Raw genomic sequence first — 72,089 nt, forward strand, 5'->3', positions numbered from 1 at the left:
TAAGCTTCGGTTGAGGCGGAATCGAAATCTATAAGAAAACGGTGTCATTTTCGTAGTTTAAGTTAACTTTTTTGACCCGGTTTAAGGGGAACCGAGGCATATAGACAATATGACCTCGGTTCAAACCGCACCCGATGCCTAACACCCTGAAAATGCCTCAATCCACTGGGACCCGAGGTAATATACCCTATCTTTCCAGTACTTTCGGTCTGAAAGGGGTAAGGGGTAATCATATTTCATTTTCAAAACCCTGGTCATTCTTCCTCCTCTCGCGACCAGGCGACCAGGCGACCAGGCAATGGTGTGGAGATGGCGCAACCAGGCGACGTTCGTGGTGGCTCGCGGTGGCACATCGGTCGTTCTTCTTTTTCTTCTTCTTTTCCGTTTTGGGTTCGTCTTTGGGTTCTCTTCTTCCCTTCTTTCTTTTCAGGTTCAGACGCGGCATGATGTTCCCTATTCGTGAAGGTGGCAGTAGGGCGTTGGCGATTCGATTTAGGGTTTCGATTTGGGGCTTGGCGACACTGTGGGAGGCACGACTCAGGCATGATCTCGCCTTCATAGGCGGCGGCTGGCGATTGGCGGTGGATCTCGCCTTCGTAGGGGATCGTCCTTAGCACAACAAAGGTGTGGTGATGGACCAACAAGGGCGAGGCGATGGTGCGGCAGTGGCGCAACGAGGGCTTCTGCATTTGGCAACGAGGGTTTCGTTTGGCGATTTTTAGGTTCTTTGTGTTCACTTGAGGTTAGTGATTTTCTGTGATTTGGGGAAGTGGGTGAGCCCATTTAGCAACAGGGTTGAGCTCGCTCTAAAGCTGAAGGGTTTAGCAACAGGACAGAGCCTTGACACGTTTCTAGGCTAAGACCTTAGACGACAAGGTATGCTTTACCTTATATTTCTAACACTATCTTCAATTTCAAAACTCATCATTCAATTTTATTTTTGTAGATTTTGCCTGCAATATGGAATACGTGCTGGAGTGATGAGAAGGGGCCAAAGAAGGCAACGGAGGAAGCCATGGAAGCTTTGGAGATCCTGTAGGAAGCATTGAAGGAGAAGAGGTTCTTTGGAGGAGAGAGCATAGGATTGGTAGATATTGCTGCTAATTTCATTGGATATTGGGTTGAAATATTGCAAGAAATTGCAGGGTTGAAATTGCTAACCCTTGAGAAATTTTCCAAGTTATATAAATGGAGCCAAGAGTTTGTGAATCACCCTGTCATCAAAGAGGGTCTGCCTCCATAGATTAATTGTTTGTTGTCTTCAAAGCTTCATAATAAATTCCCAATGTTTGTGAATCACTCTGTAACCACTCTCTGGACACACTTCTACTTCCCCATGCTCCACAAGGTGTGGCCAGAAAAAAAAAGTAAGAACCACTTTACTGCCTCGGTTCAGGTCCCAACGGAGGCAGTAGAGGACTAGAGACTAACTCGGTTCAATACCGAGGCATAAAAGGAAGACTTTTTACCTCATCAGTATATGCCTCGGTTAAGGAACCGTTGTCTATGGTCAAAAATAACCGATGTCATTTCCTTTGATTGTACTAGTGAATCCCAAAAATCCCCAATCGAAACAGAGACCTTCGCACTGTGATACGCCGGGAGGACAAAAAACCTCGTCGCCGTAGAGACATTGCCACTGAGACGCTCATTGGCCAAAAAATTAGAATTTCCCAAAACCAAACCCTCAAAACGAGAATTTCCCAAAATTGAACTCGAAGTCCCTGTCTTCGACTTTGTCAAACAGTTCTTCTCATTGTTCTTTGTTTCTCTTTCTCACTCTAGGGTTTCTACTCCCTTGCCCCTTACATTCTTATTACTTCTCTCTTCATTTTTTTTCTCTCCAGAATATTTTAAGGAACCCAAAAAGAAACCTCGTTCTTATTTCCCAGTTACCTCCTTCCAGTTCTGCGATACCTATAAAAAAAAGGTGCTTCCCTATATTAGGGATTTACTACAACAAGTTTGTTGATGAAGTTATGGTAGAGAAGATCGGAGGGGAAGAGATGCAAAAGGCGTCACCATGGAAGTATATTACTTATGGGAGCTTGGCGTTTTTGGGGTGTGAAATTGGGACGGTAGAGCTTGGCTGTGACGGAGGGGATGACGAGAATGTCTTTAATCGAAACTCTGAAAATAAATAAATCCCTAATATGAAAATAAGTAAAAGCCTTTGCCATGTCATAATCTCTTAAATTAAATAAAAATTCCACATAATAAAATATTTTGACATTAGCGTACTAATTATGTAACACGTAAGCATCTATTAACACCATCTGTGAAGATTTAACGGACAGGGCTTAATTGGCTCAATTTTTCAAATATTTGGACCCAATTGACTCAATTTTTCAAATATATGGACCCAATTGAGATAGTTGAAAATACGATAACTCACTTGAGATTCCCCAACAAATACGAGGACAATCCGAGGGTTTAAACCTAATTTTTCAATCACTATAATTTCTCGGGGTTTTGGGAAAATTATTGCTATTTGCAGAGATTTTAAGGAAAATGCCGCTATTTGTAAAGGTTTTGTTTTGCATATGTTTCATAGAAACTGCATCTATTTGTATATGTTTCTTGTAAATTGTCACTATTTGCATTTAAAATTGTCACTATTTGCAGAGGTTTAATGAAACTTCCGCAAATTGCAGAGAATTTTCAAAACGGCCAAAACTAACTGAGGTTTGAAAACCGTTGCAACTTACGGGGTTTGGAAAACTGCCGATACTAATTGGGGTTCCAAAACCGTCGGGAATGCAAATAAGATTTTTTTGTATTATTTAATCTATTTGATTATTTAAAAATGCTTTAATAAACAAAATACACATTAATTTAAAACTAAATTGAATATTATATATAAAATAAACTATAAACAAGTTTTGATACAACTAATTGTTGAACATCAAATAATAACATTATTCAATAGTAAACATTACAAAGAAACATGTTCAATAACAATGATTAGTTTTGTTCTTCTCCATTACATTCATCGTTTGGTATATTTTCTTGATCAAATACCGACAATATAAAATAATAGTTAGACAGTAAGATATTTTAAAAAATAAAACAAATTTAGCAATTATTACTAGTGAAGGTTGAAATATGGAAAACCGTGAAGACAATTGATCTTTGATAATTTTGAAACATAAATGTCATCATTGTCTTCATTTTATTGACTTGTGATGTCAATAAAGATACCTATAATAGAAAAAACTAATTTAAAGGTAAGAAAAATGGTAACCAACAAGTTGACATAAAAGTAAAATATTCATTAACTTGAGTTTGTAATTCAACATAAGAAGAAGAAGCTAAAAATGATCCACCATAACAACGAACATTGACTCCAAAGACTTTAGATAGGCAAGGATCCAAACCTAAACTGCGAATGCATCTACAACACTCTTGGGTTCCTAAAGCAGAGCCAATGAATCTGAACTGGACATTTCTTTTGAGTGAGATGATGATATTGTGGATTTATATTCTTCAATTTTTTTCCTACATACAACATTTAATAAAAGGCTAGTGAAATTCTACATAGCTATATATTTTTCTTCGTTTATTGGTCCTAGTTTACAATGTTACTCACTGAATACTCAATACATAATAAATAGGATAAATAACAAGAAAAAATGGATAATGGGATAATCTACCTATTATTGAAAGAAAGGATTCACATCGTTCTTTCTCTCATTCTCTCTTCAATTGGTTCAAGTCTATAACAACCTAACAATGGGAGGAAGTTCAAGTTTCAGGGATGTGTATACCTTCGGTGCTTTCAATTCTCTCTTCATTCTCTCAAAACCCCTCTTATCTCTATTACGAGACAATCAAATATGTTATTGTCTTAAAATGCCAATATCAATTGTTATTTGTTATTTCAAAAAGCAGTTAACAATATTGAACGAAAAAGATATATCATATATTAGTATGAATATTTAACAAGATTAAAAGTTTGTGATAAGAACGAAAATTAAAATCGCACTATATTTTGCTTTTAGAAAAAAAAATACATAATTAACCTTAAAACCAATTATAAACTTCGTTACTTTAAATTTATCTTTATTTTGACATGAAATTTACGATTTTGAAAAGCAAAATATAAATAATTTTCAATGTCATGTCACTGGACTCTTTTTTATGTTTTATGCTTTTGTTTTGTATAATTTTGTTTTGGTGCCAAAGCAAGGCAATGAAGGAGTAGCAACAAAGCCTATGAAAAATAGATTATAATTATAACAGATAATGCTCGTGTTTCCTCAGCAACGGACAAGATATGAAAGGTGTTAAAGCAAACCCATTTAATGGATGTGCTATTCATTGCCACATGTTCCATACTATTGCATAACTAAACAAAATTAATTATTAAAATTGAAAATAGCCCAAAATATTCGTAATTGTTTTAGTACATATATCGGATCTGGTTTATAAGTACTAAAATCAAAATAATGTTTGTTTTTTAAATATTCTTGATTTAGTCTCTTTTTTCTTTAAATAGTCAAGGTAATGTTCTTTTATGAAATTCATGGTGACGTCAATATTCTAGTAACATGTGACATTATCGTTCGGTTCACCCGTTACTTCTTCCCATAGATAAATTTTGAATAATGATATGTTATTTATTATTTATATAACAGATTATTATTGTAACTCGATCATTATTAATTTGATGGAAGAAATTATATTAATTTATTTTCTGTAAAAAAATAATTAAAACTGAAAATGTTAAAGATAGAAAGATGAAATTGGTATAATTATATTAATAATAATGAATAATAACTATTAATTTTTTAAAATCAATCATTCTAGCCGATTTGTCTAAAATTAAAAAGCCAAATTGACATATTAATGTTAATTATGATATGATACAATTATAATTAGTATTATTTGAAGTTAAGTAATATATGAACTTTGCTGAAAATTAGTTCATAACATTAAAATGAAAATAAAATTATAGACCTATAAATTAATATCACTCACCAATATTTTTAACCACTATCACTAAATTCACATTATTATTCCATAACTTCATATTGTTAGCTGTTGTAATTCAAACCTCTTTCTGTTGTTGTTAGTTTCTGTTTAGTCTGCATGCCTATTTATTTCATGCAGACGTCTCTGTAAAACTATCTCTCGTTTTGCTTTATTTTTTTTCTCTTTGCAAACCCTTTGTGTTGTGTCCTTCTACGTATGTTCCAATAGTGGTATCAGAGCCAGGTTCCCTTACCTTGGGCGTGTGGGCTTTTCGTTGTTTCTCTCCAGGCTTCTGTTGTGTCTGGTGGTGTCCTTGTTGTTGTTCAAGATTGTTGTTCTTGGCTCGTGAGAATGGCTGCTGATCTTTCATCATCACAACTTTCAATTTTAACAGATAAAAATTGGAACCGCTGGAGCACCCAGATGAGGGTGGTGTTCCGTGTGCAAGGTGTAAGTGGAGTCATTGAGAAGACAGAGGATGATTCTTCCGGCAGAGAAGGACAAGAAAAGGAGTTCAAGCAGAAAGATGATAAAGCGTTGATGCTCATTCATCAATGTGTTGATGACGTCCATTTTGAAAAGATTCAAAACGCGTCTACAGCTAAAGAAGCATGGGGCATCTTGATGCGATGTTATTCGGGAGGAGAAAAAGTTAAGAAGGTGCGACTCCAAGCACTCAGAAGACAGTACGAGCATCTGGAATTGGAGGAAGGTGAACGAATAAATGAGTTTTTTAGTCAAGTCATAACGATCAAGAATCAAATGAAAGCCTGTGGTGAAGAGATTACAGACACGATGGTTATCGAGAAAATCATGAGGTCGTTACCGGAAATGTTTGACCACATAGTTGTTGCCATTGAGGAATCAAGGGATGTTTCTAAACTCAAGATTGAGGAACTTCAAAGTTCTTTAGAAGCCTATGAAATGAGGAAGCTTGAAAGGAAGTCTAAACGTGATGATCAAGCTCTGAAAGTCAGATACGTAAAAGGAGAAGAGAAAAGGAAGATCAAGAAATGGGAAGGAAAACCAAGAAAAGGGAAGTGGAAGAAAGAAGGAAATAACGCTGATAATGAAGAACCAGATGAGAAATCCGATACCAGTACATCTGATTCCAGAGACAAGAAAGGCTGGAAAAAGAAGAAAGATAAAAGGAATATAGAATGCTTCAATTGTCATAAGTATGGTCACTTTGCGTCTGAGTGCTTTCCAGAGAAATCCAAAGAGAAGAAGAGCAAGGAGAAAGAAGCGCATGTTGCTGAAGAAGACTCGGACACAGAGACAACGCTAACTCTGATGGTGTTGACAGCAACAGAATGTACAAAACCATTAAACAAGACCTGGTATCTCGACTCTGGATGTTCAAATCACATGACATGCAACAAGGAGTGGCTCGTAAATCTTAATCAGACCAAGAAGAGCAAAGTTAAATTCGCTGATGATAGCACATTAAAGGTTGAAGGTGCAGGAGATGTGGTGATTAATAGAAGGAATGGTTCTCAGGTAGTTATCTCAAATGTGTTGTATGTTCCTGATATGAAATGCAACCTCCTTAGCATTGGGCAATTGATTGAGAAAGGTTTTACTGTGTTTATGGGCAATCAAAATAGGGTTGAGCTATACGACAGCAAGAATAGATTAGTCTTGATTAGCAAGATCTCTCAGAATAGAACATTTCAAGTATGTTTCGATGGAACCGAGAATATACAATGTCTATCAGCAGTGAAGAACGTGGAAAGTTGGAAGTGGCACTTACGATATGGACATTTGAATTTCAGAGACTTGAAAAGGCTCGAAGAAAAGGATATGGTAACGGGTATGCAACATATTTCCATACCAGATGATGCTTGTAAGTCTTGTTTGGCAGGCAAGCAACCCAGAAAAGTTTTTCGATCTGAAATAGAGATGAGGTCAAAAGGATGCCTTGATATCATACATGCGGACATTTGTGGTCCTTTAGATACACCATCTCTTGGTGGAAATAGGTATTTTATCGTGTTCGTGGATGAATTCAGCAGAATGTGTTGGGTTTATATGATCAAATTGAAAGGAGAAGCTCTTGATGTGTTCAAGAAGTATATTGCTGCTGTGGAAAGAGAAAGTGGAAAGACGTTGAAGGTTCTTAGAACTGATGGTGGAGGTGAGTTTACCTCTCATGCGTTTGAAGATTTTTGCCAAAAGAAAGGTATAAGTCATGAAGTTACTGCTCCATATACCCCACAACATAATGCTCTGGTAGAAAGGAGAAACCGCACTATCCTGAATACTGCAAGGTGTTTGATGAAAGAAAAGAACGTGCCACGTGATTTCTGGGCAGAGGCAGTAGCTACAGCTGTATACCTCTTAGACATGTGTCCTACAAAGCGTATCAAAGGAAAGGTGCCTCTCGAAGTATGGACAGGTAACACACCTTCTGTAAAACATTTAAAAATCTTTGGTTCCCTTGCGTTTGTTCATGTTGCAGATCAGAAACGTACCAAACTTGAAGACAAGAGTGAACCTATGGTGTTCATGGGATATCATCCCACTGGAGCGTATAAGCTCTACAATCCAAGAAAGCAAAAAATGGTCATCAGCAGGGATGTGCTTGTGCTAGAAAAGGAAACCTGGGACTGGAGCTGCATGCATAAGAATCCTAAAAGAATCTTGATACGAGAAACTCTCGAAAATCATGAAGAAGAAGAAGGAACAGAGGTTGTACCTGAAACTGAGGATGACTCTGCTGAGAACATCAGTGTTGAAGTTGGTAATCAACGACCCAGAAGGCAGATTGTGAGATCCTCAAGATTTTCTGATTATGAGACGTACTCAGATTCTGCTATTGATGAGGAAGGGAGTCTAATCCACATAGCTCTAATGGCAGAGGCAGAGCCTGTGAGTGTTGATGATGCGCTGAAACAACCTGTTTGGAAGAATGCAATGATGGAAGAACTGAACTCCATTGAAAGGAACAACACATGGCGCTTAGTTGATCTTCCACCTGGAAAATGTAGCATTGGTGTCAAATGGATATTCAAGAGAAAGCTAAATCCAGATGGCTCGGTGTCAAAGTATAAGGCACGTCTCGTTGCCAGAGGATTTTTGCAGAAGAAGGGCATTGATTTTGACGAAGTTTTCGCACCAGTGGCGAGATTGGAAACCATTCGTATGGTGGTGGCAATTGCTTGTGCTCGAAGATGGCAGATCTACCAACTCGATGTCAAGTCTGCCTTTCTTCATGGAGTGTTGGAAGAAGAGGTTTATGTACAACAACCTCCAGGCTTTAAGATTAAGAATGATGAGAGAAAGGTCTATAGGTTGCAGAAAGCCTTGTATGGTCTGCGCCAAGCACCTAGAGCTTGGAATAAGAGGATTGACTCTTCTCTGATAAATCAAGGATTTGAAAAATGCAAGGTTGAGCACAGTGTCTACGTGAAAGAAACATCAAAAGGTAATATGTTAATTGTTTGTTTATATGTAGATGACTTACTTGTAACAGGATCAAGACTGGAGGATGTAGATGAATTCAAGATGAACATGAAAAGAGACTTCGATATGACAGATCTGGGAGAACTCTATTATTTCCTCGGAATGGAGTTCACACGGTCTGAAAGAGGTATTGTTATGCACCAACAGAAGTATGCAAATGAAATACTTGAGAGATTTCAAATGCACCAGTGCAATGCAACTCAAAGTCCTTTAGAGGCAAATATAAAACTTGGGAATAACGATGCTGAAGAGTATGCAGATGCCACAAAATACAGACAGGTTGTTGGGTCGTTAAGATTTTTGTGTAATAGTAGACCTGATTTAATGTTTAGTGTAGGTTTGATAAGCAGGTTCATGTGCCAACCAAGGAAAAGTCATATGGACTCTACCAAGCGTATTCTCAGATATGTCAAAGGCACCACTGGCTATGGAATATTGTTTCCCTTTGGAAACCAGGAAAGCTGTTTGAAGATCACAGGTTTTTGCGATTCTGACTATGGTGGTGACACTGTTGAGAGGAGAAGTACTTCCGGGTTCATATACTTCATTAATGGAGCACCCATCTCATGGTCATCCAAGAAGCAAACGGTCGTTGCTCTGTCCAGCTGCGAAGCCGAGTATGTCGCAGGTTGCTATGCAGCATGCCAAGGAGTTTGGCTTGAAGAATTATTGTCTGAACTGAGAATTGTTTTGGAGGAACCTGTGGAGCTGAGAATGGACAATACTTCGGCCATAAACCTTGCCAGGAATCCTGTCAGCCACGGGAGGAGCAAACACATTGAAGTGAAATTTCACTTCTTACGTGATGTTGTTAACAAGGAAAGGATCAAGTTGACATACTGCAAGACTTTGGAACAATTGGCAGATCTATGTACCAAGTCTTTAGCCATTGATAAGTTCGTGAATATGCGATCAAAAATTGGAATGGTGTCCTTCGAGAATTTGAATTAAGGAAGAGTGTTAGCTGTTGTAATTCAAACCTCTTTCTGTTGTTGTTAGTTTCTGTTTAGTCTGCATGCCTATTTATTTCATGCAGACGTCTCTGTAAAACTATCTCTCGTTTTGCTTTATTTTTTTTCTCTTTGCAAACCCTTTGTGTTGTGTCCTTCTACGTATGTTCCAATACATATTTAATCACACTTAACTGACCGTTCTATGAGAATTAAACATATATCTTTATTCACAAACTTATTGTTTAGATTGTTGCCTACTGAATTTTAACTCTAACTCAATTCCACAAAACCGACTTGTAAAGTGAGATTTAAACCCACTTATAAAGGGTGGTTCGATAGCGGATAGAACAATATGCCCAACAAACAATAAATATTATTAGGATAGGCTCTAACCATTACTCTGATATTATATTAGAAGTGGACTTTAAACTTAACTCAACCCATAAAACTGGCTTGTAGATGAAGTTTAAACCCATTTATAAAATATGAATTGATTTTATCTCTAATCGATATGAGACTTCCAACAAATGAGTTAATAAGATGTTTAATCTCTAAGTTTTGAAAATAAGTGATAGGTAAATAAAAGTTATTAGGGTTGGTTATTTAAGAGGGTTTTGAACATGAACTTCATTACTTAAAATTTATCCTTTTCATTTTACCTGAAATTTACGGTTTTGAAAAAAACATAAATCATTTTCAGTGTCAAGTCACATGAGTTTTTGAAGTTTTTTGCATTTGTTTTGTATGTTTTTGTTTTGCTGACAGTGCTAGCATTAAGGACTCTCAACAAAGCCTATGAAAGATAGACTATAATAATGATAAATGATGGCCCCTGCTTTCTCAGTAACGGACACGATATGCAAGTGATTGCCACCATCTTCCATACTATTAACAGATAAAAAACAATATTAATAAATAAAATTAAAAAGAGATCAAAATTAATATAAACTAATGTTTGTTATTTTAGAACTACAATTTTGGTCCATTATTTTAAAATAGTGACATTAAAAGAATTAATAACCTTTTTTCTTTTCATAATTACTTTTTCAAATTTATCTTACTCTTTTGAATAGTTCTAATTTAATCTTATCTTTTAGCGAAATTAATCAAATAAAATATATTTGATCAAATTCATAGGGTTGATATTATTAATCTTAAATAATATTTATTACTGATGTGACGTGTCTCTTCTATCAATAATGACATTATTAGACTTAAGTAATATTTATTACTAGCAGTAAAGTCAACTCTAATCAACGTTATGTTATTCATTATTCGTATTTTACTATTCATTTGACATGTAATTTTTTAACAATATTATCCTTAATTTGAAAAAAAGGAAACTATATTGATTATTTTTTAAAAAATAATTCAAATTAAACTTTTTAAAAATAATAGTAATAATGAGATAAAAACTATTAAACTTTTTAAATAAATAATTTGACAAATAAAATTTTTACGTAATGTTAGCTAAGAAATTGTAATTAGTATTTTTTTTATCATTCTATCTAATTAGTTAGAAAGAAAAAAAATAACGTGAAAGTCAAAGTTATAATAACCATAATTACGTTAATATGATGTCGATTATAGTGTAATACCCTAATATTTAAACCATATATTATATTATAAATTCATCAAAAGGCTTCTAGTAAACTTATATAATAAGATAAAATACAATCTTAACATACATAAATAAATATAAATACAAATATTTATACTAAGATAATGAAAATGAAAAAATAACTTTATTCTCTTTGATACATTTTTACCTAAACTTATACTTATATTTGTTCCTATACATAATTCAATCATTATAATTTAAAAAAAAAACATAGGATAAGTTATTGAAGTAAACTTGTAACTTTGAGAAAATATATTAAAAAGGAAACATTATGATTAGAAAACAAAAATAATTCAATTTTATCAAAATTCTAATATGCAAATTCATATATATGCTTCAAATATATTGAACAATGGAATACTAATTTATGTTTTTTAAAATACTCATATTAAGTATGTTTTAACATTTGATATAATACATAAAACTTAACTTTGTAAGCAAACTTAAGAAAATAGATCAAGTTGAGTTTATTATAACTCAAGTCACACATACACATGTCATAGTACACAAGAACTCATGTTTTCATCACCTAATATCTTAGTTTATGTGACTTAAATCATTAATGAAACAAAAAGAAATTTATCTTATAATAGAGATGTCAATACTCAATACAACAATGAAACAATTAATCACATATATGTAACTACAAATTCATACAAGTATTATCATTCTCAATAACTATTTGTGTGCAACATAACTTATTTAAACAAAAATTACAAATCAATTAAATATACAAACTATTACATTTATAATAAATATTCAAATATAATTCATTAAAGCACAATATTAGAAGAAAAGAAGAAAAAAATTACTTGTTTTTTTTACCTTAGCCAAAGTTGGCTAACTTGAGTGAAAATTTCAAGCTTGAGTGAAAATTTAGTCTATTTAATGGTTAAGTTGTAGTGTTATTTTTTCTTAAATGAAAAATATTTCATTTGAGTGAAAATAAAAATAAGAGCTAAGTTTGAATTTCTGTTTCATTTCGCTTGAACACACTGAAGATGACATGCCTTTAAAAACTAATTACGAGTGGATAAATCCAATGGTGTAAGAGTATTATTCGAAGTACAAATTGTCATCAATTTTGTTATGTTGGAATGAAATGTATTAGATTAGGATAGTGGTAATCTGAAGAATACTGTTATCGAGCACTTGTTGGTGTTCAAGATTAAAGTTTGCAATAACCAAGCCGAATATGAGATCTTAGTTGTAGGTCTAACATTGGCTAAAGATGTGGGAACATGACAAGTAGATTGTTGAAAGGACTCCTTGCTAGTGGTCAGTAAAATGAAAGAGACTTTCCAAATCTAAGATGCCCAACTCCTCCAGTATTTTCACAAATCCAAAAAGCTAATCAAAGGCTTCGAGACCATGGACATCAACCACATTCCACGAACGGAGAACACACAAAAAAACATCCTGTCTAAGTTGGCAAGCGGCAAAGAGAAGGGATAATTGTCCACAATAATAAGGGAGTGTTAATAAAGCCAACATAGGATTGCATGACCACATCCGTGGCTGGACAAAAAGATTGGAGGGAGGACGTCAAGGTCTTGATGAGGAAGCAAGATGAGGGTGAGACCATCAACTCAACGAATGCGAGGACGATCACTCGATTTGTATTTGTGGGAGAATATTTGTATAGACAAGGGTTCTTCACCCCTTGTTAAAGTGCCTTTCAAAAGACGAATCCGAGTACGTACTAAACGAGTTGCATAACAACGTGTATAGTTTCTACAATGGATGATAAACATTTAAAGCAAGCTAGTAGGCTACTATTACCGACAACGGAAAGGACTGCAAAGTCTTTGTCTAGAAATGCAAGAGCTGCCAAGAGCATGGTAACAACATCAAAGTGACAGAGCTACAAAACATCTCCTCTCCCTAACCGTTCGCGTAATAGGGAATGGACATCGAAGATTCATTCTCAATTGGTCAAGAACGAAAAAATTGCTATTGGTTGCCATTTGTTGCTTCACTAAGTGGGTGAAGGATGAACAGTTGACAACCATCACATTCCAGCAAGTGCAGAAGTTCGTATGGAAAATCATATGCTTTGGACTTTCTTGCATAGTCATATCGAATAATGACCATAAATTTATCGATAAGAAGCTTGTTGAGTTCTACAAGAACTTAGGCATCAAACACGTCACAAGCTTAATGGAGCACCCTTAGGCGAACGACCATGTAGAAATGATCAACAAAATCGTTATAGCTAAGCTAAAGCAACATTTAGGTGAGTCAAAAGGTGCTTAGGTGGAGAAGTTGGTTAAGGTCTTATGGGCTTACCATTGCTCACTCCATGGTACCACTAGAGCAACAACTTTTAACCCCGCGTATGGTACCCATGTCATGTTGTCTATGGGTGAAGCTTCACTCAGTAGATAAGTCCAAGACATGGACCTTAACAACGAGCAGCTACGAGTGGATTTGGACACTCTGTAGGAATGAAGGGAAGTGATAGTCATGTAATTAGAGGCTTACGAAAGGGTGATTACACACCATTTCTAAATTTTACGACAATTAATAAAAGGAAAATTTTTCAAGAAAATGCGTGCAAGTGTAACTCGAATGAAGCATAAGAGATTGGTGAAAGACAAGTTCATTCGTGAACCCCTACCAACCTCACGCCGAGCTAGTGAAGAACAAGTTCATCCGTGAACCCCTGCTACTCGATCGAAATAACAAACAAAAGAGGTTGGTGAAGGATGAGTTCATCTATGAACCCCTGCTGCTCGGTCGAAATAACAAACAAAAGAGGTTGGTGAAGGACGAGTTGATCTGTGAAACCCTGTCAACCTCGCACTGAGCTCGCGAAGGACGAGTTCATCCGTGAACCCTTGCCACTCGGTCCAAAGAACGAACGAAAAAGGTTAATGAATTGTGAACCCCTTCCAAACCCTTGTCGCTCGGTATAAAGAGTTCCCCTAAGCGAACTTCAATCAATCAAGTCACAAGATGACTAAAACTCATCAACTATAACAAACTGCTCAAGTGGTCGCACGTGTTTAAAATTTATTTTTATGTTAGTGTTAGGACGTAACCAATTGGCTTTATTAAGGATCACGAGGCCTCCAAACAATTAATAACATTAGTCATAATCGGAAAAAAAATGACTAAGGTAATAAATGAAAAAATGACACTTCATTATATGAGTGTCATATCCTTTACAAAAATCATGTGGCTGACGACCAAAAAAATCATGTAAAAGTCCTACAAAAAGATTATTTGTCTGCTGACCACTATAAAATGAACCCCCCATGAGAACCTATTCTTGATCCCCCCCTAACTGTCAAACTGGTCGCTAACAACCTACTCTTCTTCAGCCGCCTGGTATTCTGCAACAACCTCTACATTCGATTCAACCTCGACATATTTATTTGAAGAAATATCTTGGATGTTTACTAGCTTACCATGGTAGACATCCTTCATGACCTCAAATTTTCTCTCATCTAAAGGGGTGTTGAAGAAGAAGGCTGCTTGGGCAAGGGCCTTGTGGAAACTGGCCTGATGCTTATTGAACACCTTGTTGTTGGCCTCTTCAAGCAAATCAGTCAAGGCGTCCCTTTCTTTGGCCAAATCACCCTTTTGTTGGATAAGTTCAATGTTTTAGATGGATAACTCTTTCATGACTGTATTCAATTTTGACAATCTAAGTTTAGATCGTCATTCCGTCGCACGCGTTTCTTGTAGTTGAAGAGCAATTTCCTCTTGCTTTTTCTGGCAACCTGTGTGAGCGATGGTCGCCTCCTTCAGTTGCACCCTAAGATTAGTAATGAGCTTGTGCGCCTTGATTATATCCTCCCGCATGGTAGCCAACTTCTTACCCTGCTCAACGCTTCCTTCCACGACGATTAAAGGGTTAAGAGAGTCACCCGACCGTTAAACTTGAATGTAGTGTCTAACAACTCTTGCTGAGCTAACCTGCTCACTAATTTTTTTCTCCTCTAGAGCCAAGCAGAAAGATACTTTAGTATTAAGTTGGAACTCAATACTAAAGTTGCCTTCAGTTCAGGGCCTTGAGAGGCCGCCATCTTTACGATTTCTTTTATGGAAGTAGGTAGACGTTTCCTTCTCACGTTGGGCCCTTTTCTTTACCTTTTTCTGTTTGTGAGCAAAGGGGGACGATAGTCAAAGGCGTCGGTTGGGAAACAAGGGCAACTCAAGCAGGAGGAGGTCACAGGAACAGTCTTTAGAGGAGTTACGTTTGATGCAGGCTCATTGAGCCCCCTCTATAGCAACAATCACGTGGCCTAGGGTAACAACGCCATCAATTGGGCAACTCGATGTTTCAGACCCTTTGGCACCGCATTGGGTAGCGATCTTCTTAAAGATATTCTTTTTTGGACTGTGGGAGGCCATGGTATCTGAAAGATAACAAAAAGTTTAGCCAACTTAACATCAGTCAACCAATAAGTGAAGGCAAAGAATAAATCTTACCAAAAACCTCATTATAGAGGTTTTTAGACCCACGACAATTGACAAGACTTCGAGAATTGAGGTGACGTGATAACTGATCGATCAGGTTCACTACTTCCACTTTACTCGTCGTTATTGTCGACTTGTTCCATGAAGCTATTTTTATAGGGCTCTCAATCAAATATAAAGGAAACTTAGGGCGACCAACCTCTGTTATTCCAACCTTGAAGTATTTGGTCTTGAATCCCTTAAAAGAGGTTGCATACAAGGTAAATAACCACCTCTCCTTCTTGAATATAAGGTATACCCAACACTTTTTAAAGTTTGGACGTGCGCAAAAATAATGCAGAAAAATAGGGGGAGTGGGAATGAGGCCGAGAAAGCACCTCAAACGCTTGCCGTTTGGGTGCAGCTGAGTTAGTGCTAGGTTAAGCTCATTGTCTCCGTTGATCTCCAATGCGATATCAGCCTCATTGTCAGCAATATCTGCAACCTTATTTGTATCTACATTATCCAATAAATCTATATCTCGCTTGGTTAATCTCAAAATCGAAGAATGAGATCGATAATGACACCAAGGACGAACATGTGTCGTCGCATACCTTTGTCGCCCCTTCCCATGGACTCCTCAAACGAAGACAGATCAACAATGGACATTATTACCTAAAAATGTGAATAATGTTTGGTTGGCAGAGGAAAATTAAAGACGAAAGTGAAAATGAAAAGTGAGGACCACCTATATTTATAGCCATAAAGGATTCCAATTAGTTGCCCTCATCCATTGGATCAAGCTAGATCCAGTGGCTCATAACATTTGACTCTTTGAATTTCGATTAGCGCGAGATTCAAAGTGTCACACACGCTTCCCTCAATACTCATATTTTCAAACAATTCAAAAGATTGTCAACTACTTTACCGAACAGTATAGAGGCTCCTGAAATAGACAATTAAGGATGGTAACCACCCATTAACAGCACGAATGGCGAGCGCCACTCATCCTATTACAAATCCCTTCGTTAGTCATTTTATGCTCGGACTTAGGAGCTTGTGTACCATATGAGACACAGATTAAACCACCCCAATCGAGGAGTCATACTAATAATCAGTGGTTAGGGTAATTAATTCTAATATTGAACAACTTAAAAGTAAAGTATGATTACCAACAATTTGGCCGTAATTAAACCGCTTCTAATCACAAGCCTACTCTAAAATCTATAAATATAGGTTTATGGTAATGAGGCATGGGATCTACATTTATTGCGTCATTAATATCTAAATTGTCAAACATTGAACTAACTTTAAAATCGAAATGTCTTCTACAAGTATTTTTCAAGATGAACAACTACGAGAGAACTTGAAGTTAAAGACATTAGACCCTTGGACGATCTAATATACGTTTGATCATTAACCTCCACCCTATATCCTGAAACACCTTTTAACAATCAATTTTTAAATTATAATTATATATTACTTTAATTATTTTTGTTAATTGTATTAAATCTAAAATAACCATACAAATATTTAGTTTGCTATATTTTTTTAAAACACTTGATTTATATAACTAAAGGATTAAATAATGTTGTACTTAGTATAAAATTTTGTAAATAGTATAATATACATACATATATATACATATACATACATATATATACATATACATACATATATAATCTATTATTTTGGTCAGTAACAAATTTCTATCAGAGAATCTACAAAATCATCTTTAATGAAATTTAATCTCTTAAACATATTTCGAATATAGAAAAAACCCAAATCAAACGTTTTGTAATAGATCAAAGTCCAACACAAATTAAAATAATAATAATAATAATAATAATAATAATAATAATAATAATAATAATAATAATAATAATAATAATGTTTAATATAATTATTCAACAAAAAACCTATTGGTGTTAAATAATAAATGATAATTAATTATATAATTTGATTTCCTCTCTTCATTATTTACTTTTAATAGAAGTTTGAAATTTTATCATATATAAAGACACAATTCATTGGTAAAACATTAGAAAAAAAGTTCAATGTACGTCCATATATGCTTTATTTTGATGAGTCAGCGTTTGGAAACTCAAAGGCAAGTCAAAATTAACTGTGACAGTTCATGTGGTCTTCAATGTTTTCATCTGCCATAGATATGATTTTTTCTTCATTGAATAGATAATAATATAACGTAATTAATGTTAAATAAAATTAGTAAAGATTATTTACTATGTATTAAAAGTTGCCATTAAAATACATTTTTAAGATGATGTACTTAATAAAGCAGTCCTTTTCCAGTTTCATTAAAACATTGATTATCAAAAGCCAAATAACATACACAGCATATACGTTAAAAAGGATTGAACCACACAAATCTATGTTCTTTTAGTAGTTGAAAGTCAGATCGCACTGTCCCAGGTAATTTTTCAAATTGACGGTTCACAAGAGATCTGTCTTTTCTTTCTGGTCAAAACTTGTATATATAACTTTTCTGAATTTTTCTTCATCTTTTTTCATGTTATAGTGCCCTTTTTTGGTCTTTATAATATACACGTAAAAATGCATATTAAGGATTTTTTATTGTTTAAATATGTTTTTATCTTTAAACTATCACACAATTTTAGTTTTGATTCCTATATGAAACTTTGATCTATTTGCATCTTTTTTTTAAGTCTTAGGTTTAATTCTCTATAACTAACGATGTTACTTTTTTTCTTAGGTAGTTAATGATGTCTCATGTTATTTTTTGCTTTTTTGAAACTGTCATTTTTCTTTGTTCATTTTACATGGAAGGTCTCTACATATTAGATATTTTTAAATTTATGATAGAAGATTTTGCTATTAAACCCTTGGCAGAACACTACAGTATTATGAGGGAGATGGAGGTGGAGGCAAATGCTGGGTGGTGGGTTATGCTTATGGTGAGATAGACTCAAGTAGATATGTTTATGTGAGTCACCCATCCATGTTTACAAATGTTGTTGGATCTAAATATTTGAATTCCCAAATTTATTTTATGCATGGATTGAGACACAACAAATCCATATATTTATTATTTTCCTTGATCCACAGTTAAGTTGTTAATGTACCTAACACAATGATTTATAAGTTAAATGCAATCATTGTAATATGGTATATGACACATAATATAATATGACTTATATGACCTATAATTGAATTACAAAATGTTTAAAATTGAAATTCTCCCAACAATCTCTAATTCATTAGGTAAAGAAATGAATAGAGGAACAATAATAGTTTTGATTCCAAAAACTCTAATGTTTTACCGAATATACAAGTTTTTCCTCCTCAACCTATGTAACATACTTAGAAGTATTGTGATTGATCATCCTTTATTTTTCTACCATGTCATCATCATGGATAATAAGTTCTCCCAAAACTTACTTATCACAATGGAAAAAATCATAAACAAAAACAAAAAGTTAGTTTAACATTGATAAAAATTATAATAATAAAAAGTTAAAGAAAAACACAATGTAATACTTGTGACTATATATTGAAAATAGAATGACTAGATGTCTCACCCAAGCAAAAAATGTTCATAAATCTTATCTACCAATTGAACTTCTATATTGGTTAGAGGCTCTAAAGCATTAGCGTTCTGAACTTCATCAACCATTACGTGCGTCTAGCTGTAGAGGGACATCAAGGATAGTTAACCTTCCTTCTATTTGTCATCCAATTATGACTAAACATGGAGATTATCTTCAACGTATAACTGAATGATTTTGTACATTAATTTAAGTGTGATTTGTTGAGGCACTTATAACAACACAACTTCCATTAATGCTCACTCGAACAATCTCATGAACTAGATAAGTTGTTCCTTGAGTCTGTTGTTGTGAACTAACAAAGGACTCTAACTTTTCATTAAACTCTTACTGCAAAGATTATCAAATTTAATTTATTTTTTCTTCAAAATACATCTTCATCTTATTCAAGACATCTTGACTATAGGAGTCTTACTTCTTCATGGTGGTGGATGGAACTAATCTTAAAGTCCCCCAAAACCACCAATACCACACACGTCCTAGCGGTCTTCCTATGGTCGTCGTCAAAATATGATCTCAATCATGAAAAAAAATTGAGCATCGTGTGGTTTGCTTAACTAAGGAATCCTATATAACATATGATCAATATAATTAAGCATAAATCTAAATGCTTCACTTATAAACATTTGAGAAATGACAATGACAATATATATATTTGAAGTCCCTCCACTTAATGGTAGATAAGATCTTCTTCCTAACCACCCCAATATTAGGAACGTCAAATAATGAAACCTTATCAATTCAATATACATGTAAGGAAATAATGAAATTAACTAATATGGTGTTCTCAAATACCTATCCTTTCACATGATGTTCTTTTTGTCTCTTTAACCTCATCCCATGTTGTAATGACAATAGAAACATTACATCAAGCTATGAGTTCCAAATAATCACTAACCTTAGCAATTTTTTTGACTCAATGCCTTACTAGAGTGAAGATCTATGTCAATCTGCATCAATTGATACACCTATATTGTTCTCTATCCATTTATACTTGAATATTGTCAAATAACTAATTTTCATATGTTTTGTATGACTCCAAATAACTTAAAGATGTTCTAACGAGATCTTTGACTTTAGAATTAACAAAGTGCATCATATGGTACTTAATTGTTTTGGATTTTATTTTTGCCATCTTTTATCTTGAAATAGAAACAAAACGTGTTAAAGTCATATCCACTAAATGTAATAACATCATTATCAGGCCATTAACTTGTCTCAATAGTATTTTTGACACATTAAGTTAACCGTAAACATTTTTCTTAAATTTTTTTACCTGCTTTCACACTATAAAATATTGAGAATATTTTTTATTTTAATGATAAACTTTGTATAACAATATAGAAGAATGGAACGGTAAACATGATGGGGAAAAGTGAAAGAACATAAAATCCTTCTTTTTTGTGGAAGTGAGAGAAATGAATGTCTGAGATGATAAAGAGATTCATGTCCATAGACCAAAAGTCAGAGGACAAAAACAATTGCATGAAAAAAAGGTTTCCTTAAAAAAATCCCTAAACTTAGTGTTGATTCCAATACAAAAATGTACATTGAATATAAAAGAAAAGTAAAACATATATGTCATGAACTTAGAGAATGAAGCAAAATTAAAATAACTATATTAAATTTTAATGATTATAAACTGATATTGTGGGATGACGTTTTAAGTGATATGACTGAGGGTTAGAAGTTAAAAAAGTATTGCTTGTGTTACAAAATGAAATTGATTTTTAAACTATAAAGATTAATATCTGAGATAACTAGTTTAAAGAAATGGAAGTTTTGCTTATAAAGTGTGAACTGAAGAAACCATTGAGGTCATATTATAATGTTCTTGCATGATTCGAATAATGATATTGAGACAGAATAGAACTTAAAAAACACCAACTTTAAAGGAACTTAAACTTTAAGACTTACCACAAAACTTTTGTATGATAAGTTTCTACAAAAAATGAACACAAAGCACACGTCATAATTCATATAGAAAAAAAACATGAAGTATCTTCTTTGAAGGAACAAGATGTGTCTTCTTCTAAATCTTCACACAACCATGTGTCAAAATCTAACAAAAATCAAGTAGCATTATTAAATGTTATGAATGGTTGATAACATAATATTTCTAATTGTTCAGACAATAAATGATTAAAGAAGATGGTGATGGGATAAGGTTTTGTGGATGTTACAAAAAATTCCAAGTTGATCATCTATATTAATAGTGAAAAATTAATAAGGGATGTATAAATGAATTGTGATGTTTTCTTCCTCTTCACAGTTCATAAATATCAAGGAAATATTTGGTTAATCTTTTGTTTTACATGTAGTAAGTCATGCTAATACTTTTTCGCAAAAGCTCTTAGGAGGAAGATTCTCAAAAAGTGAGGTCCTAACCCTTGGTTTGTTAAATCATTCCTTTCGCATAATTAATCAAATTACAGTGTTTTTAAATATATTTTACTATCACTTCTAAACGATTTTTTATGATCACTTAGTGTATATTCAATAACTGTACACATACAACTAAAACATAACATATCGTCATCAATACTAATAAATTCATTTTTTTATCTTCAAGATTCAAAGCTTCTTGTATGAAAAAAAATTTGCTTTTTGAGAATGGAGAAACAAAGTGAAAGTGAGAATTAGAAAATATCTTTTATACTCATGGGAATATAATGTTTTTCACCCTTTTACATATATTAATATATAGATTCCTGAAAATGAGTCATGCTTGGGGATATATTTATTTTATAACTTGTACCAAACATTGGAATATTACATTCTCATCCTCACATTCTTAGGTATAATTTTGCAAGACTTTAAATAAACACATTCCGTGGTTTGTAACTCAAGATGTCTAGAAATAGAAACATCATTTTTTGACTTGAAAAAAAACAAGATTAATTTTTTTGTTATCTTTTAATCTTGTATATTATATATTATCAACAGTAGGTGAAAGAGACTTAGAACATTATCTATGTAACAAAGCTTTTGAAGTTTATTCCTAAAGGAAATTGTCCCTTCATCTTGTTTAAGGTCTAAGAGCATAAACTTTTTTTTTCTTATCGTATATCGTTAGCATCCATTTTCTAAGTATCAACTCATCTTTCCTTTTGCCTACCATTTGTTACAACGATAGGTTTTGATATGCATACTTTTTTTTTTGTTCCTTCCATGGTAGACATGAATAAGAGGAATACCTTTCTTATCTTTTCCTTCCTTTGTAACCAAACAGTTTGTGTCAAACATGCATTTTACTTTTTAAAAGTTAACCTAGTGGAGCCTCTAAGAAAACTATATATTTTAGGAATTTTTTGCTTTCAATATCTTGTGACTTCATAAAATTTCACACTCTCATAATATTCTAAGAAAATGATATATAGATTCTTTCTAGATGTACCTAAAATGAAGTTGTATTTTTCACAAAACATGTGTTAACTTTCTTATGTTCATATGAAGTATCATTTTGGTTGTCCACATCTTCCATATATTTATGAGACTTTTTCCTCTCTTGTTTCAACTTCAAACACTATAGACCTCTATGTGTCCATATAGTCAATACAAATTATACTTTTGTTTCTTGTTATCTGAAGATTTCTGTATTTATACTTCTTTTTAAGACAAATGATATTTATATTTATTTTTTAACATCACAAACTCTTTGGACATAAGAGAAATCTTCTTCTTACTTGTATAAAATGTTTGTAATAATGATCAATGATCGATGTAAAAGAAAATTTCGATTTTAATGAAATTATTAACAAATCTTGTTGACTATAAGGTATACATTTTAAGCTACAAGTTGCACTAAATTTAGGGCATACGAATGATGTATCCAAGTTTAAGTTAATATTAATATTTGAAAGTTTAATTTACACAAAAAATTAATTCAAAATAGATTTTAAAATATAAAATTTTAATTTTTTTCATATAATACCCTGCTATTTATAACAAATAAAAATTTATTTTCAATTTACAAAAATAATTGACCAACTCTTAAACTTATTTCTTGTTAAATTGCTTATATACATAGAGTTATTAAAAACAAATGTATTTAGGAGGATTTGAGATATTGTCTATCCTTCGTATTCTGACTTAGCTTTATGCCTTAAATAAAAAAGTATTATTCTTACACATGTCTACATTAATGAATAAATCCTTGAAAACTGGAACGTTCTTTTTAAAAATTTACGTGTTATAAAGTTATGAATTTTCCTTTTAAAATAAAATCATTAATCAGTATAAGGTTAATTTAGAAAATCAAAATTTAAATCTATTTCAACATGTAAAATTAGTTTATTATGTCTGGTTTATACTCACTTGTATAGTGTAATTTCGAATTGTTAATAAATGTGAAATCATAATACTTCCTCTGACGTTGAATCTCTCACATTTATCATATAACGATTGTAAACTTTATACAATCAACTTATAAAGTAAAATTTTTGCATTTCACTTTTATATATTAAGATTTAGTCATTTCACTTTTATATTTTAGGATTTAGTCATATCTATATCAGATATAACATGTTTAATAATAAAATTAATTATTTCTTATTTATAAGATACTATAAACAATGTCCTTTAAAATTTTTAGTTAAATAGGATAAAAAATAATAAATTAATTAATAGCTTGTATTTTTATTTCAAAATTAGCCTTTAGCAGTTGTAGGAAACTTATATGTGTGTTCTTATATTCTCAAACTACATTAAGAGAGAATTTGTATGCAATTTTTAAATATTTATTAATTTTTAATAAAAGAATATAAAAAAATTTAGATTATTCTAGATATTAGTAATTAACAAACCATTCAAATAAAAAAGATCATATAAACACGATAACACTTTATTTAAATAAAATTATAAGTAGAAATAAAGAAGTACAATTTATGTTAATTAAAAGTGATTAATTTAACTATTTTTAATAAAAAAAAATTTCTTAAAATTGGTGTTGAGATAATAAGTATTCCTTTTAGAACTCGATACTGAGTGGAGGAAGAAATAGTTGATATCTAACATGGAAAATTGGAATATGACAAGTCTTGAAGTATGAATCAATTTACATATAAAAGAAATATTGAAAATATCATTAATCCAAAACTTTAACGGGAAGTCTTCATTTGTGTATAAAACTTTTATTTAGGAAGAGTAAATTTTAAACTTAATTCAATTTTATAAAATTAATACACTTATTTATATATATTATAATTATTTTTATTACTGGTCAGTATGAAATTTTAATAATATAAACAATGTCGACAGTTTGATTCTTCAAATAAACATACTTAAAAAATTTCGTACAAAAATTTGAGAATGAGATCCTAACTAATTTAAAATTATGAATAATTTTATATATAAGAAATATATGAAATTACTTTCAAGAAAAAATTTAAAATAATAAATTTATGAATCTTGTTTGAAACGTAGAACTCTCCATTTTGAGATTAAAATTCTACACAATATATATAATATATAATATATTTTACTATCGACCTTTAAACTATAGGAAGCCCTGAGTACTTAGTTGTATATGAATTAGATGATGAAGAAGTCTACTAGTATAACTACATATGATAGATTACCTTATATATGGTTGGAAATGATAAGAAAAGATGTTAGAAGTAAAGAATGAATGACATTGGTGGTATAAAGAAACAGAGCAATTGCAAACATATTTCCATGTTGGCCTCCGCATGTGTGGAAGCTGACCCCACAACCTCGTAAGGTGCTGTCATAATCCGTGACATAAACGACGTGTCTCTCTCCAACAATCCCTCATCGACAACGCATCGTACCCGATTCTCCTCCTCCAATACAAATTCGACACCGCACTGTACCAAACCCAAACCTCGTTCCTCTCTCTTTCACCCCTTTTATTTTTTCCATAATTTTCCATTATCCTTTTACTTTTCTTCACCATTGAAGAAACTATCTTCACTTTCGAATCGTCTTAGCACACCACAAAAATAGAAAGATACCATGCTATTATATACGCGAATTCCTCACTCACACCACCCACTTTCTCTTCTCCTTTAATCCTTTTTTTTTCTTCTTTTATCTTCCCTTAGGTATTACACACTCTCTCTCTCTCTCTGCTCTGAACTCACTCTAGGGTTTCCTTATTTGCGTGCTGTTTTCTTTGTCTATCTATTTTTCTTTCCCTTTTCTTACTTGGTCTTTCTTAATTGGGAAAGTTTGAAGATGGGAAGAGGAAGGGTTCAGCTGAAGCAGATCGAGAACAAAATCAGTCGCCAAGTCACCTTCTCCAAAAGGAGAACCGGGCTGCGCAAGAAAGCTCATGAAATCTCTGTGCTCTGTGATGCTCAAGTCGCACTGATTGTCCTCAATGCCAAAGGGAAACTCTTTGACTATTCGTCTGAATCCAGGTTCGTTATTTAACCGACCACCTTTTCAGTACCACGTTAATTGTTTCTTTCTTCCTTTTCTCTTCTTTCACTCCTCAGTTCTTCCCCATATTGATTCCTTGTTGGGTTCTTCTATATTCACTATCATGATTCTCTCGCTTGATTATGCATTTGCTAAATCATATACTTATAAGTATACATACATGAAATTCTGGACTTTGCAAATCTATCTAAATTAACCAGTTATTTGGTTAATTATCTCTTTTTTGTTTGTTCATCTTTCCACTTTTTTTCGTTGTCCACCTTGCTTAAAAGTCAACCCCACAAAGAGCATTCACCAAGATTTTAAATTATAATCACACTTACAGTTCATCCCAGTATCTTTGTTGCTGTACGAAATTATGCAGAAAAATAATGTACACAACCACAATTGTGGTTGTCAAGTTACCAAAAACCTTAACCTTGCATTCAAAATCAAATTGTAGATTGTTTTTCTAAGCTTTGGTACTCGATTTTTAGCCGGAAAGGGAAATACGAAATATTTAACACGATAGAGCTTTCTAATTTGTTGATCTTGTGTTTTCATTCTCTTCTGGTCTAATTCTGGTTCTAACCATGGAATGTTTTTTTTCTATTATTATTTTTTTGAATGTGCTTATATTTACTTCAATAAATCTTACTGGTGAATTTAATATTGAAGACAGTGTATCATTTTCTGGCACAAACAGAAACAGTACTAATAAACCTCTGACTTATATTGGACTTTGAGTATAACGCTGAGCTCCATCGTTATGAAGTGTATTGATACTTATATATAGTACAATATTTTGTATTGTTTGTTCACTATAAATACGCTGATTTACCACCAAACAAATACATTCAGAGTACCCTAGAGCTTTCCGTGCCATTTTGGCTGCTACACTAAGATTTTGTAACCTGATGTTGTTGATTATTTTATATACACTGGTATAAATATTATGCAGTATAATATAATAATAGTATGTTGGAAGAGAAGAAAGTGAAAGGAATTGATATTTGTGAGAGGAGTTTGGGATTCATGCACCATTAGTAACATGGATGTGAAGATTAATTATATTATTTATACATCTTGATTTTATGATATAATCTTTGTCTATCTTCATCATCAGTCTTAAATCACAGTTTTGTCTGTTCCTTTCTTCCTCATCTTTTCCAAAATACAATTTCATGACTGATAAAAAGGATTCTGTTCTTCTTGTGTTTTAAATATGCATAATGCCTGCAGATTTGAGGCACTTTTTCTTACACAACCTGGTTCTTTTTCATAAATTTATTAATTTCTAAATAGAAACTAAGCATTGCTCCGGAATCTCCCATATTCCTTTAATTTTTAAATATTAAAACAAAAGATAGTACGTTAACTTTTTGATAATTTTCTGTTAATTTTTAGAACCCCAAAAAAATAAACATTGAACTGAATATATGTAGCTTTTACTGTGTGATATAATTACATTTTTTTTTCCTGAGAATATTAGAGCGGTCAAAGATAGTACAGTTTTGGAATGATATGTTCGTATAGATTTTGTTTTTTCTCTTTTTAATTTTAAGATTCCATTCACGTATATTAATAGTATTAATCTAAACTGAATATTTTAAAACTTTTAAGAGATGTTTAATCTTCCACCCCTCTCTCTCTCTCTCTCTCTCTCTATATATATATATATATATATATCATTTCTCTCTCTGCTCTCTCTATATATTATTTCTCTCTTTGAATACATGTGTAGATTCTCATGAATAAACACACATTGTAATCACTAACATTATAGTCATTACCATTTATTTTAACCCTTCTTGTAGTAAAATGTATTTTATTTTTGCTGCAGAATAATTTCAATGAAATGGACTAAAATAATGTAGTGAGGGATCAACTGATAAATAATTGAAATTAATGTTTTGTAAAGTCAAACATTAATATACTTTAATTTTAATCACACATTAATTTCATTGGAAAGAATTAAAATAATGTTTTGTAAAGTCAAACTTAAACCAGTGCTATGTAAAGTGAGTAACTAAATTGATCAAAACTCGCAATCTTAATAATCAAAGTTTTAGTTTAATCAAATGGAAACTGTATTTTGCCTTTCTGATATCTTTCTCTTAAAAGTATTTTTTTTTGAGTTTTATGAAATACAGATATCTAGAGTTTGATCCTCAATTCCTTAATTTCAAGCTAATTTTGGTTTACAGATGCCATAAATGTCTATCTGTAATACATGCATCTTTATATATGGCTACTCTCTATTCAGTTTTAATTTGGGGTTGGGATGATCTGTGATAAAATGTTGTTGTTATGGATGAACAATTAATATGGGCCAACTTAAAAAATCTGTAGATACAATTTACTAACAAATTACCCATGAGTGTTTGAACAGATATATAGTTCCTTCTTTGCTGAGCATGCACGAGTTATAAAGTTTAAGACATAGTTACAGACACAGGAATGTTGTTTTGGTCATCACGGCATGAAATATTCATCATTATGTTGTTTTATCATTATAACTTTAATGCTAAAACTAAAAATCTGTTCTATGTACACCAATTATATCTGTTGGATTTATCTAGATTTTCATACAAGAGTAGTTTCTTGAAGAGAAATAGTTGTTGTCTCGTGAAAAGGTTGCAGTTCCAAATCTTGAGAACAGTCTGGGAAGGTCTATATATTCCAATCAATACCCTATTAGGTAGAATTCCATCTCTTGCACTAGGTCCTATGGTGAATACATATGACTGTATATGCATACTAGGTTCCTTTTGTGCTTGATGTTTTAAATTTATTTATATTTGTTAAATTTATTGTGTTATTTGTTATTATATTATTATCTAACTATCTATTAATATATAATAAGTATATAAAAAGCTTATCTTACATATCATATCAGTTTATAAAATTAAATTAATCTTAAACTTTCCTTCTCAAACAAATTTAAATGTTGTCCATAAAAAACATAATTAAACAAAAAAGACATACTGTTATATTAAAAAGCCATGAACCAGATTTGTCCAGAAATGTTAATCATCGGTGTTTGAGTCAAGAACATGTATAATTATTAAAAAAAACCATCGACAATTAGGGAACCGTGTAAGGCTGTTCTTTAACATTCTTGTTCGATGTTCTTCTTGAAGATTGAAAGTATTTATGGCCATGAAGGGCCCTCTCTGACAAGTCAACAGGTTCTGTGCTGCCATATGTTCATGTTTAGGCAAACAATGCATTGTAGTATTCTGAACGATTTTCTCTCTCAACCACCATCATGCATTAAGAGTTATGCAGAACCCATAGGGTTTTGCTTGAAAAACATTGGACTATGGAGTTCTTCCTCCACAGCATTTAATGTTGAGGTTCCTCTTTGGATCTGCTGATAAGTATTTAACCTTTGTTGGTTTCTCAGACACTGCATTTGCAGGTGGAGAATCTATGGAGAAATGGATATTGAGAGAGAGAGAGTTTATTGTTCTGAACACTGCACTTCCATAGGAGCAGGTTCTAGCAATAGAAAAAGCTGACATAATCTTCGTACAATTTTAAGTCTAAATAAAAATTCTGTGTATTTACTGATATAAAACGAGTAATGATATATTTTTGTATTTATATATAAAATACCTTGTTAATATCTACATCTCTTTTCAAATTACGCCAATCACTCTCTACTTTTTTTTTAATAATTTCCCTAAAAAAGGAGAGGAGAAATTAGTTATGCACTATTTTAGTAGGATATTATGTAAGTTATATAAAAAAAATGTATGATGGCATATGGTAAGAAAAAAATAGTCTTAAAGGTAATATCAGTTATAAGTATTGCATGAATGCATACCCATAGAAGAGATAATTATATAATTTATATCATATTTTTTTCTAATACTACGTTGTCTATACATGTTTCTAGCATATTAATTGCTTTATTCCACTTTTATTTTTATTTTCTCTATTTGAATCTTAACTGTAAAAAAAGTACATGTAAAAAAAGTACATGAATTTTAGTGGATTATTGATATGTTGATAAAAGTGTTAGCAAGAATTAGTGATAGATATCTTCTGAGCATAATTGTCAATAGATATATCTCTAAATACAAACTTATTTTTTAATCATATTGAAAGTTTTGACTTTGTTGTTTTCTTAAATGCAAATTCATTTATTTTTGTCGATCATTTTAAAACTCGTAAGTAACTCCATTTTGGAGATTCTTCTAACCAACTATTGTCTCCTTGTTCAAATGAAGCATGTCAACTAATATCATTATCTATCATTTCTTGTATATACATAAATTGATCAATCTCAGATATATATACAAAAGTGCTTAAACAGTATGGGTGATAATTTTCACATGCATTCGAATGAACAGTGGGAATTTTCATAAAATGTTCAAATCTTGTAATTTGGGATGAATCCTTTTTGGTATAGGTAAATTTTAACTACATCGTCTTTCAAAATTCTAGTACATTTGCACTTGATGCATGAACATCTAATCCCTCTATCGAGAGCATAATATTTATATTGTCGTAGCCGTTCGGAAAAACTCTCCAACTCTTAGGACAAAAGTTTCCTTCAAACATCTCTTACCACTGTAACAACGGTTATACATCTAACTACTATGAATGAGAACTTCAACTATGTTATCAAATTTGAACCACTACTTAAAATGACTAATAAGGCATAGTTGACCCCAACATTAAATTTTAAATTTAAAGATTCAATTAATCAAGTTTTGGTCATTGGAGGTCCTACCCAAGGTTGTTTCTATCATGTTTTAGTTACTAGACTAGATTAATTATTTTGTCTAATGTAGGTTTTGGTTAGTTCTAGAATTAGTTCTAGGGAAGTATAAATACTAGATTAGGTTAATTAGTTTGTTTGTGCATCTGATGAAGTTTTAGGATTAACAACCTAGCTTTGGAGTTGTCAAACTCATCTTGTAATATTGCCAAGCTCATCCAATAATGTTACCGAGTTCATCCAGTAATGTTGTCGAGCTCCTCCTGTTGAGTTACCGAGCTCATCCTCTACAACTGTTGAGCTCATCCTTTGCAACTATTGAGCTTGGCTTATTCTGTTGTAAAGCTCAGTTGAGCTCAGTCTATTATGCTATCGAGCTCAGCCTGCTAGACTGTTATGCAAAGTTTAAGCCTATGACTATATCAAAGTAGTTCTAAATGTGATTTCCTACTTCAACCCTATTTTTCACTAAACAAACCTAAACGATCGTACCTAGTTAACTAATAAGGAAAACTCTTGTTCTACTTCAACCAACAACCCAAAGCTAGACACCTATTATTCTATAACTCAAGGTTCAATGTATATGGACTTGCCAAACCCCTAAACCTACACCCAAAAATCAAGTCTTTTCCAATGCAATCACTAACCAATAACCACCTATACACTGCTACCCTAGTCTAACACAAAAATACACAACAAAATTGTCCCATAATACAAAATGGCTATAAAGGAAAGCTAGGTGATCGTTGATTAAGTTAGTAAAGTTATGTTGATTCACCCAGTGAAGGCTTTCCCATCACAAACTTCATAAGAACATTCACAAGTGAAAAATAATGGTCATTGCACATCAAAACTTACTTTGATGATCCATCTGATAGCGAACATGACAAAGCCTCTCCACGGCTGGTGCAACAATAACCATGACAGGGTACTTTGAAGAGCGGAACAACAGAAAATGTAAAAGACCCTCGACAATAAGCTCATTCAACCCATAAACAAAAAGTTGGCATCGAACGATCATGGTGGACAATGGCCACATCACGACAGCATCACGATAACTTTACAATGGTCACGACTAGGATAATGTTACGAATTTTCACTAGAACTAGAATTGTGCATATGAAATTGTGGAAAAAGAAAAATAAATTGAAAAAGAGAATTTAAAATGTCAATTTGTATTCATCAAATAAGTTACCGACAAATTATATTTCGATGGTAAATAAATCAATAAATTCACATATAATCTTATTGACAAATATATTTGTTGATAAATTAAATAATCACATCTATTAATAAATTCGTCGATAACTAAAATTTAACAATGATTATATTCATTAATGACTCAATAAAAATCACTAGTACAACGAAGTGAAACGACAACGGTTGTTTTTGACAATACGCTTCGATTTTCTAACCGAGGTCTATATTGGCGAGGTAAAAAAGTGGGGGACTTTTGGCCTCGGTTCCAACCGAGGTAATATGCCCAAGGTTTCTACTTCGGTTCTTCTGCACCCGAAGTAGTAAGGAAGAAAAAAAGGGGTGGTGGAGTTATAACATCGGTTCAACCGAGGTAATAACATGGGCCTATGACAACGGTTCAAGCTAGAACCGATGCCGAAGCCCTTTATTTGTTTTTTAAATCACATTCTCTTATATGGAATTTTTTAAAATCACTATCGCCGCTAACATCCAACCTGCGTCCACTCTCTTGGTTGCTTCAATGTGGAGACCACCACAACCAGACCCAACCGCAAAACAAAATGCACGAGCAAGACCACGAGATAAAAAACCGAACTCGAAACGAAAACCCTAAATCCTCAAATCGCAAAATCGGATAACAAGAACAAAAATTCCCAAAACTAAAGAACAATTAAAACCGTAATTTGAAATCTCAAATTGCAAGAAAATTTTGCAATCGTAGAAACCCCAAATTTCCAAATCGTAATCCAAAACTCTAGTCCCAAAACGCACGAATCAAATTCAAAAAAATCCCAAATCGCTACAAGGTCAGAAACCCTAAACTTTGTGCTACCAATCTGTATAAAACAAAAAATGGAAACCACCCAAAGCTCGAGTTAGACGCGACTTCCCTTTGCTGCCACCACAGCGCGAGAAAGAAAGATGCGTCTAAGTTGTCGAAGTCGCCTCCATTCCTGCAGAAACGAACCAACACCGAGAAGCGAAAGAGAGTCTTCCCTTCATGCGAAACATAAACCAGAGTTGGAGAGAAGCGGAGAGAACCCCAAGGGCGAGAGAAAGCAGCGACGCAATTTAAACCTAAACGAAGACACTCTGTCTAAAAATGTCTGTGTTCGCGAAATTTAAACCTAAACACTTGTTATTACCTCAGTTATTTTTTTAATCGAGACAATAAATTTCTACCGCCTCGAATCTATAAAGAACCGCTACCTAAAGTCTATCACAAAAAGAATTCCAGTTAAGTTATTACCTCAGTTATTTTTTTAACCGAAACATATACGTTTGTGATAATTATAAAAATATCACCGCGTCTTTTTATGTTTCAATTGCGACGAAACCGATGGCCGAGTTAAAATCCTTCTTTTTTTATTAGTGAATATCAGTCAATAAATCGTAAATAATTTTCGTTTTTCTGCAATGTGAAATGAAAATTTATTCTGTTTGCTTCTCAATTCTTGTCCAGTGAATAATAACTCTTCTAACTTTACTCCTACATGATTTTTTTTTATTGCATACCATTACTGCTCCAACAGATATTTTTGATGTTGTTGATGAGCCATCATTGTCAGAATTTAATTGCTATAATGATTGTTGTTATGGTTACTTTCACACTTATGTCCCTACTTCAATTACTATGAATATGCATATCACATGTTTTCGCCAATGGAACATTATATAAGTTAAAGTGTTTTATAAGCTTGAAATTGATTTTCTTTGTATAACATAGTTTTCAATACTTCATCATACATTACTTTAAATTTTATCCTGAGTTCATGAAAAAATGGATGAGTTTGGTTGAAAATTTTAATCTATATAGAAATTATTAGTTGGACTGTCTCAATAGTTATTTATGAATTGAAATATCAAAGAAATAACATAAATGTAAACATAACTTAAATATTATTCCACAATTATAAAAATATTATATCTTACTAAACTATGCTTTGCACAAATTCTTATTAGAAAGTAGCATCATGTTGATTTTAAAATGTTGATTTTAAATAAATGTAGAGTAAAATTAATAATAACTCAAAGTGCAATTTTAAAAAAAAACAATAAAACATTATATCCAATAAAAAATTATCGAACTAAATAATTTATAGAATAATCTAAATAAATTACACAGTTAAACTTGTTCCTTGAACAGTTGAATTGATAAGTTATATTGGTTGTATTATGGAGTTGAAGAGTATAGGTTAAGAGGATACAAATGGTTTGTTTTTAATGTGACTGATAATAATGGTCAAGTTAATAATTATATCATGCCTACGTGATGATGATGATGATGAAAATGGTGTCAGAAATAAAAAAAAACGGAATGAAATGGAGAAAATGATTTATTTCAGAATATAGGATGGTAACTAAGAGTAAAGTTTAAGAATTTACAGGATTAATTTAAGTTGTACTATAAATATGAAAAACTATCCAACATCAAAATTATGATTTTGATTCTAAAAGTACTTAATAATTAAATACAATTTTTAATTTCAATTGGAAATCTAATTTTATATTTAGTATAACAGCGATTCTACATAGTAAGAAAAACATTCAGCAGAATAATTTATCCTTTTTCTTCACCTTATTTTTTGCCTCATTTATTTTTATTATAATGACATCTCTTACATTCTCTCTATACATGTTTCTCTCTTTCCTATGTAAACCATCCATTCCAAAAAGAGAGTGTACTTTGCTATTTTTCCATTTGGCCATGCCATGTGATCCAACAGGACCCTAACAACTATACCTATAATTTGGTAGAAGCACTCACTGTTGCAGAATATTCGGAATAATCCTTAGTTTCGTAGGTTGAACTCACAGCTTAACCAGAGGGTACCCTACTCTAAGTATCCTATAAGATGTTTTTAATAATAATTGAAAACAATGAAGATATACCCAAATAAAGTATGTATAAAATGCAAATACGATCACTTTACATATTGCTTTTCTATACAGGTAGTATTATTTTGACATAGGATAAATTTTCAGAGACACTCAACATTCACTATTTTATTTCTTTTATCACTTTTTTTACAAATACAAAAAATATTTTTTTAATGATCATAATAGAACAGTGTCACATTTTTATTTCTTACATATATTAGCGTATATTTTGATTTATTTTTGTAATTTTATAGTGAATAATATACTTCTGAGTATTAATTTTTTTAATGTTTTATTGTTTCTATTGTGACAGTATGGAAAACGTCCTTGAAAGATATGAGAGACACGCCCACATAGGGCAACTTGTTGAAGATGGTGATGAATCACAGGTACCTCTCGAATCACAGCTTTTTTAAATCTATCTATCTATCTATCTATCTATCTATCTATCTATATATATATATATATATATATATATATATATATATATATATATATATCTATCTATCTATATATATATATAATGCATCGCCAACACTATGAATATCTGAGCTTTTGTATTTAAATACTTATATTGCTAGTATGTGATTTTTAAACTTCTGTTTTCATATATAATGGAAGTTTTTACATGAATGTGGCGGAAAGATGCATTTAGTGGTATACGTGAAGCTTATGCGTATTATTTATACAAATTTTGTCACCTTAACATTTCTACGAGTGTTTGATGACAATCAAAATTGTGTAGTTTTCAAACCGAAATCACACTGTAAAAAAAGAGGCTATTTATAGCGTACAGGCGTAGGATTCTCTTTAGATGTTCACAAGGAACATGCATAGTAGAGCTAGAACACAGGAAGAGAAAACTTTTGTAATCTAACATCATGTTTAATGTAAACGAGGTTTCATTCTGATATTAGGTAGAGAGACAATATATATGGACATGTACACTTTTTTAAATAAAACCATCCAACATAATTGTGGTTTGGAACCCTAGGAGCAAAAAACTAGGTCATGTCTAAAAAGTGACCTATAAACACTCTAACACTCTTTTCCTTTAATCAACTGAAGTGTTTTTTTCATAAAAACTGAAACTTTAAAGAGAATATGATTTCAAATGCATTAACTTAATGACATCCAGAATTGGTTTTGTTAAGCCTCCTCTTTCAAAGTTAGGTGTCATTTGCTAAGTTTCCCTTATAATCATATCAACACATAATGATTAGCAAATTGTGAAGCAAGAGTGAGAAAGACACTGTAAGAATCTGTGTTGTAGCAGAAAGTGAGAGGGAAAAAGTGTCAGCATGAGAAGCTTGAAGTGACTGTGCAGTTGTAGGGAGAAGCTATGCATGGAGAAAAAGAGAAAAGGGAAAATGTTTAACTAATAGGTTGCACAAATGCAGAGAAGGAGAAACAAATCTTTAGCAATCCCTTGTTTTTGGGGTGCTCAAAACAAGAGTGAAATTGAAAAAAGCCTTTAATCAATTTTTTCAGTAGTTCACTTACAATAAAAAAGAGAAATCACATAATAATTTCTTAGACAACAGGTTAAAGAGAGAAGCCATTCAATTTACATGAAATTGATGTAAATTTCTTATAATTAAATTTATTAAAAACAAAATAAATATAAAATAATAATTCAAAATTGATAATAAAATTCAGTTAACTTTTTGCTTATATTTTTTAGTTGCTGCAAATATTTTATTAAAAGAGAAAATTTTAAAATAAATGCATACAATTTAACTCACAATCCTATAACACTTGGGAAATATAAATAAAATTTTTATTTCACTAATATATTCTTGGTGTGTTTTTCTTTTACTAAAATTCATTAATTTATAAAATGCGAAGATTGACATCAATTTGTTTTCATATTTCTACCAATACAACTTCCTTCTTTTGTTGCTACTTTTCTAGACCAACTAAAGTTGAGCAACTTCAGTTTGTAAATAACTACTACCCTTATCAATATCAATATGTTTGCTTGATTCTTATTTTATTAGATATTTCTTAGTATCACTACTTTATCATTATAAGCTATATGTATTGACCTCTAGCTATTAGTACAAATGAATTCTAGTTTTGACAACCATCCTTCTAGCTATTTCAATTATTTATCTCTTTTGTTGGCATTACAAGGATTTTCTTTGTTGAATCCAAATCCTTCATGTCATCTTTTTTTTTTTACAATTGAACCTTCACTTTTTCAATTTCATCAAATTTAAACTTGCTGTTATTAGCAAATCATTCACATAAAGTATGTAAATTATATAATAAAGTATGTAAGTTATATAAGTGGATTTATATCTCAAGAATCCAACAAACTTTTCGTACCATTGTCTTATAGCAAGAAAAAAACATTTTAGCCACCAACGAAATCGGTTGTTAACATGTCTAGCCATTGAAAATAAATAGTAGCAAAAATCATAGTACCAAAATTGTTGTCATTAATCGGTCGTAAATATTTAGTCACTTTGAAGTATTAAAGACCAATTTCACAACTGAACATCCAGTTAATAGGAATGAATTTTAATTTCATATAATTGTTTCTAATTACTCATTCAATCGAAAACAAGCATAGTGGGTGTACCGATGATTGTCGGGTTAGTTATAGATGAAATGGTCAATTGTTAATAAGACGGAGAAACAAACCACCATCAGGACCAAATGGTTGAGCAGTTTAATTGATCGGTTAATGGTCAAAGCAATTAACTTTAATGCTAGAGAACTTAAAAATAAAATGTAATTACTAACAATTGTATTGTAACTAGTCCATGATTAGACTGTTGCTAATCAAAAGTCATCCCAATGTCTATCAATATTTGAGATAAGGATGTAGGTGATTGCATTTACTTTTAAGTTCAGTTGACTTTGGCATTAGATTACCTCTACATGTTTCGTCAGAACGAGTCAGATGAACTGCTACAAGAGGACTTGGAGTGGAAGACAACATTTGGACCCTTGGGCGATCTACTGGATGTTGGATTATTTATCTCGACCCTACACTCCGAAACACTGAAATATTTCTTAAGTAGCCATAATGTTTATGAGCATGATAATATTTAGTATCACAACTGGAACAAGTGTAGTCCACTCTTGTTAAACCCTTTAACAACTAGTTTACCATTATATCTTTTGGTGTCATAATCATCCTCCTTCATCTGAAAAACTAATTTGTTGTGAAATGTCCTCTTTTTCACGGTTAGTGTAGGTAGTATCCATGCCTAATTAAGAATCAAAGACTTCATCTCATCTTTCATAACAAGCTCTTATTTGTTAGTGTCTATAGTCTAACCTATTTCTTCATTTGTTCATCTCGTCTTTCATATAATTAATGCATTATCTATTAAGAACATGAGGCCAATATTACCTTCATAATACACGAGTTATAGTTAAAAGATATGGTATGTTGAGTCATTTTTTAATGTTAACTTCCATTGACAACATAAGACTCCTAATTATAGGATTTTTTTGGGATATCATCCACCTTTGCATACACTAGATCACTTTGTTTTAAGTTGCTAGTGTATATCCTCATCCTATCTAATAGAAATGCACTTCTTTTATATACAATCAAGTTTATTTTTGAAATATTAATTTTAGAAAGAGGCTTGAATAGAAAGATACCAGTTTTATAAACTTGATGAATGTTCACAGTGTTGCATATCTCCAGGAATGTGGCCAAATGAGTATAAGGATTCTTATGAGATAACCCATTGAATTGATTGTTTTGCACCAAGTGAATGAGAGCAAGCTTCATCTCCATATTTGTGGCATTCACCCTTGGTCGAGCAATGCTATTGAAATGAAGAGACCTTGTGACCATAAAAAATCTGCCAATGTGCATCTAGCTTGTTCTTCACCTTCTTCATTAGGATTGCCAATAGTCTTCCCTTTCTTGATCAGATGAAGAGATGAAAGATTGATCAGGGATGAAAGTTGCTTCTTTAGCTTTCCTGTTTTTCCTTCTTCTACTATTATTCCTTCAAGCTATTCTTTCAATTTCCGGATCAAAGAGCAGATTGTCAGCTCACTCTCTTCTTCTCATGCAAAACAAGAAATACTAGAAAAGACAAGGTAAGCAGGTAACAATGAATATATACACAATGCCACTATACAAAACTAAGAGTAAAGAGTAAATGAATGAATGAAATAGGCTTAAGCCAATAGACAACACATAATTTGCCTAAACAACAACCAAAACCTTCGACTATGGCGCCAAAAACTTGTTAAATATTTGGCAAACGTACAAAATCGTTCACTTAATATAAATTGTAGGTCCAAATATCGTCTACAAGGGATTTGCGTTTGTCTAAATAATTATGTTTACTTACTAGTTTAGGAAATTAATATAAATAGTGATTGATTAAAATAAGTTTAAAACATATAAAACTACTAGTTATAAAGATTGTAAAGTAATATGGGTAAAGACTCATCAGAGTTGGATTTCATTACCCAAATTCTAATCATTCGTCTGTGCAATATCTCTAACATATTCAAGCATCTACATCAAAGGTAAACAATTCCTAATTCCTTAGAAACAAGTCATAAACCTTTATGTTAAAATACTAATACCTTATGTAATAAAACACAAGATTGACATTAAGAAAAGATGTCAAGAATGACCAAAAGCCTTGGTCTATGTCTAGAGCCAAGCCTCTTGGTTATTCTATCCATGTCTAGGTTCCAAAACATTTTCCAATAATTAGATACTAACGTAATAACATAGATATTCCATCATGTAAATGAATAAAACAAATAGAACAGAAGGAATATGAAAGATATTTTATTGCATACAAAAAACTACAAAGAGTTTAGGTACATTACATCCAACTCCAATGAAATGGAGTTTAGCTACTCATATACATTCTAGAATATAAGGATGTATTAGATGATGAAAATGATGAAGGAAGATGAAGGTTTTGAGCCCTAGAAGTGCCTCAACCCGTGTCTTTAGCTTTAGTTACATTCTCACATCCAAAATTATCCTTTTCTTCGCCTCTCGACACTTTAAAAAGTCATCGAAAAGCAAACATTCGTTGGGCCACCAAATCCTCTCACTGGGCAATAAGTCACTTTTCAGGTACATGGCTTTTTCTAGCTCATTGGGCCTCTTGGCTAGGCTAAACTTGTCATTTTCTTGTTGGGCGAGTGTAGATGGCTCATTGGGCGAGCCTATTCTGGTAGTAATACTAAAGCATCCAAACTTCCAATTTCCTAAAACATAATCCAAAAACATGTAAGTATCTAACTCTATAACACCTACATACAAGTTTTGCATCTATTCATGAAATTTAACACAAAAATACATGATAAAAAGATAAATAAGAGGATCTAATCAGGGTTAATAATAAGTAATTATCACACTTATCAACACACGAAACACTAATATCTTTCATGATATGTTGTTTTTAACAAGACTTTCATCTTACAAAGACAATATTACCATGTTTTCGTGTTTTATTTTTCTCAACACTCAGTCAAAATTATAGGTGTTGAATTTTTCATTACCAACCTTCTATTTATATGAGTCACAAAGAAATCTATTATGACTTAATGCTTATACTTTTGTCCTTTTTGTCAATGTTTTATCACAAATTTGATTGTTATAAATAATAATTTTTTTTTCATTACATATTTCGAGTTAGTATAAAAAAAGTTTCAATCTTTGTATTGCTAACACATTAGTAGTTACCCCTTACCATTGTTGTCCATCATCATTAATAACAATCACAAATAAATGCATCATTAACAAAGTTTCACAATCATCAAGCATCCCACTACTATCAATGCATGTAGCTCTCCCACCTTGGCTTGTAAAGCCCACTCGTTGCTGCCACAAATAAGGTCAATGAAACCTCTTAAACCCATTCAAAAGGGTGGTGACATATTATTTGACTTTGATTTGAATATGAATTTATTGGTTGTTTTGCTAAATGATCTCTTCTTACGTTTTTACTTTTACTTTTGTGATTTTAATTCAATATTTGTTATGAAAGGTTATGAAGAGAAACATAATCATTTGAGAAGAATGATTTAATTAATGATTGGTCATGTGAATTATATACATTATCCATAAAAGGTAAGAGTAATTCCAATATTATTATCTTTTGTCTCAACTTGAATTCTTGATTCTAGAGCTATTGATCGCATCAATGTGGATATTCTATTTTTGTTCATTCTAATCGTAGTAAATTAGATTCTAGAGCTTTTAAATGTCAATTTATTGATTATCCTTCTAATAAAATGAGGTGCACATACTTTCATCTTGAGAGTCACCATATCATTATAACTATGGATGCCACTTTTCATGAAACAAAAATCCTTTTATCAATTCTCCACTTCAAGGGGACAAAACTTGAAGTAGAGGACCTTTCATTCTTGTCACTACCATAATTATCTTTACAAAATGGTCAAGTGATGAAATCACACTAAACACTAGTGCGAAAAAGCTTTTTTATACCGGTTAAAATTGTTTTCTATACTTGTTCTAGATCCGGTATAGAAAGTGTTATATATTAAAAAAATGAAGGTGGTTGTTAATGCTAAATTCAAACATATTGAAACAGAACTTGAATAGTGAAAAAATTATAAATGCTAAATTGAAACAAAACAAGTATACAGGTGATAAAAGGGTTAAACATTTTGTTACATTGTAATTATAGAGTTTATAATGCTTATGGCACCAAAAGAAAACTTCAACATGTTTAACCACCTAGGCTTGTAATATACCACAAACATGGAACTAGTAAAAAATACATGAGAGGTTGTGGAAAGCACTCCAAGATGCATACTCTAGCTTGAAATCATAGAAAAAGGTGTGAGACTTTGCTATCGTGCTACACGCCTAACACCAACTCTCAATTCGCCATTCTCTCCCTTATAACCATGTGATTGTTACTTTATGGACTAAACCAAAACAAAAAAAAGTATCTTATATTAATTTATGAATATTATGCATAGATAATCAATGAAAGCTGTCAATTTTAAAGGATGAGAAATGAACATGGAAGGAAGAAAAATAATATAATCAAGTAAGAATAACAACTATTTTGTTATATGGGAATTTGAAAATCTATTGGTGGTTGAATGTTGTGGGAAATCGAAGTTATGGGCGATGACCATGGTTGGATGGAGGAGTGGTCTAGTGACAAGAGATGACATTTAGATAGATAAGAGAGATAGAGAGAAAATAAGAAGAAGAACTCGTGCCGACTGTTCTTTTGAGTGGATTTGAGGGAGTGGATTTGAGAGAATTTGAAAATAAATTTTTTTGTCGTTTATTTGAGTGAATTTGGAGGTAAATGAGAGTGAATTTGGAAATAAATTTTTTTAATTTGTCACGTCAATACAATTCTATACTAATTCTCACAAATTTTATTTCCAAATTCACTCTCATTTACTTCAAAATTCACTCAAATAAACGACAAAAAAATTTATCTTCAAATCCCCTCAAATTCATTCCCTCAAATCCACTCAAAAAAACAAGGTCGTTGTCGGCATTAGCGTTATGGTAGTAACCTCTTAGTGGCATGATTGCGAAAAGGTGGCTTGACCAAAGAAAAGAGGATTCACGATGGGAGTGTGTGTAGTTTTGAAAGTTGAAGAGTTTGTAGGTTTTCTTATTTACCCATTATAATTAGAATTAATATAGAAAGTTTTCTTATTTATTACACCTCATCCACTTTTCATATCAATTATAACTACAATCGATATAAAAATTATTATCTTATTTACAGTTATGTTATTGCATCTATTTTTTATACTATTTATAATTATAACTAGTATAGAAAGTGCTATCTTATTTAGAATTTTGTTGTATATTTTTTATACATAATGAATTATAACTAATATAAAAATTCATTATAAAAAATGATTTTGTCCTAGTGAAAGAAACCGAGAGAAAAAAAGAAAGAAAGCTCTTTTCGATTATATGACGTTTATTTTAATGTGTTCAATTTAATCTTGATGAAGCTTCAATATGTATGCCTCAAAGTAAATGACGAAGATGCAATGATGCCCATGTTAGCTTCTCTTTTGTCATCCTAAGAGAACTTGGAAAAAATTTTAATGTCCAAACTGAATTCACTACACTTAAAGTGGTTAAGTTTATTATGTATATAAGGAAGTTTCACCTTGAAACATTGAGAATGTTAAAGATAAATTTGAGGTTAGCGATATTCAAGAAAGACGAGAAGTCAAAGAAGAACTTGTCTAAATGACGATTGCAGATATTGCAAATAACACATTCAAAGATTGTTTAAGATATGGAAACAAAATCATGCAAAGACTACAATTTGAAAGGTGGAGTATGAATATCCAAAGAGACTAAAATTGTAGTAAAAAATGCATTATCCCAACTTAAAAAATAATTATAATGTTTTCCACAACCACTCTTTTAATGAAAGGTTGTCCCAAAATTATTTTGGTAATGATTACTTATATAGTCACCATTAAAAAGTACTTTTAATCATTAAAAAAATTTCACCTGGTCTCTTTGAAAATGATTCTTTTAGTAAACTTTGTTGAAAAGATATTTTAGCATTGCATTAATGATCTACCAATGCCTTATGTTGTAATGCTGTTAGGTATGATTTTCTACGCAATATGAATAGGAAAATACATTTGACACAAGCTTTTTCTAATGAAATATTATTTTAATTGAGTGTAGGATGATGGTAGTAGAAAAAAAAATGAGTGTCAACATGTAAATAACTTCCGTTACTTATTACATTTACGTAATATTTTTTGTTAATTGTGGATTTTAGTCCAGTATTCCACTTTTCTTCTTTATATATATATATATATATATATATATATATATATATATATATATATATATATATATATATATATATATACTTGCAGCACATCAAAGTTTTCCTTTTTAAAAACCAAGCTGAAGTTAGTTTGAAATTAAGTGTGTATACGTATGTTCTGACCATCAGTATCATTCTATTGTAGGGCAACTGGTCCTTGCAATGCTTCAAGCTCACCGGCAAAGTTGAAGTCTTAGAGAAAAACTTAAGGTACCCTATTGATCCTTTCTGGTATAAACTTAACAATAACTTTGAGCCATGTTGGTAGTCTTTCAATTAATTATAACCTTTTTGTCTTCTCTTCCCACGAAAAACACCCTTTTGCTCTTTTTTCCAAATGATGATTTCTAAGAAAAAGTCTGCCAATTTAACACCAAAATTTTAGGTGATTTTTTCAAATTTCTTCATACACAAAAGGTATCTCTGAGAGCGTGCTTACAAATTTCTGCACAACAAATGCCTAGTTAAATTGCCTAAAACTACTAAGTATGTTTAGTTTCAACTATTAATTTTTAATTTACATGAACAAGTAATAATGTTTAATAATTTCTCTTTTTAAAGATGCTTCAAAGTCATTTACTTTTTGTAAAAATATAAAAATTACAAATAAGTTATGATATCTTGAATATAGGAACTTTGTTGGACAAGATCTGGATCCTTTGAGCTTGAGAGAGCTTCAGAGTTTGGAGCATCAGCTTGACACAGCTATAAAGCGCATCCGAACTAGAAAGGTGAAAATTTGCTTTACCATCCGCAAACAAATAAGAAAATTAAAACAAGTGGAGAAAATGCATTTCAAATTAAACGAGCAACAGCATATATATAAAATAATTTCTGTGGCTAATTAATCTTCATATGATGATTATGATTGTTGCAGAACCAAGTGATGAATGAATCGATCTCAGATCTGCAGAAAAAGGTAAGAGGGTGAGTGACAGAATAATTACATTTGCATATAATAGTAACAAAGTATGGTGTGGATGTGACAGGCAAAGCAACTGCAGGAGCAAAATGGAACGCTTACAAAGAAGGTAGAAGCCATATGAGGCTGTGTAATGTATGAGTTTTGTATTAAGAGAAGGGATAAGGAAAAAAAGCTTGACCTGTTTGTTACATTGATGAGTAGATTAAGGACAAAGGAAAGGCAGTGGCTGAACGTTCACAGTGTCCTCCACAGCTACAACTACATCATAGACTTGTTCCTTCTTTAACACCTGCGTATGTTTCTCTTCTCTCTTCTCACCGTCTATAACAAACATACATTCAATGTTTCTAAATGTCTATAGTTTAAACATTATTCCCACCACTTTGTGTTCATTTCACTTGAAACTGTAAAATAATTCTAGAGGGCTTGATTGATCCCTCTCACAATCTTCTATTTATAAGAATAAATTGATACACAAGTACATGATAAATAGAGTAACCCTAGACACAATATAATCATGATAAATAGGGTAATCCAAGACATAATATAATCATGATAAATAGGGTAATCCTAGACATAATATAATCATGATAAATAGGGTAACCCTTGACACACTATAATGATGATAAAATAGGATAAATATCCTAACAATTTCATCTAGGGATTCCTATAATTGATTTTGAAATGTCTCATATACACTGAAAATTTCTAGCATATGTGGATTGAAAATTATGTATGAATCTAAATCCTGATACGAGACCAGATATAAGTAAGTTGAATATCTTATAATAATAAATATTTATGAATTTATTGTCTTAAGATTAAGTTTGAGATAATATAGTGTAATTCTCTTAATATGTAACACGGATAGAAATACAAACACGAGTAATTCTCTATTTAATATGGTAAAAATACATGGAATACTACACAAACATTAACCCATATTTATATCTTAGATTATTATGAGTTATTTAAATTGACAATCAATGTATTCAAAATCATATATAATCTAAATATTTGTAATTATATAGGATTTGTTTGTTATTTCTATAATCTTATGCAATAAATTTGAGTTTTTATAAAATCATTATATTTATTAACAAAATGTTAAAACATGTTGAAATTATGTTAAAGACAAAAAAGAATGGTTTAGGTCAGGTTTCATGTTGAATATATATGTCAACTTCATATATATATATATATATATATATATATATATATATATATATATATATATATATATATATATATATATATATATATATATTAGTTTAGGTGAGGTTTGATGTTGAATTTGTTTAGTGAATCTTGGTGGTGTATATATTATAGAGTTTTGGGATTATAAGAAGTGTGAAAATGGTGCAGTCAGAATTCAGGAGAAGTGGATGAAGGAGGAGCAATTCCTAGTACGACTACTCTCATACCACCATGGATGCTGCATCAGTTTGCGAGATGAAGCAGTGCGGCAGTGTTATGTTTGTGACATGTGATGAATATTAAAAGCATAAGCTATATATATGTATGTGTCAAAAACATAAAGAATAATGGTATAGCCATGCGTGGTATAAGTTGATAACTGCTCATTCTTGAATAGGATGTGCCTTCAAATTTTATGGTTTTTGCCAAAAATGTCATTAGCCAAGAATGCTACTATAAATAGTGCAAGTGAATTTTCCAAGAAACTTCCTAAGAAGGAGGAAACAAAGCTACTAATGGACCAAAACAGTATATTCAACCAGGATAATGGGCCTTACCTAGGACAACTTTCCATCATAAAAGTGATTTTCAGATTACAATATCAAAATAATTAGAAGCAAAATCATTCCAATTATAAAGGTCGTTTGGAAGGGGCACTGCATAGAAGAAGCTACATGAGAGGAGGAATAAGATGTGAAGTCCCATTATTCATATGTTGTTTAGTATGTTTTCCTAATTTTTTTATATGAAAAATTTAAAATAGTAAAGTATTCTAACATTCATAATTATTGTTTAAGGAATTGGATAGAAAAATAGTTTAGTATTTAAATTGTTTTAAGTTTTAGATAGAAAAAAAGGTTATAAAATATTTATTGATAACATACCACTTTAAAGATATTCAAAGGTTTTGCTAATTTAGAGAGGATATGAGAGCCAATCAGGTTTTAATTAACAACGAAAAATCATGACATAGATGAGAGGGGTGTCACTTAAAATGTTGAGCTCAACATTGAGTTTTGAAAAAGTTAAAGAGAAAATTCAAGAACAAACACATATTACCATATCACGAATTTAAATAAACTATTTCCTTAAATTGGAAAAATGATTTCCTTTTTTTTTCAAATATTAAATTATAAAATATATTATTCACAAATTCATTTATTTTATGTTAATTTATCACACACTACTCGGTTAACTTCAACTATTATTATGTATTCTAGATAAATAACTTAAAAGTAGTTTATCTAACACGAAGTAAACAACATATTTTAATTGCATTAATCGAAAAACATTATTGATATTGACTGAAAAATTTTTATTAACGTAAGTTGAGAACTACCATTGAGTTATATTGATAAGAAATAACATCGACAATAAAGCAATAACCATTATTGACTTTAGTCTAATCGAAATCTAATTGGAATTAGTAAAAGAAGAATAGTTGGCAATATCTCAATTTTAGTCAAACCGATGACATCTTGACAGAAGTCAAGTCAAAGACAAAATATAAAGAAAACTAACATAGAATTGAGAGATGAAAAAGTATGGAGAAGTTTAAATTCTTACTTTATAAGTAAAATTTAAAAATATATAATTTTACTTAATCAAATTAGCTTCATAAATTCATAGAATTTTGATATCTTTTTAAATTCTCAATCCAAATAACATATTTTGTATACAATATTTGAAATTCTTATGAAAACAAGTTACCATCACAAAATCCACTGTCCAAACACACTACAACATAATATTTTTATTTAATTTTTGCACATCAAGATGAATGTTTGAGAGCTTTATGAACCAACATGTTTGTGCAATTGTGAATTATTTTTGGTGTTTCATTAAATATTTAGCCCATAAGCAAAAGAAAAAACAAATCAATGGGTAAGGTACAATTCTGTCAACTCTATGATTGCAGGAACTATTGCATACAAATTTCAAATTTATAGATAATCTTTGTCTTTTTAATAGGGTGGAAAGATACCTTCATAATTATATCTATAGTCTGCTGATATTTCTAAACAACATCTTGTTACTTTGAAGTGTAGCTCTACTGTCTTTCTAAATTTAAATGGGGGGTTTGGCTTGGTTAATATTTGGGAAGAAAACTATATTTACGAGCTCAGGCTTGAGATTTTTTGTATGGTTCTACGAATTGGTTATATCTTATGAGAGCTAGATTTCTTAATAAGTTTCCACAAACTTGTCATATATAAATATTTTTCTATTTTGAGATGAGATAATTTTTAGTGGAATCATGGTAATGATCAAAATGTGAATTTTTGAAATGATGTTTAGCTTATGAAGAAAACCTCTTTCTAAGCTCCTACATACAAATTCCTTCTAATGTTTGTCTTATTTTGAAATCCAAGATTCTCCATGCTTGGAATGCTATTAATCAGTCTATTCCTTGTTCTTTGCTTCATGTTACGACTATGGTGACTTTTTATGTTAAATATCATGTTTTTAGACTTTGAATGTCTTAGTATTCTTAATGTGAAACTAAAGGAGAGTTATCTCCTAGATATAATGGAGTCCATTCATGGGATAAGTTTATTTAGTCTTATATACCTTCAGTCATGACTTTGGTTCTTGACAACTTCATCATAAGATTCTTATTGATATAATCATATCCAATCTTCTACCATAGATCTTAGTTTTATGTGTAACATTTGTGAATCACTTCAAGAGAATGATGATCACTTTTTCTTTGTGTTAATGTAACAAGTTCCAAACTTGGATTTCCCAAGTTTTTCCTTTATTTTCGCCAATTCATCTCTTACTTTGTTGAAATAAAATCATTAAAATTTGTTCTAGTTTAAACTTTACGATTATAGTTCACATAAAAAAGTACTAGATTATTGATCTTCTAGCTAATTAGACTTTTTTATTTGACACTTTACCCTCAATTGTAAAGTTGGATTGTATTAGGAATTATTACAATGTCCCACAATTTATGTTTTGTTAGCATTACGAGTATAATTTGATCAATATGCCTATTGGTACATTTCCTTCTTCTTTTATGAATGTTTATGCCAAATAATGATAAAAATTTTAGAGTGTGAATCTAGATTGAAATATACAATTTGAAATTCTAATATATGGTAAAGTGGGTACCTCTCTTTCTATCTAGTTGTATGATAAAAGAAATAATTAGACAATTGTGGTCCCAGAATTCCTAATCATGCACAAGGAAATTCATATGTGTGGGCATACTATGATTGGAATCAAAAACACCCGTGAAGACAACGACTTCCTCAAATTTGACAACTTCATACACTTGTATAATCACTCTTTTCAAACTTAACTATCCCCATTCTCGAATGCCTTTCACTAAAACATAACTCTATTTTCGCATCCTTTTCATATAACTATTTTATAAGCAACTTATTTCATGGAAAATGATTCATGGACAATAAAAAAAATATACATTGACACTTAATATATACTTAGAGAGAAAATAAAAATGATAAGTTTATAAATTATATCACATTTAATTAGTGTAGATAAAATTAAGGTAATGTGTCATTGCTCTTTATTTCATATACACATAATAAAATAATTATTGGTTGATATTTATGAACTTAAAAGACAATAACAAACAAAAGTGTGTAACATTTGTCAATTATATTCTATTAAACTCCAAGATATCTCTTCACAGTCCTTTTTATTGACTAAGTTACTAATGTAAAGTTCTGTGACCATTAAAACTCCTTATATAAAGATTATTACTGATAAATATTTCAAAATATAAATATATATTTCATTCAATGTAATATATTTTTTCTATTAATAAATACCTCCATATGTGAAGAAGAGTTTAATTTTTTAATTATGGGAATTACGTGATAATAATATCTCTAAAACAGAACATCATGTCATTTAATGAATTTGTTATTTTTATTCATATATAAATTATTAAACTAATGTAAAAACAGTAAAACATATAGACAAAAGTCATAGATTCACGAACTCATAAACCTCACTTTTGAATCATAAGAAAACACTAAACTCATCCAGACAATCACAATCACAGATAATATGAAAATCATGCATAAATTTCAAATATATATAGATTTATCAAATCACATGATAAAAGAACCTTGTACTAATGAACTCTATCACGATTACATAGAAGTGTAGCTTCTTCTCAAGATAATTTGCTTGATTAAAAAATAATTATGTAAAAAAGCCCAATTAACCACAGTAAACAGTTTGGTCAAAATAAATTGCATCAAAACCCACTTAATTATTGCACTACACTTTTGACTTGAAGACAAAATGTTTCTTCGTAAGCTCCTCAAACCGTCATAATTTAGTGTTATTTTAGTAGCATTGTCACATGCAGCATCACATAAATAATGCACCTCACAGGTCATCCGAACACAGTTCATCGGTTTGTCTAAACTCTTAGCGTCTGACATCTACAAATTCACAGGTGTCATGTTAAGCATTGTCTTGGCTCTCAGTGTGACTCCAGCAAAGACATATTTCCTACGTGTTTGTCATCTGTAGTGTCAAATGTCCTTCTCACAAATTGTGGGGTTACTTTCTTATATAGTCTCGTGAACCAACAGGACCCAACTTTGGCATTTCACACACCAACAAAGGAACAAACATCCAAGCAAATTTTCTTGTTTTATTATACTATCCAAAGTGTATTATCATATTAGTTTTATGCATCATTATCTTCTACAGATTTCTTTTTTATCAAACAGAAACCGAGAGCTTACCTGTGTCCAACTTTTACGCCCCCAGCAAAGTCTTAACAAACAGCAAATCACTTCTCTTAACACAGTTAATGGTGGTTTTTGCATGATTGAACTACTATATAGCCTTTTTCCTGGTCAACATCTGTTTTCAATTGTCTTTATCATAGAGAGAAAGAGAGAGTAAAGAGGAATAAGAGCTTATAATTGAATAGTGTGAGCCTAATTATTTATTTGGGAGCACACCCACCAATTGGTCTTCACTCACAGACACGGTTTCTCAGACAACAAGCCTTAGAATAATGTCTTCGATCCTTGTAATTCTGCTTCTCAGCCTCACATACGGTAGTTTTTCTGAGGCTAACCATGACAAGAGGCTTCCTTCTGCTTCTGTGGTTGGCACTGTCTACTGTGACACATGTTTTCAACTGGATTTTTCTAGGGGAAGCCATTTTATTTCAGGTCCCTTTTGCTTCTTCTATTGAATCCCTGGTTCAGCTTCATATCATATCATGTCATACCCATAAGGTGTTATTTGAACTTGGTGGCTAATGTCTGGTTATTCCCTGTGCAGGTGCCTTAGTAGGTATAGAATGTAAAGATGGGAATTCAGTACAAAGATTCAAGAAAGAAGTGAAGACAGATGAAAATGGGGAATTCAAAGTGCAGCTACCTTTCAAAGTGAGGAAACATGTGAGGAGAATCAAAGGGTGTACTTTCAAGTTAATAAATAGCAGTGAGCCTCACTGTGCGGTGGCATCAGTTTCCACCTCTTCTTCAATGAGTCTTAAGACAAGAAATCAAAGAGAACAGGTATTCTCAGCAGGGTTGTTCTCATTCAAGCCTGTAGAAAAGCCAAACTTTTGTAACAAAAAACAGAGTGTTCAAAACTCCAATCCACATGTTTCTGTGAAACCCTTTTCAGAAATTCCACCAAAAGTTCAAACTACAGTGTTCAAATCCAATCCAACTAAAAGTTCAGACAAATCTCAATCAAATAAAGATTTAGCCGAAGATTTCTTTTTTCCTCCAAATCCATTTTTTCCACCACCATTGATTCCTAATCCATTTCAGCCTCCTCCCCTCATTCCAAACCCCTTTCAACCACCTCCTCTTATTCCAAACCCTTTTCAACCACCAAGCCCACCACTCATTCCCAACCCATTCCAGCCACCAAGCCCACCACCCTTCATCCCTAACCCATTCCAGCCTCCTCCAAGCCCACATGCACCCTTCATTCCTAACCCATTCCAGCCTCCACCCAGCCCACCACCATCTTTGTTTCCTCCTTTTCCACCAATAGTAATACCAGGTTTAACTCCATCACCACCACCACCTCCACCACCAGCACCAATTTTCCCTATTCCTCCTTTCCCTCCACTGTTCCCACCTCTATTCCCTCCACCTCACAGTCCTGGCACACCTGCTTCTTCCAAGAATACTTCTCCTTGATTAACTAGATCTTACCAGTCATTGTGTAAAAATTTCTTAACAGATATTTGTAAAAAAAGAAAATAAAAAGAGGTGATTTTACCTTATTACTTCATTATTTTCTTCTTTTTATGAATATTTATTGAGAAATTTATCTGAATGAGCTTTATATAGTGTACAATATATATATGGTTATGATATAAATAACTAGACATGCAGAAGGATACTTTGCAGATAAAGTAGCTACTAAGGAAATAAAAATATACATTGTTGCTATGTTAGTAATTAGTAATAAATATGAGGATTTTGACATCGTAAAGCTTCAATCTTTTAAATTTCTATTACTTGTGTGATTTGTATCTTTGAATTGTTCTGAAAATGCACACTTATAGTTGTGATTTTATTATACATTATAAATTATGACTATATCATAAATTCAGGCGAACAGATTGTAAGTTATTTTCATTTTAGATTAGGCTGCACTCAGGTTGCTTAAGGAGACCTGGAGAAAATGAATTTATTTTCCATATTGAAATACTGGAGTAATGATTTTTATAATTGTTATCTACATTTCTTAAAATCTTTATACACGTTTCTAGAAAATAAAATATTCTTATGTTTGATTTTCATAGATCCTTTTAAAATATATTGATGTTTCCTCTCAAAAAAATAACATTACAGATTAGATACATTTTTGCTAAATTTTACTATTAAGAGTTTAAATAAATTTTATTTATCAGAATCTTTAATAAAGACAATATAGTATTGCGTTAAAATAATAAGGTGGTATTTTTACATTGTTTTGATTTAAGAAAATTAGCGTTTAACCTTGTTCCATTAGGACAATTCTGTTTAAAACACATGCAAAACACGTTTTAAAAAAGTCTAGGAATCTTATTTTTATTAAAATAATAAATTAAACATGAAAAATTAAAAATAAAATTTATATTTTTGGAATGCTACAAACTTTGGTTTCTATATCAAGTTGTTACTAAAGGTTAAGTATTGACTAATGTCAACATAATATAACGTAGTGATTAGAAGTATCCATCATAGTTAACTTTTAAATTTTAAACTAAAATAACTAAATTAGCTAAAAAATTCGTTGATTCCACTTGAAATGATTTACTTTCGTGCTATGTAAGTGTAAAGTAATTTTTTCTAACCTTTCATTCTCCTCAAATTTATTTTTATAATTTCTAATATTAAAAATTGAACATTTAAAAATGAAAATTGGAATATAAATTTTATATCATTTTAGATATATACAAACAAAGAGTCAGGTAATCTTCTAAAGTTTAATTGTGCTAATTTATACTAAAAAGTAGAATATTAAATAAATTTCAAATAAATAAACTTAAACATTTATCATTACTATATATTACAGATAGTAACACTAGAAAAAGTTATTTAAAACATAAAGAAATGTTACTAAATATTTTATCAAATGTTCCTAAAATAATTTAGTAACATTTCATAAAAGTATGTCCTATGTAACTAATGATTTTAGGTAACGTTTTTACATATTAATAAAAATGTTATTAAGAAATTAGTAATATTTATTTAATAAAAACATAATAATTTTAAAACACTAATAAAAATACTTAGTAAATTTTTTATTTATTTAAAAAACTAGCATTATAAAAATATTTCTTAAAGTTTTTAGTAACATTTTAGCAACGTTATAAAAATAAAACACAATTCTGTTTAAAAATAAAACATTAAAAAGTTCTAAATACAATGTCAAACAACACAGTAGAAATGAATAATCCTGGAAGCACAATTGTTACATAAAAAGAGAGATAAAATAAGTTTAGAAACAACAACTGCATTAAAAAAGAGAGATAAAATAAGTTTAGAAACAACAACTGCATTAAAAAAGAGAATATAAATTGTTGAATATCAAAAGGATGATAGGTAAATGACTTTACCTTTTACAAAGGATGAGCTTAAATAAATAAGTAATGATATTAAAAAATAATTTTTAAAACACTCATTTATTTAAAAGCAAATAAAATATGCATGTCAATGAGAAAGTAGAATACCTCCGACAATAAGAAAGAACGGTAATTCTTGAGCACGTTCCTATTCTGCCGATTAATCAAGCCACATTCTGATATATCTTCCTCATCTTGATGTAGCCTATCCACTATTACTTTGGAATCTGATACCAATAGTTCAACAAGCTATTTTGAAATATTGACGTACAGCAAAGCCTCCCCTCACATTCATTTACAATAGCAAGTACATATTGAAATATCCTTTTTTTATTCTATTTAATCCTTTATGTAAAAATAGACATTAAAAGTAATAACTACACATTCTTCTCCCTCAAATTTTCTGTATGGATACAACTATTTTTGAAATGTTAAAATCGAATCAGTACTTTATCAACTAAAACAAATATAACTTCCCTAAAACTGAAAATAAAATTTTCATTCAATTAAGTAGTTTAATTCGATGATTGTGTGCACGAGTTACAACTTCAGTTATTATTCACAAACAAGGGCAAGCCATATATCTCTTGACTGATCGAAATGACAAACTGGCAGATGATTTTAAAAGGAAACCAGATCAGATAGCCCACAAGAACAAGACCTCAACTCATCACATAAATACCTAAAACGAATAAACGACCACAAATTAGTTTGCATAGTGAAACTAACATTGATGTGAAAACAAATGTTGTTGATAATCCAATTCCAAAAACTACTGCAATACTTGATGCACATTAAAGATATAGCGACCATTAGAGCACAAAGGGTTTGCAAAGCAAGAGCAAAATGTTTGAAACTAGGAAATTTTGCATTGAGTTATAACAAGATTGAAGGTCATAATGGTGTACCACAGCAGAGTCAAAGTAGAATTCTTGCAACATTAAAGATAAAATTTCCTTTGTTTCTGCTTGTGGAAAAGACAAAAACATAAAATGAGTTATCAACAGATAAAATTTCCAATTTTTCATTGAATAACAAACATGACATGAGTATACAAGTCGTGAAAAATATTTTGACCCCAACAATATTTCTTCTCAAGCTCTGTCACTGACTGTCATCCTAACCAACCACCAAGCCTCTTTCCAAAACTCAACTATGCAATTTAAGAGACAAACACAGTTCTTCACTAGGCTAATTTCCAACAATCTCAAATCCTACTGAATCTGAAAGCAATAAGGAACCATAAAATGATTCTTCCATTCAAAAAGCATTGGAAGAATTCATCCACAATTCTTCTGGATATTGAACATAAAACTATTCAATTCTTAATTGCTTATCACATAACGAAAGTCCATATACCAAATCAAACTCATATGCTCCTTCAGCCTTTCAATTCCTCCAACAAAAACACAATAAGCAAGTATCCTTCCTAGGACAAGTGATTCATAACCGTACAATCCCCTCCAATATATATATATATATAACCTCTGGAAATAAGAAGATTGGAAGCGAACCATTCGAACGTGGGGGTTGGAGCGCCTCAAGTGTCGATTTTTTGGCCTCTGAAGAACCTCTGCTCTGCGGCATGGTTAGGTTAGGGTTTCACAGTATCCCCTTCTTCTTGGCGCCAAAATCGAATAGAAGAAGAAATAAGAAAGTATAATAAGGAGAAACGAAGCAGAGATTGTCGTTTAGACCACATTCAATAAGCAAATCCAAATCCAAATCCAAACGGGTATGGGTTTGGGTGCCGCTCCACCCCATCTAATAATAAGAATAATATAATATATATATATATATATATATATATATATATATATATAAAGAAATATATTAAGAAAATACATTTGTAACGAAATTTATATTTGTTCTGTTTACAAAGTTCACTCATAATTTTAGAATAATAATTATTATATTAATAAATAAATGAAATTTTTATTATTTTTTTATATAAAAAATATTATACAAAGTTCACTCATGGTCATTAAACGTATTAATTGACCATTAATGATATTTACCTTTCCTGATTAGTGTTTGTCTAATAATCCGTTGATTGTCTGTTTTGCCTCCAGATTTTCCTCAGTCGATCAATCACCAGGGTACAGTACAATATTACTCTCCATTTAGAAGACTTGGACTCTGATCTGATTAAAAATGTTTTTAAACTTATGGTTTGAGAAAGAACATTTAAATTAGAATCAATACTAGAAGTAAGTTACTTTTTATTAGTTATTTTTAATTTTGTAATCTACATATTTGATTGCTTAAAGAGTTCACATTAAAATGGAGCAGTTTATATATTTAATAAATTAACACTTGAACAATTAAGTAGATTGGTGATATAATTTGAACAAAATCTTGATTTGCGAATGTAAAGCTGCAATGACAAAGGTTAAAAAGTCAAAATAGTTTGGCAAAAATCTCTTAAAATATTATTTTATTGAAAGTTCTATTTCCATAAGAAACCAGTGTTATTTCACAATAATAGTAATTAGACAGACAAAGTAAGAAAAAACATAATATAACAAAAAAAATTCACTTTTTACTTTTTCCTCTCATATTTATATAATTATTTCCACCTCACACATAATCTATCTTTCATGTGTGAATTGACCATCGTCATCCTTCCACTTTTTTAGTTACCCACAATTATAGGATTACTTTCATTCTTTTTAACATAATTATTCTCCTCTAGATTTATTTCTTCATTTGCCTTTATATTATTACCCACTTGTGACATTACTTTTCCCATTAAAATCAACCTTGTCCTCAAGGTTGAAGTTAGGACAAGCGTTTTGCACATAAGAAAATTCCTCTCAAGTAGCATGTTCTATACCAATGTCATCCCAATGGTCGCCTTGCAGAATAACTCGAGATTGCAAAATCTTTTGGGATGTAATATAGGACCCTGTCATTAGTAACTAAAGGAAGTGAAATATATGATTGTTAATTAACACCATGGCATGGTTTCAACTGCGACACATGAAAAACAAGATGAATTTGAGCAATTGAGGGCAACAACAACTTGTAAGCTAACAGATCAATACATTCACTAGTAAAAAAACAACGTATAACGTCACGTGTTCAACATCCAACAGCCAATGTTAAAAATGACCGGTGACATTTTTGTAAATAAATACAATTATTAAACGTCGTTTAGAATTGTAATTCGACGTAAGAGGATATAAAAAATCGAATGTCCCAGCGTTAGACGTCAAAAGGTTAGTGAATTCAATAAAAAATTGAGTGGGAGATTGAAAATTCATTCACTTTATCTTAGCGCGCGAGACCCTCTTCTTTTCTCAAACTTTTCTCGAATGAAGTTTGACGACTATCACATGTAATATTTCTTTCATTTGATACAAATGCATGTTAATTAACTACTTTATGTATGATTTTCGTTTGTTTTAACCGATTATTTTCGTGCTCTTGTCCTTCATAGGCGCATTCTGCTTTCTCTGTCACTAGTGACGACACTTTATTCCGACGAACACACTTTTTGAAGGTTAGTTTTCGTTTTCGTTTTGAATAACTTATTTGTTGAACTTGTTTGTTGTTGTTTGCTTGAACTTGTTTTTTGTTGTTGTTTGATTGAACTTGTTTGTTGTTGTTTATTGTTGTTTGTTGTTGTTTATTGTTGTTTGTTGTTGGTACTACGTTCATAGTTCTTGCTTTATAAAATACCAAAAACTGAAATTTGTTGTTTTTCTAATTTTCAGGTCTCGTAAAGTTGTAAAAAACTATCACAGTTAATTAAAAAAACAAAAAAAAATTGATTAATGTCGTATATTGACAAATTGAACGTTAAGTTAACGTCGTATATTGACAAAATTCGACGTTAGTTTAACGTCGAATTTTTGATTTCGACGTCTGATATGACGTTGTTCGTGAATTCGCCGTTAAAAGCCCAAAATATTCGATGTCTGTATGCGATTTTTGTATTAGTGATTAGATAGTAGGAAAAGGACCAAAGTATCACATACTCAATTTCTAGTGTTTTCTCAAAGCAACTGAAGCTTGTCTATAAGGTTGGAGCTTAACGAACGCCATATCTCCCACTTTAAATTCCACATGATGTCTCCTCTTATTCGCTTGCTTCTTCATATATTGTTGGGTTTTATGAAAATGGTCTTTTAACTAGTGTAGAACAACATCACGTTGTTGCAACAGTTCTTGCAAAGTAGGAGGATCCTTTGAATCTGTAACATACTTGTCAATCCTAAGAGAATCCCGACCATAGATTACCTTGAATGACATCATACCCATATTGAGGTGGTACAAAGTATTATACCAAAATTCAGCCAAGGTAACAATTTCAGCCACATCTTTGGATTGTCATAAGCCAAACAACGTAAATACATTTCCAACCAATGATTGACAGCTTCAAATTGGCCATTAGATTGGGCACTTTTGGTTAAATTTTGTTGTTCAGGCGTTTGTAATGATTGTTGGTTAAGGCTCCTAGGACTCTTATGATTTTTCCTAATTAAGAACTTGTGTCCCAAAAGGTAATGTCTTAATTTTGTTATCGCTTTAGTGATGACATAAAGTTCCCATGTATAAGCTGATTGTTTTTGAAGTTTAGAGTTTAATTTCTCCAAAAAGAAAGCAAATGGATGATTGTTTTGACTGAGCACGACTCTTATACCGGTCCCTAATGCATCTGTTTCTAGTACAAAAGCAGTAGAAAAATATGGAATAGCGAGTACTAGAGCCTGAGTTAAAGCAAACTTGAGTGTTTCAAAAGCTATAGTAACAACAACATCCTAATTAAAGTTGTCTTTCTTGAGAAAATTTGTCAAAGGAGATGCAATAGATGCATAACCCTTGATAAACGTCCTATAATAACCCATAAGACCCAAAATTTCCCTTAATTGCTTAAGGTTAGTAGGAAGAGGCCAAGCTAACACAACTTGTACCTTAGAAGCATCTACAACCACCCCTTGACCTGAAACAATGTGTAGTCCTAAGTATTCCACTTGAGTAAGACCAAATGAACACTTAGATAACTTGGCAACAATTTGTGCTTCCTTAGTAATTGCAAGACAACTTCTATGTGTTGTAAATAAGACGACCATGTTGGATTTTATACCAGTATGTCATTAAAAAAAACCAACACAGATTTCCTCAACATATCTTGAAATATTTCATTCATGAAGCACTAAAATGTAGTAAGAGCATTCATCAACCCAAATGGCATTATAAGCCATTCATAAAACCAATGATGTGGTATAAATGTGTTTTTATATCGGTTTCCTTTTTAAGAAAGATTTGATGATAGCTAGATCGGAGATCAAGCTTGGAAAAATATTGAGCCTCAAATAGCTTATCAATTAACTCATCGACATGGTCTAACCTTAACAGGATCGTTGTTGTAATCAATGGAATACAATGATCATTTGATATGCGAGGAGGAAGACCTGTAGGAGCCGCAAAAACATCATGATATGTATGCAAAAGTAATGCTAATTCAGAATCCAAATTCTTAGGTAATTGCAACTCGTGATCAACAACATAATTGGGTTGTTGTAATTGTAGTGTAAATAGTTCAAATATAGCATGAGTCATTTGCAATCTCCAAAGATGATTGTATTGGGCTAGAGCCAGAAGTTGTGGTTTATCACCATGAAGGGTAATAAAGTTTCCTTCCTTAGAGAACTTTAATGGCAAAGCCCTATAGTCAGAAATACGGGGCCAAAAGTACGCTAACCAAGCTAACATAGTGTAAATGTGACAATTATTATTTGGTGTTTTGTTTTGGTAATTAGTGTTCTTGAGTGTTCATATTTATTAGAACATAATTTTTATGTTATTTCTTTGATTATATTTATATTTTGGCCTAGGGGCAAATTGATCTTTTACCTTTTATTAATTAGGTGCAAAAATTAAAATAAGAGGAGTAGAAAGGAAAAGCATGCAAGTTAAATTATCTGAAAATTTAATAAAAAGATATTACGTAAATCATTGAGAAGGTTTACTTGTTGTTATTTTAAAAAGTAGTTGAAAGAAAATAAGAGATATAATCTTGGTCGGTTTAGAGATTAAAAAAAATATTATTATTAGAAAAATCATTATTAGATATTGTAGATATTTTAAAAGATATTCTGATATATTTTTAATTAAAAGATATCTTAAGATGTTATTGGATGTAATTAGATATTATTATTAGATAATAATAATAATACTAATAATGATAATAATAATAATATATTATTGATAGGCTTATTATAATAAATTAAATAATAATATTAAGATAAAATATATTAGGGTGCTTACCAGAATTAATTAAGTTAATATAGTAGACACTTCTTATTTATATAGAAACTCTAGCCATTAAAAAAAAGAGGATAGAAACCTAAAACCTAAAAGGAGAGAAAAAGAGAAAATAGGGAAAGAGAACATTTTCTAGAAGAGAGGCAAAGGAGCTGAAAAAAACCTTAGTGTTAGGGAGAATTTGTGGTGTTTATGGAGTTTAGATAAAGCCCTAGTATTGGCTAAGGTATGAGGAAACTTACCTTTGTTTTCTTGTTGTTGTATGTTATATGTTCTTGCTTATCTTGAATGATAATTCTTGTTTTGATGAATGTGTACATGATTATGGTTATGATTATTTGTTATTGTTGTTGGAAAAGGATTTGTGTATGCATGGGGATAGGGTTTATGTCATATTATGATGAATTTTCCCTACAAATGTATTATGTATATTTTGTTGGGTTATCTCAATAGAGGGTTTGATGCTAAGGGAGAACAAAGTTATGATGCTTGGGGGTTTTCATGCAAATATATGTTGTAAGAGTGTGGTGATAATCATATGCATTATAATTGGGTTTATTGGGGGTATAACATGTCAATGATTGGATTTGGATGATGCAGGTGATGTATCATATGTGTTTAAGTATGTTTACATGGTTATGTGATGCTTGAATGCATGAAAGATGTCTTAAGCATGTTTTCACTTGATTTGGGATTGATGAGGCGTTGGTGTAACACCCAAATATTTTAAAGGGTATTACTGATAGTAGAGACTAAATTAATTTGATATCTCATATAAACAATCAAACTTTATTTCAATTACTCCAAAGTACAATACCAAACTTACAAACTTTAAACAATATAGTCTTCACCATTGAAATTTCAACTTATAAATTTTACACAACATAATCTTCCCAATACAAATTTATTCTTTTTACAAAAATCCCTGAAAGTTTTTCCCCGCATCTCTCTCATCTCTAAGCTTTTTCAACCGCATCTGCAACATTATCTAATCACATATAACATGAGTTATATGATCATAGTACAAACAAATAAGGGTAAGCCAACCATATCATAAAATCATTAAACTTGTAATAAAAATATTATAATCATGTATTTCTGCAATTGATAAAATATCATTATTTCGATGTCATTAATTCATCATTATCAAAATCATCTTTCTCATTTCCATAAATCTTACAAGTGTACCATGCTTACTCATGAAGCCTTATGGTCAGACCGCTCTCTGCCTGCTTCCTTAAGCCTCACTTATATACTATGTCTTACTTTCTGAAGCCTTATGGTCAGACCCCTCTCTGCCTGCTTTTATAAAACTTACGAATCATATGTTTATGTCAAAGCCTTATGGTCAGACCACTTTCTGTCTGCTTTCATAAACCTCAGGTGTTACTTTGCTCATACCAAACTCTCATGGTATAACTCGAACATACTACTCCCGGTAGTAACATCATTTCATAAGTAATGATTTCTCATATCCACCCCAACATTTCATAAAACCAACAATTCATACCCTCTTATCCACCTAACTCAATCATGTTCATTCTTTAATCATGAATTCATAATGACCCGTTTTGGTATCAATAAATTAAACATATTGCCAGATATCATGCTTCATATTATAAACTCATTTTGCCCATAACGAGTATAACTCAACGTATTTTCACCAAACAAAGATCATGGATCAACCAAAATATATCAACATATCTTAGGAACTACATATTAAAGTCTGGGCTCAATGTAATAAAATATATATGAAATTTTTACCATGATAATATTATGCATCTACAATCAACTTGTTTTATTTTATTTTCATCCTAGTATAGATTTTTCTTTACTCCAATTGGTCACCGGAGAGGACCCAGATGTCTGAACGCATCAAACTCACCTTCGACGCCAGCACATATGACTAGTCACAACTGACTGGACTAGGCCAGGGCTGCTCTATGATCAGGGATGTGCCAACTCAGGTTTTTAAGGTTCCTCTATCCTACCAACAAAGAAAGGCCCTCAATAATTAACAATTGATTTATTTAAATTATCTACCATGTTCTCTTATGCTCTAAATTTGAAATGCCAAATTTTAATGTGTTCACTTCCTCTCATAGCAACCTCAAACAATATCTGTACATCTATTTAATACCCATATATAAGCTATTTCAGAACCCTTACTTCAGACCTTCCAACAAGATCAATTTCAGCCAACAAACTCATTCAGAACAGATTAAATTCATCACATCACAACATGTACAATTTCACAGTTTCAGTTATCATACCTAATATAATAAAAGTCATAAAATAGTTTCACAAGAGCACACCAGTTCAACATTCATATGCAAATATTTTATAAAATAAATTCATACAAAAATAATTAGCTCTCATTACCATCAAAATAATATTAATATAAAAATTTAGGGGAATCAAGAAGTTGAATCTGGCAGAGCCGGTTAGACAACTTCTCATCCTTCCAGAAAGATGCAATAAAAAAAATAGATAAAACAATAAAGTTTCTGGGGAAACAAGAAGTTGAATCTGGCAGAGCCGGTTAGACAACTTCTAATCCATCCAAAAATACAATATAATTAAATAACACGAACAATAACATGTCTGGGGAAACAAGAAGTTGAATCTGGCAGAGCCGGTTAGACAACTTCTAATCCTTCCAAAAATGCAATAAAATAAATAAGTAAAGCAATAAATAGTTTGGGGAAACAAGAAGTTGAATATGACAGAGCTGGTTAGACAACATCTAATCCTTCCAAAATACAATAAAAATAAATAAGGAAAGCAATAAAATGATTGGGGAAACAAGAAATTGAATCTGGCAGAGCCGGTTAGACAATTTCTAATCCTTCCAAAATACAATAAAAATAAATAAGGAAAGCAATAAAATGATTGGGGAAACAAGAAATTGAATCTGGCAGAGCCGGTTAGACAATTTCTAATCCTTCCAAAATAGAAAAAAAATAAACAACTAATAACATACAAAGGGCATAACATAATCAATATCACATTTTACAATTATCACACTTGGATATCATCACAGAAGCATACTCTTATTTAAATTTCAAGATCATACAGAAACAAAATACTCCATATTCAAGATTTAAGATCAGACAAAAACAAAATATAGCATATTCTAGACTCAAGATAATACAAAAGGAAATACTCAAAGTTAGCTCCCCTTACCGCTATTCCAGACTTAGTTTCCTCTTCTCAAACCGTTCTCCGGAAACTTCCAGAATTTCCCCTCTTCAACTAGAATTTCCTCCAACTCTCTTCTCTCACAATTTCTCTAGAATTTTGGTGTAAATCTTCAGCCTCCCCCCCTTGGCTATTTATAGCCAAAAATTTTACTATTCCTTTTTACTATTCATTTTTACTATTCATTTTTACTATTCAATTTTGGTGTAAATCTTCAGCCTCCCCCCCTTGGCTATTTATAGCCAAAAATTTTACTATTCCTTTTTACTATTCATTTTTACTATTCACTTTTACTATTCATTTTTACTATTCAAAAATTATTTTTTATTCACCATTCTTATCTCTGAATGATTAATTCTATGTGGAGTGTTCTCTTCCACAATTTATTTTAATATATATATATATATATATATATATATATATATATATATATATATATATATATATTTTAACCATTCACTATTCACTATTCACTATTTACTATTCACTATTCACTTTTCTTAAAAAAGTCCTAAATATGTTATCAAAAATTTGAAGCTCTCTCTCTAGAATTACTATAATTTTATATCCAAAAATTTACATTTTTCTATCCATTAAAATTATTATTACTAATAAAATGCTAAAATTTACTATTATAAATATATATATATATATATATATATATATATATATATATTTTTTCATGGGTCTTACATTCTCCCCAACAACAATTATTTTCGCCCTCGAAAATTATCTATTTAACAAAAGACTTTTTAACAAAAGGCTACTTACAAAAGAGATATGGATATTCCTTTATCATAAATTCTTCCAATTCCCAAGTCATTTCCTGTGTGTCTTCATCCCAAAGTACCTTTACTGTGCGAATATCCTTTCCTCTTAGCTTTTTCATTTGAACATCTAGTATACGCACTGGTCCAACGTCCATTGTTAAATTTTCCTTGACCTGGATTTCATCAACTTCTAACACATGCTTTGGATCTGGAATATACTTCCTCAGTTGGGATACATGAAAAACGTTATGCAATTTTGCCAATCGAGGTGGTAATGCTATCTCATAAGCCACTGGCCCAATCTTTTTGAGAATTTGATACGGTCCGAGAAATTTTGGTGTCAGTTTCCTCATCTTGATAGCTCTCCCGACTCCTGTAGTTGGTGTTACTCGTAAGAATACGTGATCTCCTTCTTCAAATTCTAACGGTCTTCTTCTTTTGTCGGCATATGACTTTTGTCTACTTTGAGTTGCTTTCATCCGATCTTGGATTAATTTTATTTTTTCTGTGGTTCGCTGTAATAGCTCGGGTCCCACTGTCAGTGCTTCCCCATCTTGAAACCAACACAACGGGGTCCTACATCTTCTTCCATATAAAGCTTCATATGGTGGCATACCAATACTGGAATGATAACTGTTGTTGTAAGTAAATTCTACTAATGGTAGTATCTCATTCCAACTTCCAAGATGGTCTAATACACAAGTTCTTAGCAAATCCTCCAAAGATTGAATGGTTCTTTCTGTTTGACCATCAGTCTGAGGGTGATAAGCCGAACTCATCCTCAACTGTGTTTCCAGAGCCTTCTGTAGCGTCTGCCAAAACCTTGAAGTAAACCTTGGATCTCTGTCTGACACAATGCTTGTAGGTATGCCATGCAACCTCACTACTTCCCCGATGTATAACTCCGTCAGCTTTTCTAGTGACATACGTTGATTAATGGGCAAAAAGTGAGCGCTTTTGGTTAGTTTATCAACGGTAACCCAGATAGAATCGTGACCTTTTGATGATTTTGGTAAATGTGTTACAAAGTCCATCGAGATATTGTCCCACTTCCATTGAGGAATGTCTAACTGTCGTAACATCCCTCCCGGTTTTTGATGCTCCACTTTTGCCTTTTGACACACCAAGCAGGCTGCTACAAACTCGGCCACATCCCTCTTCATTCCATTCCACCAAAATGACTCTTTCAGGTCCTTATACATCTTAGTCATACCTGGATGTATGCTAAGACGACTTTTATGGCCTTCATCCAAAATTAAATGTTTCAATTCACTCTTTGCAGGTATACACACTCTGTTCTTAAATCGAAGAATGTCATCTTTACTTAGAACGAACTCCTTGGCTTGATCGGTGTCCAACAACCTGATCTTTTGCTGCAACTCTTGATCCATTGACTGCTCAACCTTCACTTGTTCTAAGAAGTCACTAGTGATTACTAAATGACCACACCATATATGATCTCGGGTTAACTGCAACCCCAAGTTCATATCACGTAACTTTTCTAACAGTTCTAATTCCTTCACCATCAGTGTTGTTATCTGAGCTTGTCTCCTACTCAATGCATCTGCCACCACATTGGCTTTTCCTGGGTGATATAAAAGCTCGAAGTCATAGTCCTTCATATATTCCATCCATCTTCTTTGTCGCATGTTCAGCTCCTTTTGATCGAACAAATACTTTAGACTCTTATGGTCACTAAAAACTTGGAAACTTGCCCCATAGAGGTAGTGTCTCCATGTGTTTAATGCAAATACTACTGCTGCAAGTTCTATGTCATGCGTTGGGTAGTTCTTCTCATGCGCCTTTAGCTGCCTAGATGCATAAGCTACAGGTCTCCTTCCTTGCATTAGGACGCACCCCAAACCTTGATATGACGCATCACAATACACCTCAAAAGATTTGTTGGAGTCTGGAATGATTAATACTGGTGCTGACGTTAGCCGTTGCTTCATATCTTCAAAATTGGCTTCGCACTTGTCAGTCCACAGGAATGGTTGATCTTTACGAGTTAACTGAGTTAGAGGGCCTACAATCTTGGAAAACCCTTCGATGAAACGTCGGTAATAACCGGCTAATCCTACAAAACTTCGTACTTCAGTTACAGTTTTCGGCCGCTCCCACTTTAGCACAGCTTCCACTTTTGCTGGATCCACTGAGATTCCTTGAGCAGAAATCACATGACCCAAAAAATTTACTTTCTCTATCCAGAACTCACACTTTGACAGTTTCCCATACAGTTGATGTTTTCTCAAAATTTCCAACGCCATCCTCAAGTGTTCTGCATGCTTTTCCTTATTCTCTGAATAGATAAGAATATCGTCTATAAATACTACCACGAACTTATCTAAACATGACCGAAATATCATGTTCATGTAGTCCATAAAAATCGTTGGAGCATTCGTCACGCCAAACGGCATTACTACGTACTCAAAGTGTCCGTAGCGAGATCTGAAAGCCGTCTTTTGTACATCTTCCGTCTTGACAAGAATCTGATGGTACCCAGATCTGAGATCAATTTTCGAAAACACCTCTGTTCCCCTCAACTGATCTAATAGATCATCGATTCTTGGCAAAGGATATTTGTTCTTTATTGTAACCTTGTTCAACTGTCGATAATCCACGCACAACCTTGAACTTCCATCCTTCTTCTTCACCAGCAATACAGGAGCTCCCCATGGAGACACACTTGGACGGATAAACTTCTTCTCCAACAGATCTTCGATTTGCTTTTTCAACTCTGCTAGTTCGGCAGGAGCCATTCTGTATGGAGCCATAGAAACCAGGCCAGCTCCGGGCACTAGATCTATTGTGAAATCGATCTCTCGACTAGGTGGTAAACCTGGTACTTCTTCTGGAAAAACATCAACATATTCTTCTACCATAGGTATTCCGATGATTTGTTCTTCAGTATTCTCTCTTTTCTCCTGAGCTAACACCACATAGCAGGTAGCTCCATCTTTGATATCTTTCGCAACGACTCGAGTTGAGCTTAGTTCTAAATCGTTCAAATTTAGAAACTCTATCTTTTGTTTCTCGCAGTCAATAAGAACGTGATTGGCAGTCAACCAATCCATTCCCAAAATAATGTCTAGATTTTGAAGGGGTAAGCAGATCAAGTTCACTTTGAACTTGCGTCCTGCAATTTGGATCGGGCATCTGACACAGACTGAACTGGTCGCAACTGGTCCCGATGCTGGTGTAGAAACTACTAATTCACACCCTAGATCATGCATCGATAATCCGAGTCTTTCTAAACATGCTAGGGATATAAAGGAGTGTGTGGCTCCAGAGTCAAACAAAACATATACGGATTCTCCTAACAACATACAGGTATGTAAGATTAATGTACCTGGCTTAGTAGCCTCTTCTACAGACATTGCAAATACTCTTCCTGTTGCCCGGGGCTTTACTTCAGCAGAATCTTGTTGTTGTGGTTCACCCACTTTCTTTTTCTTTGGACAGACATTAGCAAAGTGTCCCGGATCATTGCAGATGAAACATCTCTTCCCTTCAACTGTTTCCCCAATAAGTTTAGGGCAGTCACGTCTGAAATGTGCCCCTCCACACTCAAAACACTTCACTGTTCCTCGATATGATAATTGTGGTTTTTCATAAGGTTTTTTGTTGAATTTCATTGAAGATTCTCCCTTTGCAAGTCTGGAAACTCTACTTGGATCAAACTCCAACAATTCTATCATTCTGGCTTTCTCTACCAATGCTGGAAACTCTTGTATTTCCAATGGCATAAGTACCTTCTTCAGTTCATGCCTTAGTCCTCCCTCGAATTTTCGACATCTCCATTCTTCTGTGATATTCTGAGTATAAAACCTCGAGAGATAATTAAATTTTACTACGTACTCTTGTACTGATAACCTTCTTTGTTGTAAGGTCAGAAACTCCGCCTCCCTTGCAAATTTTGCACTGTTTGGAAAATATTTTTCCAAGAACCTTATCTTAAAGTTCTCCCAATTCACAGCCTCACCACGAACCGTCATCAACCGAAAAATCTTCTCGTTCTGCCTTAGCCAAGAGTCAGCCTCATCAGGAGTAGCCTCCCCATTAAATTTAGTTAGATCATGCCTTAAGAAGTCATTCAAGCTAGAATGATTTTGAGGTACTTGATCAACTTGTTGTTGCTGCATCTTTGTCGAGTTTAAATGATTTCTTCAAAAAGATAACAATACAATTTAGCATATGATATCAATTTCCTCCAATAGTCATTTTCATCATAACAATTAATAGTTTTACTAAGAATAATAATTTCACTCCCCATAGTCCCAAAATACTTTCGAAAACCATTGCTCTGATACCATAATGTAACACCCAAATATTTTAAAGGGTATTACTGATAGTAGAGACTAAATTAATTTGATATCTCATATAAACAATCAAACTTTATTTCAATTACTCCAAAGTACAATACCAAACTTACAAACTTTAAACAATATAGTCTTCACCATTGAAATTTCAACTTATAAATTTTACACAACATAATCTTCCCAATACAAATTTATTCTTTTTACAAAAATCCCTGAAAGTTTTTCCCTGCATCTCTCTCATCTCTAAGCTTTTTCAACCGCATCTGCAACATTATCTAATCACATATAACATGAGTTATATGATCATAGTACAAACAAATAAGGGTAAGCCAACCATATCATAAAATCATTAAACTTGTAATAAAAATATTATAATCATGTATTTCTGCAATTGATAAAATATCATTATTTCGATGTCATTAATTCATCATTATCAAAATCATCTTTCTCATTTCCATAAATCTTACAAGTGTACCATGCTTACTCATGAAGCCTTATGGTCAGACCGCTCTCTGCCTGCTTCCTTAAGCCTCACTTATATACTATGTCTTACTTTCTGAAGCCTTATGGTCAGACCCCTCTCTGCCTGCTTTTATAAAACTTACGAATCATATGTTTATGTCAAAGCCTTATGGTCAGACCACTTTCTGTCTGCTTTCATAAACCTCAGGTGTTACTTTGCTCATACCAAACTCTCATGGTATAACTCGAACATACTACTCCCGGTAGTAACATCATTTCATAAGTAATGATTTCTCATATCCACCCCAACATTTCATAAAACCAACAATTCATACCCTCTTATCCACCTAACTCAATCATGTTCATTCTTTAATCATGAATTCATAATGACCCGTTTTGGTATCAATAAATTAAACATATTGCCAGATATCATGCTTCATATTATAAACTCATTTTGCCCATAACGAGTATAACTCAACGTATTTTCACCAAACAAAGATCATGGATCAACCAAAATATATCAACATATCTTAGGAACTACATATTAAAGTCTGGACTCAATGTAATAAAATATATATGAAATTTTTACCATGATAATATTATGCATCTACAATCAACTTGTTTTATTTTATTTTCATCCTAGTATAGATTTTTCTTTACTCCAATTGGTCACCGGAGAGGACCCAGATGTCTGAACGCATCAAACTCACCTTCGACGCCAGCACATATGACTAGTCACAACTGACTGGACCAGGCCAGGGCTGCTCTATGATTAGGGGACTGCCAACTCAGGTTTTTAAGGTTCCTCTATCCTACCAACAAAGAAAGGCCCTCAATAATTAACAATTGATTTATTTAAATTATCTACCATGTTCTCTTATGCTCTAAATTTGAAATGCCAAATTTTAATGTGTTCACTTCCTCTCATAGCAACCTCAAACAATATCTGTACATCTATTTAATACCCATATATAAGCTATTTCAGAACCCTTACTTCAGACCTTCCAACAAGATCAATTTCAGCCAACAAACTCATTCAGAACAGATTAAATTCATCACATCACAACATGTACAATTTCACAGTTTCAGTTATCATACCCAATATAATAAAAGTCATAAAATAGTTTCACAAGAGCACACCAGTTCAACATTCATATGCAAATATTTTATAAAATAAATTCATACAAAAATAATTAGCTCTCATTACCATCAAAATAATATTAATATAAAAATTTAGGGGAATCAAGAAGTTGAATCTGGCAGAGCCGGTTAGACAACTTCTCATCCTTCCAGAAAGATGCAATAAAAAAAATAGATAAAACAATAAAATTTCTGGGGAAACAAGAAGTTGAATCTGGCAGAGCCGGTTAGACAACTTCTAATCCATCCAAAAATACAATATAATTAAATAACACGAACAATAACATGTCTGGGGAAACAAGAAGTTGAATCTGGCAGAGCCGGTTAGACAACTTCTAATCCTTCCAAAAATGCAATAAAATAAATAAGTAAAGCAATAAATAGTTTGGGGAAACAAGAAGTTGAATATGACAGAGCCGGTTAGACAACATCTAATCCTTCCAAAATACAATAAAAATAAATAAGGAAAGTAATAAAATGATTGGGGAAACAAGAAATTGAATCTGGCAGAGCCGGTTAGACAATTTCTAATCCTTCCAAAATACAATAAAAATAAATAAGGAAAGCAATAAAATGATTGGGGAAACAAGAAATTGAATCTGGCAGAGCCGGTTAGACAATTTCTAATCCTTCCAAAATAGAAAAAAAATAAACAACTAATAACATACAAAGGGCATAACATAATCAATATCACATTTTACAATTATCACACTTGGATATCATCACAGAAGCATACTCTTATTTAAATTTCAAGATCATACAGAAACAAAATACTCCATATTCAAGATTTAAGATCAGACAAAAACAAAATATAGCATATTCTAGACTCAAGATAATACAAAAGGAAATACTCAAAGTTAGCTCCCCTTACCGCTATTCCAGACTTAGTTTCCTCTTCTCAAACCGTTCTCCGGAAACTTCCAGAATTTCCCCTCTTCAACTAGAATTTCCTCCAACTCTCTTCTCTCACAATTTCTCTAGAATTTTGGTGTAAATCTTCAGCCTCCCCCCCTTGGCTATTTATAGCCAAAAATTTTACTATTCCTTTTTACTATTCATTTTTACTATTCACTTTTACTATTCATTTTTACTATTCAAAAATTATTTTTTATTCACCATTCTTATCTCTGAATGATTAATTCTACGTGGAGTGTTCTCTTCCACAATTTATTTTAATATATATATATATATATATTTTAACCATTCACTATTCACTATTCACTATTTACTATTCACTATTCACTTTTCTTAACAAAGTCCTAAATATGTTATCAAAAATTTGAAGCTCTCCCTCTAGAATTACTATAATTTTATATCCAAAAATTTACATTTTTCTATCCATTAAAATTATTATTACTAATAAAATGCTAAAATTTACTATTATAAATATATATATATATATATATATATATATATATATATATATATATATATATATATATATATATATATTTTCATGGGTCTTACAGTTGGACCTTAGGTTTTGGGTCCACAAACGTGGTTATTGCGGAAATAATCGATTATATGGGATGATAATCGATTATCCCTTCCTGCGTGATATTTCTAGGTAATTTTCACTGAGATAATTGATTATCTTAAGTGATAATCGATTATCACAGTGCATTTTTGTGAAAAATGGCGAATTTAATGAAGAATGAGCGTGGACCAAGCTTGGGAAACTATGAAAAGTGAGGATACTCACAAAATGAGATTAATGGTTATGTTTAGGGTCAGGTTTGACTTGTGGTTGAAATTTGAGCATGAGTGAGGGTTGAGATGTACTTGAGTATGTGATTGATGAGCATGAGAGTGGAGGATAAGTCTACTTGTTGTACCTAATAAATCCTGATTTTATCTGTGAATAGGTGTTTTCTTTTGCCTTGTGGAAGGGTTGTTCGGGTATTGAGTCTTCCTTGTGTGAAGGTAAAGGTGTGTTCCTTGTCCTTGTGTGGTAGGATTACATGTTCCTTAGATGGATTGCAAGACTACTCGAGCATATTTGTAGGGGAGGCTACAGGTGGGCTGTAGGAGCGACTACAGTCGGTGAGGTAGGGTATATGAGTAAGACTGATTCTTTTCACTATGGTGTTTATGGTATGGTGATGCTCATGGTTTGTTCATGACTAGGATAGTCATGCTGGTGGTGTACCTATGATGATGATTGTGGTATTGAAGATGCTCCAGGTGATGCTATGTTGATAGCGTGTTACTGTAATGATTATAGTAAATAGTTAGCAAAGGTGCTAATGAGTGAATAGACGAAGGTTCTATGTGTGAGATGTTAGTAATGACATTAAGGATTAAAGATCGAGTATCAAGGATCGAGTAATTCATTATGATTGAATTGTTTATGTAAGAGGATTATAAATCCTATTGTTATTACTACTATGTATGGGGTGTTTGATTATAGTTGACATAATCAGTATGTTTATATCTTGTTATTATGATTGTTTTATCGGTATCTTACATCATACATATTTGTGTTTGTGTTTGTGAATGAAATTATCGGTGATGATCGTATAATGTGTTATATGTGAGCATATAATATTGCAAATGTTCTAGAGGCATGTTAGATTCGTGAGATGACGGGGGAAAGATTTGGGTTTCTTTAAAAAGTACTTTTAGTATAGACTTTTGAAATAATGTAATTGTAGCTAGTTTATTTTCTTAGTCATTTTAATTACTTTTGAAATAATATAATTTGGA

At 31.9% G+C, this 72,089-nt stretch overlaps 2 protein-coding genes and 1 long non-coding RNA gene across 3 annotated transcripts; 2 read left to right on the top strand and 1 right to left on the bottom strand.

Annotated features, from left to right (window-relative positions):
* The first annotated feature begins 24,901 nt into the window (after window positions 1-24,901).
* LOC108323311 (truncated transcription factor CAULIFLOWER A) lies at window positions 24,902-45,626 on the top strand. The gene is made up of 9 exons (XM_017555726.2): window positions 24,902-25,072; window positions 25,199-25,390; window positions 34,517-34,592; window positions 43,165-43,229; window positions 43,651-43,750; window positions 43,897-43,938; window positions 44,009-44,050; window positions 44,146-44,237; window positions 45,310-45,626. Exons 2-9 carry the CDS (start codon window positions 25,206-25,208, stop codon window positions 45,398-45,400), a joined length of 693 nt encoding a protein of 230 aa, XP_017411215.1. The 5' UTR covers window positions 24,902-25,072; window positions 25,199-25,205; the 3' UTR covers window positions 45,401-45,626.
* Window positions 45,627-49,863: 4,237 nt separating this feature from the next.
* On the top strand, window positions 49,864-51,591 carry LOC108323310 (leucine-rich repeat extensin-like protein 3). Its single transcript, XM_017555725.2, has 2 exons — window positions 49,864-50,312; window positions 50,425-51,591. The coding sequence occupies exons 1-2, from the start codon at window positions 50,153-50,155 to the stop codon at window positions 51,300-51,302; spliced, it is 1,038 nt and encodes a 345-aa protein (XP_017411214.1). The 5' UTR covers window positions 49,864-50,152; the 3' UTR covers window positions 51,303-51,591.
* A 2,100-nt stretch (window positions 51,592-53,691) lies between these two features.
* LOC128193552 (uncharacterized) lies at window positions 53,692-54,895 on the bottom strand. The gene is made up of 2 exons (XR_008244861.1): window positions 54,733-54,895; window positions 53,692-53,900 (listed from the first exon to the last, which is right to left on the bottom strand). It is a non-coding gene; the product is annotated as an uncharacterized LOC128193552 (long non-coding RNA).
* Between the last annotated feature and the right edge of the window lie 17,194 nt (window positions 54,896-72,089).

This window comes from Vigna angularis, chromosome 8 (genome assembly GCF_016808095.1).
Source record: "Vigna angularis cultivar LongXiaoDou No.4 chromosome 8, ASM1680809v1, whole genome shotgun sequence".
NCBI classification, from domain to species: domain Eukaryota; kingdom Viridiplantae; phylum Streptophyta; class Magnoliopsida; order Fabales; family Fabaceae; genus Vigna; species Vigna angularis.

Coding starts and splice junctions, on each gene's coding strand:
- LOC108323311 (XM_017555726.2), top strand. CDS start 25,206: ATGGGAAGAGGAAGGGTTCAGCTGAAGCAGATCGAGAACAAAATCAGT. Junction 25,391..34,516: donor GACTATTCGTCTGAATCCAG/GTTCGTTATTTA, acceptor CTATTGTGACAG/TATGGAAAACGTCCTTGAAA. Junction 44,238..45,309: donor GTTCCTTCTTTAACACCTGC/GTATGTTTCTCT, acceptor AAAATGGTGCAG/TCAGAATTCAGGAGAAGTGG.
- LOC108323310 (XM_017555725.2), top strand. CDS start 50,153: ATGTCTTCGATCCTTGTAATTCTGCTTCTCAGCCTCACATACGGTAGT. Junction 50,313..50,424: donor GGGAAGCCATTTTATTTCAG/GTCCCTTTTGCT, acceptor TTCCCTGTGCAG/GTGCCTTAGTAGGTATAGAA.